General features: G+C 40.7%; 2 protein-coding genes and 1 long non-coding RNA gene across 6 annotated transcripts in view; 2 read left to right on the forward strand and 1 right to left on the reverse strand.

The window, feature by feature from the left end:
* LOC139630319 (uncharacterized) overlaps positions 1–3,824 on the forward strand; it is a 10,111-nt gene extending 6,287 nt beyond the window's left edge. The window contains exon 5 of the long non-coding RNA XR_011693147.1: positions 376–3,824. This is a non-coding gene — a long non-coding RNA (uncharacterized lncRNA). The remainder of the gene's footprint in view (positions 1–375) is intronic.
* ppp1r16b (protein phosphatase 1, regulatory subunit 16B) overlaps positions 1–14,751 on the reverse strand; it is an 83,244-nt gene extending 68,493 nt beyond the window's left edge. For both annotated transcript variants that reach the window (XM_071493630.1, XM_071493629.1), the window contains exon 1: positions 14,335–14,751. The gene's annotated coding sequence lies outside the window, so the exon portion shown is untranslated. The remainder of the gene's footprint in view (positions 1–14,334) is intronic.
* A 14,724-nt stretch (positions 14,752–29,475) lies between these two features.
* LOC139630713 (rho GTPase-activating protein 40) lies at positions 29,476–54,649 on the forward strand. Of its 3 annotated transcripts, XM_071494385.1 has the most exons (16): positions 29,476–29,659; positions 31,910–32,044; positions 40,602–40,825; positions 41,515–41,735; positions 42,356–42,434; positions 43,425–43,573; positions 44,901–45,066; positions 45,629–45,720; positions 46,090–46,167; positions 47,148–47,307; positions 48,107–48,189; positions 49,525–49,731; positions 50,088–50,231; positions 50,460–50,611; positions 51,135–51,190; positions 51,861–54,649. In XM_071494385.1, the coding sequence occupies exons 3-16, from the start codon at positions 40,621–40,623 to the stop codon at positions 51,965–51,967; spliced, it is 1,899 nt and encodes a 632-aa protein (XP_071350486.1). In that variant the 5' UTR covers positions 29,476–29,659; positions 31,910–32,044; positions 40,602–40,620; the 3' UTR covers positions 51,968–54,649. The 3 variants fall into 3 exon arrangements, with proteins under 3 accessions (XP_071350486.1, XP_071350485.1, XP_071350484.1); XM_071494384.1 differs by lacking the exons at positions 29,476–29,659; positions 31,910–32,044 and adding an exon at positions 35,448–35,632; XM_071494383.1 differs by lacking the exons at positions 29,476–29,659; positions 31,910–32,044 and adding an exon at positions 37,831–38,126.
* The last annotated feature ends 9,306 nt before the right edge of the window (positions 54,650–63,955 follow it).

Genomic DNA, 63,955 nt, shown 5'->3' on the forward strand with positions numbered 1-63,955 from the left:
TCACATACAAACACACACATACACACACACACACACACATTTGACTCAGATCTTAAATAAGACTCAGATCTTAAACTTTGAAGAAATAGTGGATGTTTTGAGTGAAATGAGGCCTCTGGTTTATAGTGCCTAACTGAAACACCACAAATGGCCGACTCTAAATGTCTGAAGACACAAACATGTAATTACACATTTTACACAGTATTGTGCTGTCTTCAATCCAGGTCTTGGTATCATTTACTACTTCTGAGCATTTGTGATGATGCAATACCGGTATGAATGTTCAGTACCTTACTTTCACAAATACAAACATGTTTTTCTACACAAAACACTTGTTTTTCATTTTAACAAAGTTTTGTTTTGCTTTCTTGCCAGGAGCTAGATGGAAAGATTTGATACCACCCACATGTCTATACGGTAAATATGAAGGTACAGCCAGCGGCCAGTTATCTTGGCTCAACACAAAGACCTGGAAACAGGGGGGAACAGACAGCCTGGCTCTGCCCAAAGGTAGAAAAATGCCCCTACCAGCACATCTAAACCTCACAAATTAACATTTGAATCTTGTTTAAGCCATACACAGGCCTAAATAAACATTTTTTAAAAAGCTTAAAACTTTCAACTTTTTTAGTGCAGCAGCCTGACTCTTCAAGAAGAAGAGTACTGTCTTCATTAAATACAATCTAAAATTGGTACAATTATTCCTTCACTGTCTGATCAAAGAATGAGAAATCTAATCTGAGCAGACATTGATGCTGTCAGTATTTAACAGTACTGAAGTTCTTTACACAGTCTTGAATATCAAGATCATTGCAGTCACCTGGTAGACAAGCCTGGGATGGATATTTGTGCTCAGTTTCATGAACATGACGTCATGACAACTGTAAATCTAAACTGTAGAAGAATTGATGCAAAAACGAGGTGTATCTACTGTATGTTGTTGCAGCAATGGACCACTCCTCTATCCAGTCAACAATCCAACTCCTCCCAACTCCTCCCTCTCTCCTTCTTCCTTCCTTCCTTCCTCCCTTCCTCTCAGCCTACCAAGCCTTCACGCCTCCATCCCTCTCTCCCTCGGCGTCCTCTAAGAGGACATTTTTATTCAGTCTGGATTACTTGTCCTAGTTGGCGCTAGGCGTGCTGGTGGGGAGAGAATTTATTTCCTCCACTGGAGCCTTGATTTAAAGCACTCAGGTCAACTTGATTCTGGGTCATTGTCTCCCCTGTCGTAATGAACCAGGGCAGTGTTAGACAGCGAAATGCATATCGACAAACCAAGGTGTTGAGGTGGTGCTGAGGATGCCACAGCTGGACAGCTGCATTCAGAACTGAGCCAAGAAGCATCAGCACTTATTTTGGTAGCTTTAGTTCTTGTGCCCAAACATAATTCAATATTCCACAGAGAAAAACACGAGGCAATAACCTCAACTCAACTCATAAGCGCCCAAATTACATTAGCTTATGTCCACACAAGCCATTTACTTGATGCTTGTAAATATTAAGCCAGCAATCTTGCAGTAAATCTATGTTTCTCTGCCAGGACTGATCCTGCAGGGCCTACTGACCAACATGTTAGTGACCAACATATTAATCACTGCAACACAACACCGCTGGCCCTACACTCAAGCACAGTCCACATTATAATTCCTATTGACCTAATTCATGGTTGTGCTTCGTGCTGCCTGACACAGCCAGGTCAACGCTGCACCAACAGTTCCACCATTGTGCTGTCTTCAATCCAGTATTTAGCCGACACAGGCAAAATCAGGACTCGCCTAAAAAGATTCAACCAAGATTTTAGTTCCACTCTAAGACCCTTTACTTTTTTGAAGTACTTTAGAGAATACCAAATGTCTTAGCTTGTTTAAAAGCCTGCAAGAATACAGAAATACTGTTGTTTAGAAACATTTTCCCAATTATTTTTCAAAAAGCTCTCACATTTCAAGAGCAGTATTTTATGTGAAAGTAGCAGCACTTTGTCTTTTACCATGTATCTATTCTCTTTATTGGGCTGACTGCAATAATTCTACAGCATGTTTCTATTAAAAAAAAAAAAAGCTTTCTAGTCTATGTTAGGTTTCTCTTGTCCCTGCCTTTCTGTCTTGTTCTTGCTGTTTCGAGTGAGGGGAAGCAGCGCCACAGACAAACGATGCTACATACGCCTCATCCTCACAGCTAAAAAAAAAAGCCTGAACAAGCCCAATAATGCCTCTTAAGACATGACAGCCCCATCTACGGACACATGCAGGTGTCAGCAATCATTACTTGGACAGGAATCCAATACTGCACCTGAACTGGCCCTAAAGTAATAACAGCAATTACCTGACACCTTCACTTAATATGGTCTTATGGTCACATGGCATCTGAATCATGGAGGAACAAAACAGAGCATTAGCAGGATAGATTCAAAAAGGAGTTAAATGGGTTCAAACATGCAAAAATGGTAACCAAACAAAAATAACGATTTAGAATGTGCAACAACATCTACATGGACAGACAAACTCAAAGTAAAATGCAATACGCCTCTCTCCACTATGAAGACGTGCTGAGATATGCTATCAATCTATTGCCTTGTTCTTGTGTGGCATGAATAAAAATGAAGCTGCACGATACGGAAGAAGAAAACATCAGCAAAATCACTGTAAGTATGCTCTCCATATGTTCCTCAGCATTCATAAGGGATTCAGAGGATGCTTTTATTCAGATTCTCAGCTCAGACAGATTCATCTTCATCTCGCAATCGTATATCTGCCCAGGATGGTAATAATGTGAGGAAGGACATATGTAAAGAAACTGCGGGTAGACTGAAAACACACATACACAAACCCACTATTTGGCCTGTGTGGGCACAAATTTTTGTTTCATTCGTATCCCGCTATTACTAAATCTCCCAGACTTACAGTCAAACAGGGGTTAAGAGTTGCACGGTTTTTCTTTGTTTAGAATACATATAAACTATAATTTGTTCACTGAATAATCATTTTACCTCTAGATTTTCCATTTGTAGCTTAGCCAGAGACACAAAACTATGTCAACAAATACATCCACAAACATTTGCCATCCCTGAAAAAGGCCACCGCAGCGTCAGCAGCGGGTCAGACGGAGGCCGAAGCCTCAGATTACCCTGCAGACTGTATGCAAACTGAAGGATTTAGAGCACTCTTACTGTACATCTCGTAAACCTCTTTGTTTATCTTTGCTCATGCAGGCTGAGGGGAAAGCCCGATCTGCTGAAGGAGCCTCTGCAACAAATTCAACTTGTATTCTCAGCACTGGTTGCATTTTATTTCATAATGTACCAAAAGGAGATACGCTTCAAAACAGGGCACGAGTTCAGAAATATAAACAAAGAGGATTCAATCTTACCAGAAAGAGGAAAGAACAAGATGGTGAGTGAAATGAACAAACCTCATACAAACCCAACATGGTTTGCACTATCATCATCATCCCTATTATTTTTTGTAGAGGCAATTCTGTCAAGTGCTGTGATGTGCTGGAGATTGTCAGCCTCTTTCCAACTTGCACTTTAAGCTGTTCAGTGTTTTGTTTCCACATTTGCCGCATGTGCGAACAGGACCTGCACTTTTTCTTTTTATAAATACTGCAGCAGTTTTAATGTTAAAGACTTAGTAAGATCACCAGAAATCTTCCTCTGCAGCTCTAGTGAGGACCAAAGCAGCGACATTCCCAGGCAAGGTGACAGTTTTCTTGCCCTGTGGAGTTTTCTTGAAAACAAATAATACTCTTTTTCTAAACAGAGCCAGGTCAAACAAACGCACTGAATGCATATAGAGACGCAGCTAACTATTGTTTTCATTACTGATTTATCTAATTTCTCAATGCTTACGTCAAAGAGTTAGTGAAACAAAATGTTTATGAGTCCAGTGCGTTGTCTTCGAATAACTGTTTCACTTGACTAACTCTAAACCCTCCAGAAGATATTCAATCTATACTGATGACCACAGATGACCTTTACATTCGAGAGGCTGGAGTATGTTTGGCATTTTTTACTTAAAAAATGACTTAAACAATGAATCAATTGTCAAGTACTTTTTTGCCAATCCATTTATCAATTGATTGACTGAACATTACAACTCTAAATGTATTTCCTTCCTCATGAAACGTTAGCCAAGAGGTTTTACAAATATTTAACTGTCGCATTGTTTACATTCACGTTTGTTAGGTTGCATCCTTCTTCAGAGCCTTTACAGGCGTATTACACACCTCTTTGCACATTCCTGCCACCATCTGTTGAGGATGCGCACTCGCCAATGTGCTCATGTGTTGCAAACAAAATGGGGACCCACTCATAAAAGCATTGCCCGGTAGCACTTTTGGTGGCCAAAAACTCCACAAAGTACCGTGAACATGTTGCATTACCTCACCTCATGAGCGAAATGTCATGTCTTGCGCAAATACCGCATAATGTATTTGACACAGACAAGTCGTGTGGTCAGAGACATGATGTCGACTTTTTCCGTGTACAACAGAGTACATGTGTAAGACTTCCTAGACTTCCTGTAAACGTCTAATTTTCTCAGATAATTAAACCAGAAAAGCTGAGGGCTCCCTGTGTGTAAGCAGCTTAAACTCAGTCATCTGTATTCCTGTCTCACAGTCCATTAGCCAAACTTTGAAGGAATATAATTCACCTCTTCTCACCAGCTGGCACTTTGCAGTAAAGATTCATGTCCTGCCATGCCCAAAATATAGTTCAATTATTCTTCATGCTCTGCTTTATTGTTATGCATGTCTGTAGTCTCCATTTACTTGTAATCTTCCTCATTGTGTGATGGTTTTTGTTAATCCTTGAGATTTCTTTCTTTTTTTTTTTCTTTTTTTAAATAAACGTATGGCTTTAATTTCACCAGCCCACCATGCTTTCTGTTATATCAGCAGAGCAGTGTGCAGGTCAGAGCGGGCAGTGAGACAACCATGTCTTCAGCTTTCAAACAGGAATCCCGAGCCTCCGGCCTAAGTTTGCAATCTTTCCCAAAAAGACACCACACTGATCCGCTTCCCGCAACTCCATTTTGAAATGGATGAAATGTCTGCACTGGTTGTTTTCTGCTGATTTTCCGGTGTGGGAGGCTCTACGAAAACCTGGCCTGCAGCCCCTCTGCACAACAGCAGCAGCCCATGTCCAGGGCCTGATGTCCTGTCCCAGTCCTGGGTGGGGTTATTCGCCCATCTGCTCCACACTGACATGAGCGAATTGTGTTTATTTTAGACCAATCTGTCTGTTTATTTATAAAAGGGTTTGACCACAGCACGCCCTGGCCTCCAGGTTCTAACTACTCCCACCCCCACACCCCCACCCCTGCAGTCATCCGGTTCACTCTATCTCCAGGCAAATTCGGGAATATCCTGATTTTTCATGTTTCTGTTTCTTTCCTGAACCATTCCCCCTTAGTCTTCTCTCTCTCTCTCTGTCTCTCTCTCTGTCTGGATCTCTGTCCCACTGTTGAGTCATTTCACTGCCTAATGATGGTTTGAGTCCCCGGCTAAGACCCAGCCAGAGTAAACAAGGCTCAGACTCAGCCAGCCTGCAGTAAGTGTCACTTCTAATCCATTACTACACCAAGATGGGTGCGCAGTGAGCCCGCACTGTCCCCGTAACTGGGGGCATGGGCAGAGTAAGAGCTGTACATGCTGATTTGTCATTTTACTATGCTACAAAACAAGGATCTGTCTGTGCTTGTTAGATTAAGAAAAGCAGAGACAGACAAAAAGGATGAGAGTAGAGTTGGTCTCCGCAATCTGTTCTTCCTGCTGGAGAGTTTGGTGGAGGTGGAAGAGGGAGCTAGTGTTTCTCAGGGGGTTTGTTTACATTAAAAAGGGAAGATCAAATAAAAAAAAGTGGGAGCCATGCAACAAATACACTGATAACTTAAACTGGGTCAAAAAACTGCTTTCTTCAAGTCCATGAATATCTGCAATTATAAGTCAGGGTGTTTTCACACTACGAGTTTCGGTTGAAACAGAGGCAGTTTACCTAAAATATCAACCTTTTCTCTGATCTCATGTGGGGAAGTAGATACTGAGCAAGGTCGGCGATCAGTTCCTGTTAGGTTGTGGTATGGTTGCAGTCAGAGCAACCCTCTCTCCTACGAATTAAGTTTATATTCAATACAGCAAATATTTACTGTTAACATAGACGTAGAATATATGTCGCTACTGAACGTATCAGTAAAATGTTCACAGACAGTGTATTTGTTTTCAGACAAAACGTTGGATCCTTGCAGTACAGTGTTCATTTTCACCGACAACAGCTTAATTTTAATTTTTTATGGTTGTGTTTAGACACTCTCAACTCTTGCTTAAAGTTGGCAACTTCGATCACGGTCTGGTTTAATGTAGAAAAAGCTCACAACGTCTTTAGGCACGACTTGTTTATCAACATTTAACCATAATCATTAAGGTTTAACCCACCTAACCGTAACCACAGTGCTTTTGTTGCCCAAACCCAACAACAGACAGGACGGTGAATCTGAACTCTGGTCTCGTGCACTTTGTACGCCCGCCATCCATCCCAACCACCTCTTGGTGACTCCACTGCCATTAATAAATGCAGCACTTCATTCATTCATTTAAAGTTGCCTCTGAACATAATCCAACCGGTTAATATGCTGCCACCATCATGTAAGTGGGAAACCAGTTTAGTAGTGCATAAATGTAATTTCGAAGACACAGAGTTGCCATAACACAATACGAACGACCAGTGGAAAAGAAATTCATCTGCACATGTCATGATAACATTATTAGCTGCACCACTGTTTGCAGGAAAGTCCTTCACTGAGTTTAGAGCAACAGAAAGGCCAACTAGCAGGGCTCTCAGCTCACATTCCTCTGCCAAGTATGCCCAATGCTCTAAATTTGTCATTTCAATGTTAGAAAATGTTTAGAAATATTTAATAGCAGTTTGGATTTGCATCAATGCACAGTCACAGATAATCGTGGGATAAATATGCCAGATATTTTTCATTTAAGTTACTGCACTAGTTCATGATAAAAGTGATAAAACCTTATTTCATAAGGTTATGAAAGCCTTTAAAAATAAATATGGGAGCCGCAACAAAAAACAAATATTTGTTCCTTTGGACTAAATTTCTGTTGAAAGCTGTTAACACTATTTTCAATCCATCCTCCTGATAAACAAAAAAGGACAGAAAAACATAACTTCCTTAGTGGAGTCCATCAGATAGCCAGAGTGAAACCCTGCAGGGACCCTGCAGCAGATAGATGACAGTGCACTACAAGGCCCATGTGTATACTACCTGTTCCTTCTGTAAATTAATGTTGCAACTGGTGTTCAGTTCAGACACTGAACGGGGGGCATCACCAGCATCATGTCTAGGCACTTAAGACATTTGATCTCCTTTGAGGATTCCTAAAAAGAGATTTTTCAGACAAACTTATGCACACTCATCAATATTTAAATAGATACAACTGTTAACACTTTGAAGGGATCCTGCACCAAAGAAATCAGAGCTGAGAAGCCCCAGTTATCACCAGTTTATGAGACCGTGAAACCCATAATGGGTAAAACATTAATGGTTAACAAAGTGTGTTATGTGTGCATTGTGTGTCTGTGTGAGAACGTTGAGGCATGCTCAAAATGTAACAGATGCATCTATGCTCACACGAGCACATACGAAAAAAGACCTATGAAGAAGGAACAACACCGGGGGAACAAACCACAAAACACAGACACAAACATCAGCCGCAGCCTTGGTACGACCAGGCACCAGAGTGGGAGGTCAGTTTTAGACCAGAGTGAAGACAGAGACGTAGGACAGAGCAAGCCAGACATTAAAGGGCCCATCTCAAACAGCAGAGGGAGATTTCATAAAAACAGCCTTCAAAAAGCACACTCTCTCTCTCTCTCTCTCTCTCTCTCTCTCTCTCTCTCTCTCTCTCTCTCTCTCTCTCTCTCTCTCTCTCTCTCTCTCTCTCTCTCTCTCTCTCTCTCTCTCTCTCTCTCTCTCTCTCTCTCTCTCTCTCTCTCACACACACACACACACACACAGACACACACATACACACACACACACACACACACACACACACAGACACAGAGAGAGAGGGACTATTTCAACAACACTTCCAATGTTGGCTGAATTTTTCCTTTGAAGTTCAACAGCTGTGTTGGTCTAATATAAGAGGCATTTTGCTCATCAGGAGAGCAGAATGAAAGCATGACTCTTCATAGACACCGAGTATTTCAAGAGGCCTCATATTCAGAATCTGTTTACTATAGACTTTATGAAGAAGGGTTGGAAAGTAACGTTTTAGATGCCAAGAGAAGAAGATATTTCATGCTATGTGTGTTGATACCCTCGATAGGACACCAGGAAATCCAATAATTTGTTGTACATGTTTGTAAACATATGCTAAAGTCAAGCTAGACCAGAGAGGCTGAGGCTTGCTGTACTTTTCTCAACAATGTGAGGAAAAAACCTTCACAATGGCCCCCTGGTCAAACACCTCTGAGCTCACTTCCTTTTTACAGTGCTTCAATGGCTGTGATTGGTTGGTGGGTTTCTAAAGAAACCAGCTGCAGGAGATGCTGGGCTTTACCACACAAGCATGCAACGAGCTACGAATACAGTCAACTCTGGAAAGGATGTAAAAAAAAAAAAAAAAACTAAAAAAAAAAAATACACTGAGTCACAGGATGCTCGATATCCATGAAAGCCTCTAAATACATGTTTTAGTTTTGCTTTAATGGTGACAACACACCATGCTGGGTGTAGACACAGAGTAATACAGAAGTGAAAATCAAAATGTAGTCTAAGAAAAGCAGCCTTGTTATAAGCTTGTTGACATTGTATTTTTGAGGTGTCATCATGAGTTATTACAGGATTGTATGAGCCTCGCTGCCTGGGCACATGGTGCAGGAGGTTTGGGGACATAGTGACCTCTTGCAGCATTAGCTGCACGGTTAAATAAATCTCTGTATCACAGTAAACATAATCTTATAATCACACAGCAAATGTGTTTATATTATTGCAATATGGGTGAAAAAGTGAAAAACTATCTAAAATAACCAGACCAGGATTCCTGTTTTGGATATTTCAGCAAACCTGACAAATGAAGATACTTCATCACATTAATTATTATGTCACCGACCACTAAATGCTTATGGAGAGTTTTTGGTCATATCAAAATAGATAAAACAAAATGGGAAAAAAAAAAAGCTCTATTGCTGTTGACTTCAAGATGATTTGCACTTTGTCTGGGCTCACATTCCCATTCACTCAACATCAAAGCACCGCACAGATTTACTCCTCTGATCACAGTGATTGCACTGTAATTGATTTCGGCTGAAATGGCGGTAGCTTGGCATCTGACCACATGTGATGATTGCAACGTTGCTGGTTCGACTCCAGCTGGAAGCTTGTTGTATGTCATTCAACACACACACACACACACACACACACACACACACACAGGACTGATCGACCTGGATGGCATGGTGCGAAAGCTCTTCTCTACAAAACAGTGATGTTTGTGGTTTTATCCTCTCAGTGAGTGGTCACACAAGGGGCTCAGATATCCCAGCATCCATCAGCAGGGGATCCACCATTATGTCCACTGATCACTTAAGAACCTACGCAGCCAAAACCACTCCCACTACTCCAGGGACAATCTGGAGGATACCATAATCTAGATGCCCACTTGCTTTCGTTTGGTCTCACGAGACCAGATACACACACCGTTTCATACACTGCCGCACAGATGAAAACATACTGGAGCTGAATGGACAAAGCCAATCGAAAGAAAATGTATCAACAATTTTGATGATTGATTTATGTGTTATGTCATTGTTTTAAGCAACAACAAAAAAAAATCTGGTTCCACCTGATATATTTATACATCATCTTGGATTCTGGAAAATTGTGATGGACGTTTTATACAATTTTCAGACATTCTGTGAAAACAACAGAAGATTAATCAAGAAATGAATCAACTTTTTAGATAATGAAAACAATCATTTGTTGTGGCCTTAAAAATCACACAGGAGTAACAGAAGGAAATTACATCCTCCTTGTTGCCACTAATTTTGAAGTGGTTTCACTTTGATGACAAATATTTTGTGGAAAATGTGTGCGGAAAAAAAAAAAAACCTGTCAAATATTCCTTCCTCAATAATTTCAACTCAACTTGACACCAAACCTACACTTTTAAAACAACAAGTCTGTATCAGGAATGGCCAAGAAATGTGGAGGTGGACTTTGAGGGTCTGTAAGTAGCCTGCCCTGAGATTTGCCTGTCTCCGTATTAAGATCACAGATTAGCAGGAAGTGCCCGGGTTCCCGCTGTAATCAGAACGCTGATCTAGTGTAATCGCTTTTCTAATAGTAAGCAAGCACACTGGCTTCAGGCACGGCTCAGAGAGGACATCTTAAACAGCAGGAGGTCAACAAATCAAACATAAGAAACAGACTTCCTAAGAGGACTGGTAAAGGGAAATTACATTTATTTAAACAAAAATTAAAAACCTCCTCGGTGGTTGTGTGTCTGTGTTGACTTGCTTTGATGTCAGTACCAGACAGTGCCTGGCTCCGCTGCAAGTTGTCTTTGAGGATAAAGTGAGGCCGGTGTCTTTCAGTCAGCCTCCGGGGCCACTTCTGTTTCAATATTTTATGAGTAACAGCAAAATCACCGTGTCAAATAATTAAACATCAGTTAGGGTACAAAACTACACAGAATACATTATGGTGGCAGCTCATCAGTGAAGAGGAAGCACTGAAGGAGAGCAGTGGGGCTCCTCAGACACTCGAGAGAAATCTCATTTTGCCATTACACCATATACAACCTAATGATAGATCGTCTGAAACACCAGAGGTTGTAATGCTAATGTGTACGTGAGTGTGTGTGTGTTTATTGTGTGTGCATTAGGTCTGAACAATAATAGCAAGAAGGTGCTGCATTATTATATTTTCCAATGTATGAAAAAACATCTGTTGCTGTATATAATTTCACCAAATATGCATCTTTACTCCGTGTGGAAAGAACGTGTCACTCTTTCAAAGATTCATTTGACTTTAGAGGGAGAACTGGGGCAGTGGTTTATTTCTCTGGTTGACTCAACACAACACCAGACAACACTGCACTGAGATTTGAATAACTAAAACTGGGTCTGCACTGGTAAATAACTTTTCACTTACTTCCTCGATTGATCCGATTATCTTTGGTCTATAGGTTTTTTTTTTTTTAGAATACAGTGAAAAATTTCCTTCACAATTTCCTCAAGCCCAGGTTCATGTCATGAGATTGCTCAGATTTTATCTGACCAATATTCCAAATCCTAAATTAGGAAAGTATACGATCACATATGCAACATTTGAGAAACTGGAATATGAGAATGTTTGGGGGTTTTTTTTCTGCTTGACCCAAAAGATTGTATATTAAAACTGTAGCATTTGTCTGCTGATTAACTTATCATGTAACAGCCAGATGTATTACATATGTGCTGATGAGGTAAAATACTATGTATCATATTTCCATTTAAAAGTACCACTTTTCCAAATAAAAGATTCACCAGAGCTTAACAGTACCCACCCTGGAGCCAAGCCATGGCTGCAACTAAGGATCATTTCTCATTAGTATTTAATCCACAACAAATATTTTGGATTCATTTTGTCAGTAAAATGCTAGAAAATAGAGAAATGCCTGAGACAGTGACACCTTCAAATGTCTTGTCTGACCAACAGACCAAAACCCGAAGATATTCAGGTTACTAAAGGCTTGGGCTGATAATTGATAATATCAAGTATCGCTGTTTCTCGTCATTTTAATATTTTTCATAATATCAATAACACTATTTATTTTCAGTTTTGCACACTCTGCCCTGCTGCCGAGTCTAAATATTATTCAGTTACCTTAGTTTCCAAATAACCTTCCGTCTATTTACTAATCAATCAATCAACTAACTGTTGCAGCACTATTTGCGTTTTATCATTTTCAGGTCCTCTACACATGATCAGCTGCAGAAACACTGTTTTCCTGTGGAGAGCAACGATGCACTACCTCAGGCCTTATGCATAGCTGCACTTCTGCTGTGCTCGGAGTTCAATAAGTTTTACTTTTGATCTTGTTTTGTTGGTGACCTTTCAACTCACAACCCGAGAAGACACCGTCTGTGATGTAACCTGAATTCAGCACATGACGGATGAAAAGGGTTTCATGCTTCCAAACCCTTCTTGATCATTGAGTTGTTTTTTTTTTGTTTTGTTTTTTTTAACTTGTGTTCTTCTCCGAAAGCAGACAACTGCCTTCTCGCCAAAACAGTCTTTGCTAAGCTTGTTGTTTTCTTTTTGAAATTCCCCGGGGTTTTCCTGCTTAGGTACCACGCATTGGTGACATAAACCTACGCTGCAGTTTGCCTCTGCACCTCGTACCGGTGATCATAGGTAGAGAGCCAAAGCATTAAGGCCGAAGTGAATGCTGGACCTAGTTTGCTTGACATTTCTTCTTTGTATTGAGAGGTTCACTTGTGAACATCACATGTCAGAACTGAAACAAAATATTATATATATTGTGTAGTTCAGCCCTGAACTTTGTGCATATAACATAAGGTAAACGGCAGAAAGTACCTTTATCAAACATTACAGTCTAGGCACATCTTTGTGATGGACGTCTGCACGTCCATTTTCAGATATACTGAATATACTGATATACTGAATCACTTCCTACATGAAAGTAAGTGCATGTACTGTATTGTGTGTATGCATGAAGGCAGACATGCACTGCCACTCTTTCACAGCTCATCTCTAACATGAGCCGACGGGCGGTGCAGATGCTGAGAGGAACAGCAGGAGAAAGCTCTCAGGACGTCTCCACACATCAAACATTTAAAGGCCAGCGCTGCCAGGCAGGGACACCACCTACCTTAACAAAGTGTGCATCTGACACAAGGTGAGACAAACACAGCCGATGATATTTTCCATCTTTTTAGTGTGTTGGTGTGTGAACATGAGACAGAGACTCTAAACTGCACAGTTCTGTTGCCTCATAGATTTTTAATGTGGCCTAGTCTGTCTTACAGGACCGATGTGATTGGTCTGATTAGTAATTTATCGACCAATACTGCCGCTCGTTGCTTCAGGCTTCTCAAATTGAGCATTTTCTGCTCGTCTTTGTTTTATATGATTGTTGGTTGACTCATTTTTTCAAAACTATTGGTTGGACTAAAGCTTCACCCTGAGGTCTGGGGAAAATGTGATGGACATTCTGACATTTTATAGACTAAATGATCAATGCCCTTCAAGCATATTGCTGGTTCCAGCTTCTCAAATGTTATTTTATGTCATTGAAGACTAAAAATCTTATAGTCTGGACTTATAGTCAGTTAGTGGAAAGACAAAGTTACACAACAGCCGTTTTAATAAACAATTTAAGTAATATAGCAATTAAATATGTCAAACATTTTTGGGCTCTAGCCTCTCATGTGTGTAATTTGCTGTTTTTCTCTGTTTTATATCATTGAAAATTGAATATGTTTGAGTTTTTGATCGTTTGTGATACTAACCAAATGATTAATTGATTGGTCTAATCGAATAATTACTCAAGATATTGCTTGGGAATGAAAATGAACATTGGCAGCCCAATGTGACGTAGATCCAAAAAAACCCCCACACTTTTGTATCACATACATGAAATGGGGGAGTAACTTCAAAGCATCAAACATGTTGCACATAGACAAAGGGGGAAAAAAAACGGAGGTGTGCGCATATTTTCCATTCAAAAGTTTAGAATATGACACTGCTCCTCCTTATAAGCCTCGGTTTACACGACCTGGGGCTCTCGTTGCTCCTGCACATTGACTTGTGAAGCAACAACTAAAGAAAAATCCCTGCAGCTTTCAACCATTTCAAACTGTGCCCAAGTGTCCCAGCAGCCGAGGCAGCGGCTGTGGAAACGCTGTCGCAGGAAAAGCCATGTGCAACACTGCAGCGGTGTAATGGCAACATCCCGGGGGAAGGATGTTGGAGCCGCTCTGCTAAACCACAAACCGTGGAGCAGAAATCCCGAGATCTCCAGGCGCCAGCAGCGGAAACGACGGTTTTCGCCGGTGTAGGTGCGGGTTATGGAGGCGGGTGGTGACCCTGGGAGGGCGGTGAAGTGAGCTGGCTCTGAACTGCTCCAAGAAGAGTCGGACATGCCCCTCTCCTCCTGCCTGCCGCTTTTTCCTCTACTGGCAAAAATCCCCTCCTTGCCTCTCGTTTAGTTACAACCAGTCCACAGCTCACTAACCACCACCACCCCCCTCCTCCTCCAAAAAAAAACAAAAAAAAACTGTCAACATGTCTTAATTTCTGCACTCACCTCACTCCGGGTCGAGACGTTCACATGGAGGCGAGAGAAAAGCGGGGGAACCGGCAGAGATCTCCCGGAGGTTTAAACTTGTCCCGTTAGTAAAGACACGACAGGGCTGGTAAGAAATGCTTAGTGTGTGTGTGAGTGTGTGTGTGTGTGTGTGGGTCTGCAGAGTCTCTCTCTCTCTCTCTCTCTCTCTCTCCTATCCAGCACCAAGTCACTCCTTGAGGGCGGGGTTGAGAGGGAGGAGGAGACTGAAGGGCGGATGCAGCCACAGTGAACGGCAGGAGTGCGCAAAGTGGGGCCCCCGAAACAGCCCCCTTCCCCCCCAACATAATGTAGACCAGGGGTCATCAACTACATTTGTGGAAGGGCCAGAATCTGGGGGCCAGACTTTAGAATAAAATGAAATAAAATTTACATTTTGGCCTTATTCATGTATGTTTTGATATTTTAAATTTTCTTACAAAATTGATGGCATTTTTTAGCCTTTATCAGTCAGGCTCCTATCACCTATACCGCAGCCAGCCACCAGGGTGATAGAGATATTTTGCCTTGATATTTGTGGGGCTGTCATGTCCATCACTGAAAACTGAAAACTTGATGCATTTGGGAACAAACTTGATCGGTTCCAGGCAGATTTGTTGTCAAGGAGGCTGCTGCGGCAACTTCACAGAGAAGATGAAGAAGATGACGGAGAAGTCGATCTCAATTGCTTTTTGGGTTGCCTTAATAGATCCTTTAAAAGATACCCTAAATACCACAAGAGATTTTCTTTTTCCTCCTCACTATTTCGGAATTCAATCGCGGGCTGGATCGGCCAGTTGACGATCACTGATGTAGACCTTCACCTCCACTTCCCAAACGTACTTTTCAAAGTAAAAGGAGAAAAATTGGACCGATTAACAACTGGTTCATGGTGCACTGGTGAACAGTTATTGTGAGTATTGAGGAAAAGTTTTCACTGATCACCGTTGATGATGGGTTTTGCTCTCCACTTTTGTGAGTACCCACGGGTCCACTAGCTTCCAAGAGTGTGCGCAAGGATCTGTGCAGATTCACCAATTCACTGTGACCGTGCAGTCTCCATGCTACAAGGCACCAACTGCGCATGCATCGACCAAGCAGACCCCAAGCCAACTAGAAAGTAGTTTAATAAGAACAACCATCCATGGTGTCCACAGCTGTTCATGTGCTCATCCACAAGGGAGTGTAATTGAGGCTGGCCCTGAGGAGCTTCCACACCTACAAGACACATCGCATTCAAAACATCAGATATTCTTGATATTCTCTATTTGTGACTGTGGAGGGAACATGTGTGATGACGGTCTTTTACAGAGTGTCGCATTATGGATTGTGGCCTTAATTCTTTCAGAGGTGGTCAGTCCTAAAAGTGTTTCGTTAGCCCAGTTTAACACGCAGGAGTTTCTGAAGGCTGGTGTAATGTGTTTCGCTGCCACAGTGGAAATAAATTGAAGACAACAAAAAATGAGTTCATTCATGCATCTCTTCACATCTTCACTAAAGAAAATGACAGAGGGAGAAAATCAAACAGCCATGAATTATGGCTGTCACAGATGATGATCTTAAAGTTTAAAAAAACAGTCTGAACTAGAAGGGCACTTAAGAGTGTGCAGACCTCCAGCAAGGCCAGTGTCTAAGAACATACACCAGACTTCAGAGAAAAAAAAAGACAAATTCATAATAAATGATCCGGATCTGCACCAAATTTTGATGAGTTCCTCCCTGGCTGTTGCTCCATCCCACCTCCAAGTTCAGTGCAAGTTGGCTCAGTGCTTTTTATGTAATCCTCCTGACAAACAAACAAACCAACAAGCCAACAGATGCAGGTGAAAACATAACCTCCTTGGCAGAGAGAAAACTAACTGTCTGAGAGAGGAATCGACTCACTGCAGTAACTCAGTCAGCTGGACAGTGGCAACAGCCACAGAGAAACTGACCTGCCTGCAGACGTCCAACTGGGGAGAAACTTTAATAAGTAGCCAAACACTGTAACATTGTCAAATAGCAAATGTGTGTGAGAGAGAGAAAAACACAGATTTTCAAATCCATTCACCACAGGCCTCATTTTACCAGTGATATTTTGCAAAGCACACAGTGCATTGACGAGTTCATCAATGAGCATATTTTTTTCACTTTTCTTATTGCTAATGAGTGAGTGTGTTTACTTCTTTTTATTAAATAGTTACATTTTATTCTGCACATAATATTATGTAACTGTAATGGTTGCAGAAAATAAATCTATCCATATGATACTTAATGGTTGACTCGGATGTTTTCTTATCATATACGTTATTTTTATTGCCTGTTAGGATTATACTGCTGAGAACAGCCCCTACATGCATGAATGAGGCTCATGAATGAAGTTGTGTGTGGATACAGACTCCAGTCACAGACACAGACTACACTGGGTGTCTGCACAGATGGCTGGTCATAAATTTTAGGGCTGCAAGCAGACGGTCATCGCGGCAGGCCTTTCCAGACATGAACAGATGAAAAAGTTTACATCACACAGACCCTCACAACCACATGGATATGAAAACTATAAATTAAGCTTCAACACTTCTTATGATCCACGGAGCAGATGCTGACAGTGAGCACAGTGTCTGAGCCTGAGCCCAAACTTAATAAATGCATGTAAAACCTCTTGTTTAAGCTGGAATTAAGTCTGTGAAGATATAGAGTTTGCTAATGTCTCTTTGTAGTTTAACAGACAAGTATAAAAACAGTCCCCTGAATACAGTCCTTTTACCTTGACCGACATGGTGTCCACCCACCTGTGTGCCAGGATACCAGCTTGCAGGTTACATAGAGGTCCTCACTAAATCTGACCTGCAGCAAACCAACCCAAACTTAAACTGCACAAATACATTTTCAAATAAATAGAGTCAGTCCATACATGACCTGATACAGTCAGACAGCTTCCAAAAATAGCCCTGAAGATAATCACACCCAAACCAAAAGGCAGTCAACCGGAGAAGACCTTAATAGAGAGCAAACACCAACACTAGCGGAGGCTTGATACCGCCACCAGTTAATGAGCAGTGAGGGTCGAGAAGAGGGTCACATTCTGTGTCTTGCCTCATAAAAGAGATTTTTTTCTTCAGCGATGACCACAACTTTGCTATAGGACAGGCCACTAACCAAATTAGACAAAATATATGTTTGACCTAACCTCAGTTACATCATCCAGGTCAGATCTCAGCAACTAGAAATTGAGAGGATCCATCTTGCACCACCTGTGGGCCCATTAACCTGCCTCTGACTTGCAGCCATATCTGTGTTTGGCTGCACATTCCTGTGCTTTTTTTTCTCTGCAGCTGTTTACAAGCACTGACAACTTTTGTAGGTCAACAGACTTCAACTGACGAAGTTGATGATAATTCTGTGTTGTTGTACATTCATAAAAAATGAAATCACTTGGAGACTGGTGTAAATAAATATATTATATTATTTCATTATATTACCATTAAAACAATAGTTTTGGATAGTAGTTAATGATTCAATAACTAATTCTTGTTCTGCAGAACTAAATGTAGGCCTACACTTCCAACGCCTCATCCTGATGAAACAATATTTTACCACAGACTTTCTATTTAATGTATTATTTTACTTGTCATAAAGCTTATGAGATGTCAGAAATACACTGAAGGTGAAAATAAAATTAGTGCTTTATCTCCGGCGAGACAGTCGACAGCAAAAGGGTCTAATGCACATGAAAACTTAATGCAGTCTTTGAGATTTCTCTCCCACACTTTGGGATTTCCCCAATTTATTTCTTTTGTCTTTGCCTACTTGTGTCTCCTTTACTTTCTAATCTTCTCTCCTTCTTGTCTTGCAGAGATATGCCTCTTGGTAAAGGATCGTGCCACTGTTCATAGAAAATACCTCAATAGGGAAAATACATGAGAAAAGAGTGGATGTTTTGGTTTGTTTCACCCACGGACTGATTTGTTGAAAAGAAAATAATGATGCCACAACTGCAGAATTTATGATTACATGACTCTTTAAGACTGGAGAACACTGAATGCAGAGTGACCTGGTTTTGAGGCTGTATCAAAAGGCTAGTGTTCAATAAAGAATATAATTATATAGCAACAACAATAATAATAATCATAATTACAATAAGTAAAAATCAGAATTAGAGAAAGACAATGTGCATGGTGGCACTGAGGTGCAGTGTCGCCTCACAGCAAGAAGGTTCTGGGTTCAAACATGCTGGGACATGTTGTCCCCATGTCTGCGTGGGTTCCCGCCAGGTACTCCCGCTTCCTCCCACACTCCAAAGACATGCACGTTAGGTTAGGTGACCCTTAAGTGCCCGTAGGTGTGACTATGACCGTGAAAGGTTTGTTTGTCTCACTCAGATTGTGTTTACTGTTAACATAATGCACTTCATGCTAGACAAAGCAGAAGATACACAGAAGTTCACCAGTTCATGATTCCCTTTCACAGCATCTGAGCAGAGGCTCTTCAGGATCCCTGGAGAGACTGTGAACGTCCCGTACTGTTTGAAGTCGTAAATAAGCTGCCCCACCTGTGTTTTCTCTTTTAAATTATTAATGATTCAGTTATTACTGTTGCCCAGTCGCTCTGTCCTCTGTGGGCTCTTTGGGATTCCTCAGGGAAGGAAGATTTGTGATTGTTAAGAGCTTTCAAGTCAGCTACTGTCACTGCGAGTCAAAGCAAAATGATCTCAATATAAAGACATCTCCAAGCTTGGCAAGTAAGGAAAACTGCCGCAACGTTACAGATCTGCAATACCAGGAAATGGGAAACATAATGATGAAATATAACAATATCTAAACTCAGCAAATACACAAGTATTGACAAAGACTCTCGGATAAAAAGGGGAAAATAAAAGTTTTAACATTCAAACACACTGATTTGAGAATCTGGGTCAGCAGGAATGGTTGATGGAATAAGGTATTTGTTAATACACTCCCCCCTTTCTCCTCTTAACCCCAATCTTCCTGGTCCCATGGCAGCTGGAAATGGCAGACAGGCTTAAGACTGTGCTCCTTACATATTTCATGGATTTGCACTTGCCCCACTTCTCCCAAAGAGCAGAAAGAGGTGGTTTGTGTTGTTGTTGGGAGTGGCACGACTAAACAAAGCACACAAGGTACAAGTTAGGAATGAAGATTAGCTCTTTGTCTGTGTCCCTCAAGCTGGCACTTGAGTTTGTTTCAGAGCAATTTAACTTTGTCTGTTAGCGACTGGAGTGCTTGGAAATGAGAAATCTGATCATTAAGCAGTGCATTTGAAAGTGCGTTTGGAAGTGAGAAGCTTTCCATCGCCAGTTTTTATGGTTTTAATAAACAGGCAGACAAAGAGACGCAATGCTGGTGACTAATGCTCTTCCTGAAGGAGTTATGCAATTAAAAAATCAAATTATAAATCATCCCCACAATACACATCATGTCTTTGTGGTCTGCATTGATCCACCCCTTCTTTATGTATCTATCTTTTTCACTCTCTTCTCTCTGTGGTGAAGAGTGGATCAGTGCCAAGTAGCTGCCGCGAGCAATAAGTCCATGTTGTCAAATCCCGCAATTAAGATATTAGCACATCAGCGAGAATGGAGTATGCTCTTATTATCAACCACTTTAAGCTTTTTTGCGATCGATAGTATATCAATCAGGCTGTTATCACAGTGCAATTTAAGCATTCATGCACTGACCCTTTTCTTTAAAGGGCCCTGTGGTTTATTTTATTGACCTGCGTCCTGTGGTTAACAACACTAAGTGAACAGACAGGGCTGTTAATACCATGATGGGATTTACAGTGATGATCTTGACGTGGATGTAATTTTTCTCCACTTTTACAATTTGTTTCTGTTTTAAGTAGATAACATGTTTCGCACATACATGTATGACTGCTCATTTTTACCTCTAGAGGAAAGCAGTGTTGGACTGTTTGAGTAGTTCAATATTATGGTGCTTTTTGCATCTACTTCACTACATTTCAGAAGGAAATATTACCATTTTTTACTAAAATGATATATTTAACATATATTTGCAGATTCAGGTTTTTCATTTAAAATCATGATCAGTTTATGAATACGATGAATTGTTATAGATTAAACTGCCTGACAGAATATAAAGTAGCAATAATAATAATCCAACACTATGATACATAATAACAAAGGGAGGAGCGGTTCTGCTGCATGATGATTACTTTTGATACCTTGAGTACATTTTGCTGTTGATACTTACATTTGTTTACTCTTGTAACCAAGTATTTTTACATTGTAGTATTACTTCAGAATGTCTACAAAGTTGTCCTAACTTGATTTCTGTCTGTAAATGTGTGCATCTTTGGAGATTCTTAACCTAACTCTTCTTTTAAAGCAATATACAAAAAAAATCTTTTTTTAAAAATAGAGAATCACTCAATTATCCTGGAGTAATCATTTTCAGTTTCTCTGAAGAAAATAAAAGATGCCTGGCATGCATGGAGGAGAACCTGCTTAGAATATTTAATGTGTGAAATGTTATTTTCATAAACTGGTCCAATTAACTAGTGAAAAACTCTGAAAGCGCCACAGAAGTTAGCTTCAAATTGTAATATTTCTCAATAACATGAACTATATCTAAGTTTGAAAAAATAGTGACAATGGTGACAGTGACAAGCTTTGAAAGTAAATTTTTGTGCCTTTAAAATTTCATCCTAAAATCCCAAATCTGTGAATATGCAAATCAGTTTCTTTTCAAAAGTTAAAATGCTGGACACAGGATGTCCCCAAACTTATAGCAATATTCTTTCAATCTCACAGTGAAGGTCAAATGAAGTGACAATAAGCAAAACACATTTTTGAGTGGAGGGTGGGCTTTAAAGTGTATAGATGCTCCAAACTCTGCACTTAGAGAGAGAATGCTTCATAGAGATGCAAATGAGACAGTTGCAAATGACACATGCTGTCTCTTAGTTCATTCAAGCAAATAGGAACATTTTACTGGCATGGAAAATGGAAATAGTGTCTGCATTTGGATTGCCACTAAGGGGGTCCAGAGGGGAATGTATCTCCTGCAGACAGAAGCTTTTTCAAAGCAGGCAGACTCAGAGATTTGAATTGCCTCCGAAAGCAACAACCTGTGTGTGGGGGAAGATGAATGAAAGAGGAGGTAATTGTATACATCTGATCTCTCGCCTCTGGTTACTCTTACAGACTATATGCAAACGCCCAGTGATAGAGGTTATGTTTACCTCTCAAAACAGCTTTACAGAATGTAGAGAATTCCTATAGGTTCAGGTGTGAAAATAGATCTCCATGTTCACTTTATCATCACTGCTTGAACTCTTTTTGCCCCGGCATTAAAGTAGGAAGTCATTTTTCATGCACATGCTGTATTTTTCTACTACTCCTCTCAGAAAGAAAAAAAATTATATCAGCTCCTGCCCTAAAACCCTAAACCCCCTTATGACATTTTTTTACAGTCTCGAAATCCAAAAATGGTAGATTTTTTTTCTTGCATAAGTTCTGCTGTGCAAGCGATTCCTCTGAAAAACTGAAAAGATGGTGTCGTCATTACGGTCCAAGGAAAGAGAATCCAGAAGCAAGTGTTTCCTGGAAGCACTTATTCCAAGGTTATTAGCATATTGCTGACGTCTCAGTTGCAGGGAGGAATTATGAATTTAGAGGATGGAACAAAAGCCATGTAAGTGTGAAAAAGAGAGCTGACATTGGTTTTGGACAGTAAGATTTACTTATGATTATTTTTTAATTCCCTTAAATCTGTTTCATTTGTTGCCATGCAGGGATTCATAGTGAATCCACAGTGGCTCTGTAACATTGGAATATGTTTATAGGTTTTCCCGACAACACAAATTCTGCTAGTTGAAACTTCTGACCTGCAGGCAGCGACTTAAGAAGTACTTAAAACAAAGCAGCAATACAACAATGTAAAAACACTGTGTCACTCATTCAAAATCATACTAAAATAAAAATAACAGTATTATGAGCAAAATATTATGTTAAAAATTTTAAAGGAGATTAGTAGAAGCTAGTTTTAATTTCTGTACATATTGGTAGTTTATATCAGTAGCTCCCACCCTGGGTGTTGGACCCCTCCAGTGGGACTAATGATAAATCTGAAGGGTTGTAAGATGATCAATGGGCAATGAAACGAAATTCACATTAATCTTTTATAAAATCTTTGCTTTCCTCTTCAGGCCTCAAGCAATTACTGACATGAAACCATCCTTGTTTTTGGGAGAAAATGTCTTCAGCTTATCGTACGTTTTTAAATATAAACTCTGAAAAGTGAGTGCAGTTCAGAGTGCAAAAATCAGCGTAAACGAGTAAAAAATTCTCTTTCAAATGAAATGGAGCAGAAATAAAGCAGCATAAAATTCAAATGGGTAAAACACAAGTACTTTAACAGTGCTTGAGTAATTGTATGTAGTTGCTGTGGGCTGGCTGTAGGCAGGTTATGTCTGCGTCAGTCAGATGCTGCCACGCAAACAGAGCACTGAGCTCCTCTCCATCCTGCCATAGCAGCCAATGATTACAACACATGTCATGCTGAGAGGAACAATATTTCAGCTCTGTAGAAAGACCTGAAGGTCTGAGTGTTCTTTTGGAGGATTTGACAATAAACCAGATTATGCTCTGACTCCTCTTTGGCAACACACCGACATTCTCTTTCATCTGCATTGGCAATAATAAAAAATATATTCTCCTCTAGTCTTTTTCTCCTCTTGGCATTGAGTTGCTGTCCCTTGTGGCAGTGATTGTGAATGTTTAAAATGTAAATTTGGGCATAGATCATGACTATTCACAGTCCTGGCGGTTGCTGTGTAAAAGTTGTTGCTCTTGTTTAAAAAAAAAAAATGACGCAGCAGCTTTCCAAAATCTTAAAAACATCCACAACAATAACAGCAGAGGGATATTTCACTCTCTGCTGGAGGCATGCTGTGATCTGACTCTGCAGCAAAGCTTCTGTGGAAGGTCCGCCGAGGCTTAAGCTGGTGGGCAGGCACTGACAATGCAGTTTTAGACAAGCTTTGAAAACTCTGTTAACTCTGACCACTGAAATGTGAAGGAAGGATACTTGCTAAAACATAGGGATGTGTGAGATGAAAGGAAGAATCCCTGTGTATTCCCCACTCTTCACAACCAACTTTTTAAGTTCCCTCAAGCAAGGCAGTTAACTCCCAGCTGCTCCAATAAGCCACATCTCCAGCAAGGCTCATTATCTCAGCTATTCCTGCAGGTCAGAAAAAATGTGTTTGCAGTCAATTGCCTGAAATACAATTCAGAATTTACCATTTTACATATAACCACCGCAGGAGACGCAATAGGGTCAACTGCAAGTAATGAGCAAATATTTGATCAAATAAGCTTTAATATTGAAATTTCTCAGGAATATGTCAAGAGAAACCTCTCTCATTTGAATCAGATGCACTGAAAATAGATTTATTCAGATTGAGTAGGGGTTTATGCAGAGATTCAGAGATTTTTAAGGAATCCTTTCCCCAATTAGTAAATGCCGCTCATTTTTACCTCTGATTGTCTTCTGCAGAAAGCAAAGGGTGCTCTCTAGTGGCTAAATTTGGCAATTACAGATACAGAAATAATCCGAATAATGACAATCACGCTGCTGAAAGTTGAAGAAAAGCACAAATATTTATGATGCTCTTTATCATCCACTTGCCATCCCTGTCTGTGTGTCTTTGCATCTTGAGGGACATTTTTGATTGTCCCAAAGACTGCACTGTATTTATGTGCTGAGTCTTCCATAGTAGTACACACATTATGACACAGAGGGGCGCTGGTGTGGTGTTACACCATATTCCCTCTACACCTGAACAACAGGGGGGCACAGGGGTATTAATGCCCTCTCATACAGTTTCTACCTGCCTCGGCAACAACTGAGTAACAGCTATTATAGGCTGCTGAATGTGTGAAATGACTGCACTGCAGCGCTGCTTTTGACTGCACCACGCTGATTAAATACGCATACTGTATAAAGTGAATGCTGAGAATATAAGCAGACATTCATAAAGATCAGGAATCAATTGTATACCAACCCTAAAGAAGGTCATGCAGAGAGAGGCTGACACTCAGATGTGTACACAGTATATATTGCTGTTTTTATGATGTACACAAATTGCAGTGAAAAGCTAGATTTTAAAGGGTATTGTCTTTGACTGGAGTTTGTTATTTTTCCTGCAATGGCCACACTGAGCAATTATTTATGGTATAATAGGTTTTGCGTTCAAATTAGTTTATTTATTTGCAAAACATGCAAAAACTGTCTGTTTAATATGTCGTCCCTCTTCATGTTAATGTATTTACTCACTAAATGCAGTGATACATTTACCTAAAGTAATGTGTTTATCCATGGGAAAGTGCACTGCATTGGAGAACAGGAAATGAAGTGGCCGCAGGCTGATGGACTGTTACAATTTGCATATTGTTAAACAAAACTGTGCACAGGTTTTATGTCTGTTTTATCATATGATATGATCATTATTTTGTTTTTTTTCAGTCGTACAAGTTGTCATTGTCTTTCTTTTTTCGTTTTTGTCTCTGTCACGTCATTTAATTCCCCCATCAAACGTCATCACAACTCGTGCTACTGAGCTCATATCCCACCACTCATATACTTTGTTGCCCAGTTCCAATCAGGGTTAATCCCAAAGCAGGATATTACTATGAATGAGGGAGAGCTGGTTAAATATAGTAAGTGATTTTAGCCCTGTTTGAATGGTGTCCATTGTCTGGGAATTTCTGTAATCTCCCCACTCATTTTAAACCTCTTCTTTGTTATCTAACAACTGCCACTACAAACAGGCAGTAATTAATAATATTTGTTAATAGTTTAATCTATTGTTCTACTGCATGAGATTTCTTATTGTTTTAAACAAGAGTCTTGTAATTTTTTTCTGCTCTGTGACATTTTCCTGTCATCACACACAATGAAGGAGACTTTGCACCCAGAAATGTTAACATCAGTCAGAAAAGACCCAATTTGCCATCTTGCAATATTAATGTGAGACATTTACACCAAGCTCCTCATAATGACTGGCTATACTTGGTAAGGACAATGCTGCAAACTATTGACTCTTTTCACAGTAACAAAGTCTTTGAAATGCATTCACAAGAGACTCCATTACAGACCACATAAACAGGGCAGGTTTCACGTGCCGTTGTGACGTGAGACACAGTGAGCAAGACAGCAGATATCTGGCCCCTTTCCCAGGTCTGCAGCTGAGGGCCTTAAGGAACTTAGCAATCCAGCTTAATGCACACATGTCGGTGTGTAAGCCAACGTAAAACCTGAGTATCAACATTTCTTTCCGATCAGTGCAAATGTTTTTTTTTTTTTGTGTTTCTGTGTTTCTGTCTGACTTAAAACCAGGTATCAGCAACAAGGGGCTTGATAGGCTACAGCTCAGAGGAGGAAATACGGCCACTTTAAAGGAAGCTAACCTCATCGTCACAGATAAGGTTCCTCGCTCCAGATAGAGTTTCAATCAGTCATTTGTCACGGTTGGCATGTGGTCACACATGCATGAGCAGGCACACCCATGTGCAGTCGCAAAAATACATGCTAGTGCTGAAGATATTAAAAACTCACATATTCAGACTCATGTAAAAGGAGTTGAGGGCTTAACATGCAAATGCGGTCACATGCACACACCCACACACAACACACAAACATACCGGACACACACATGCCTGTAGTATCTGTCACTGTGTACCTGTGGAGCTAACAACGTTGCAGATTTCAGTCCTTCTGTATAGGCCCATGCATGTTTTGCACTTTTCCATAACTCACATAGAGTTGCTGTCCACTGAAAAACTATTATTTCCATATTTAAGGTTTTTCAGATAAACTGGAAAATTAAATGCTTGGTGATGGGTTCAGACAGATCACCCATGTCCAAAGCTAATATATCTCAAGACTAAAATAACTAAATGCTAACATGCACACAATGACAATGCCAAAATTCTGATGTTTAGCAGGTATAATGTTTATCACGTTCATCATATTTGTTTAAGATGCTCATATTTGCTAATGAGCGCTAAACTCAAAGTTCAGCTGAGGCAGGTATTCAGTGATAAACAGTATGGGACCAATAAAATTTTGTCAGCTTAAATTTCAGAGGATCAAAGTCATTGCCAGTCATCCCAAGGTGGACACAAATATCTGAACCAGTGTTCATTGTAATCCAGCCCATAGTTTTTGAGATATTTCACTCAAAACCACAAAAGTGCTCCTGATGGTGGCATAAGAGGAAAAATGAGGGGATCACCAGAGTCAGTATAAATCACCCTCTGGGGATTCTCTTTATAAATGCGATCCATCAGTTGAGATGTTGTTGAGATATGTCAGTTTGGACCGGAGTAGTGGAACGAAGGACATACTGATATCGCCATGCCCCGAGCCACTACTATGTCTAAAAACCCACTAAGTTATCTCACAAAATGTGCTATTGCAAACATCAAAACAACACTATTTTTCTTATCTCATGAAAAGCTGAAAATATAGACATACTTTTTTTTTTTACTGGACAGCAACAATATATAAATTCACAAAAGGTCATAAAGAAAAACACAATTTTAGCACATTTCTCATGTAACTCCACACATGCATTGTGTTCACGTTGCTCTTTTAACGTCAGAATTTCAGGTTGTGCTGTGTTATTGTCTCCATGAATGCCTTTCAGCAGAGGATGCAATCATCTGCAGGCATATTCTCCGTCTCCATGGAAACCCAGAGCGGCAGTAGGTAGGAGGAGTGGGCCAACTGAGCGGGGGCAGGGTGGGTGAGCTGATGTCCAGGAGGCGTAGCCTAGCTGAGCCTCATGTGGGTCCCTGAGATGAAACAATGGCAGGAAGAGAGTGGGCTGCTTTACTGGCCCTCTGTGCTCTCTGGTGCTGTCTCCATGTCTCATTTTTTCTGCCTCTTTCTGTCTATCTGTATGTGTTTCTCCCTCACATACACTCTCTCTCTCCCACACACCCACACACCCACACACCCACACACACACACACACACAGCCCTGAAATGAAACGGACTGTCGGCAAGAAAGCTGAGAGGCCAATGAAAACAAAAAACAGGATGCTAGAGAGAATTTATCTGTCCAGGAGGGGTGATCTTTCCACCTCAAAGCTGCAACTAGACAAAATGCAGGGGTGGAGTGAATGCGTCAGGCTGGGTTTACAGTATGTTAGGAATGGGACAACCACAGATAAATGACTCCTGCTGCATTACTTTGTCTACAGTGGGAGTGATTTATTTTTCAGAGAGGTATGAGAGCTGTAAGAAGGCAGAAGTGAACATGATAGGTGGACTAAGTGTGTAATAGACCCCCACAGAATAAAGCCCCATATTAACATGTGGATTGATATTCAATCAGTCATTTGAAGATTCACTCTAATAAACCCAGACAAATCAAAACCAGCATTTAATCCACACAGTAATAATAGTAAAACAAGATGAAGATGCTTCATTAGACGTTGAGATGTTTTACAGGATAAGTGAAAACTTAAACCTGCTGCTGCCACTACAAGAAAAGTCAGGGGACAACCAAAATAGAATTAGAACCGATCCTCTGAGGACCACAAATGTCTGTACTAAATTTCATCTTAATCCATCGAGTGGGAGTTGAGATATTTTAGTAGTGGGGCCAACAACTGACTGACATTGCCATTCCTAGAGGTTGACTGTTAGCGTGGCTGAATAACTGATTTTTTTTTTACACAACTGTGAATGTGTTTAAGGAAGCAGTAGTCTAAGTTTGAGTCAGCTGGGACTTTGCATGGGCATGTGTCACCTCAAAGCATTGATAGATTGAAGAATGTGAGCTTGAAGGTTCATTATTGACCTTGGAACTAGCAAAATGAGTAAGACCTTATCCCAGCATGGTTTGTTCGCACAACCTTCCTGTTATATTTGTCAGTCAGGCCAGTGTGATCCTGTATTCCTTGTTTGTGGTTTACCTAATACCTCAGAGACTAAACCTATTAGATGTTATAAATGCTTATGCCTTTGTATCATCAAATGTTATGCAAATTGTTTCATTTTATAGTAAGATGCTTTAGTTGAGCAGTGAAAGGCAGTATTATAAATTCTGCCTTTGCCTCAGGTATAATTTCCCTTTGAAAAGGCAATGAACTTCAAAATACACTTGTGTTCAGTCATCAGTCGTATAAAATGTAGTAGCTATCGAAACTGCTGATCTCCTGCGAAGACAAAAGACATCCAGTCAGCGGCAGTTCTGTGGACGGAAATACCAATGTTGATAACACAGGTCAGAGGAGAATGAGAGAGAGAGAATTATTATCTAACATTACACCTTATTTAGTTCAGTCAGTTAGTTAAAGAGTACAATCCTATGACCCTGTGTTTGTATATATTTAGATTGTGCCTTTAAGTTTCTAAAGTTTTACTATTCTACAACTATTCTGCAACAGCTAGGGTTAGCACTTGGAAAATAATTCTGCAAATAAAACATAAATTTAAGTCTTATTCTATTGTCAGTAATACAGAAATCCTTTCTTAGGGTAGAGGCTGGAGGCAGATGACTTTCCATCTTTGTCTATTGTCTCATTGCGTAATGAAGACCTAAAAACTGTTCTGTAACGCTGTTACTGTTCGCTCCACACAGTAATAACATTATGCTGAGAGAAGATTATACAGACTTTTTGAAATATGCTACAAACCCTTCATTTTGATAACCATAATAACCATGTGCAACACTAACACTGATGTGACTGGTGTTCATACTGTTTGTTGACTGGGTGAAATGTCTATGTATTTTTTACGTGTTCACATGTTCACTCATTGGGAAAAATGCCCCCAAGGGCACAAAATAATAAAACACCTATTCAAATGTGATTCTGTTATCAGGTTTTTGTGCCACACCACGGCTTATCTGCAATTATCTTTTCCATCAGTCCATCGTTGCACAATGATGGACACTTATATGATTTTGTCTTTTTTGAATGAGTGTCAGATCATTTTAGGTGCTGCCAATAGAGCTGTGAGTTGTAAATAATAAAAAACCAAACACAAACACGGGGCAGTCGTGGGGTCCGGCGTGGTGACGTCAGCCGCAAGGTGAGGAGGACAGTGCGGACGGTTAACGGAGGAGCGCCGCCTCTCCCCTCTCATCCACCGGCGGGGCGGGCAAGGCGAGAGCTTCTCCCCTGCCATCTGTTTGTTGTCACCGTTCACAGCAAGACTTATCGGTGTTGTTGCTGTTGTTGTTGCTGTTGTTGTACTACATGGAAAAATCTTCTGTTCACGGTCAGAGGCGCCTTCGCACACCGGAGCTGTCAACGACGTTTTCTCAGGTAACAACAAACTGGTTCAGCTAGAGGATGTCTTTGTTTTCGGTGAGCTAGCTTACCCTTTGCATCAATGTGTTAAAACAGGTGAATTCTCAGGTTAGAAGCTAAGCTGCTGCATGCACCGCATGTTTTATGTTTTGGTAATATGATCTAAATAATGCAGTTTCATGGAATTATATGTTTATTGTGTAATTTTTCCGTTTAGCTTCGTTGCTCTTCGTCGAGAAGCGTTTCTGGTTGCTAGGGTACCAGGACATGTTGCTATGGGCGTTTGTTTCTTCTGCCTGCATGTGCAGCTGCAGCACAAAGCTGTCTGCTGGATGTTAACACCAATCTAGTTGAAAACAAGTGTTTCTGAAGATTTCACCACAGTATATTGCAGTAATGTTATGCATGATGATCTGTTATAACAGTCCCCACACTTTGGCCTAACCAGTGCTGTTTTAGACCGACAGTTATACTAATATTTAAGAAAAAATGATAATGATATATTGGCATAAGCAAAGCTCTTGATAGGGATCTTTAAAAATTTGGATATTAACAGTTTGTGACCAAGATACAGTTCATGTGAATTGTGAAGTTCCCCACTGTGGGACTAATAAAGGCTATTTTATCTTATGCCCCTCCTGTGGGTACCATTTCACATTTGGGTTGGTCTCACTAAAAGATAATTAACTTTTTCCACTGAATGACAAAAAAAAACTTTCTTGAGTTACACCTCTGTTTCCAGATCAAATCATAAAGATGGCAGCTAGCTGCAACTTGAGAAACAAAAAAAAAAAAAAAAATTGTCATCAAGCAGCAGATGAGTATTTTAGTATTCTGAAAATATCATATGATATGTGATATGTATTTTTAAATGAACCTCTCAGTGCTCTCTGACAGACACACCAGCAAAAGAAACTGTGTCTGTAAAGTTTTATATTTTATCAGAATATCATTCCTGACATGTTTTCATATAGACCTTCTTTGGAGCTTTAGCAGAATACTATATGCTAACCTGTTCTACTAGTGACATGATACCTGAAGAGCAAGGCCGAAGGGTGCATTATTCCAAGTTTAAAGGGTAAGAGTTAGTGCAAAGTAGTGCTTAATTGTAATCCACTTTTGCTCCATATGGTGAGAATAGAGAAGGTGTTTCAGCTTTCATTGCTTACGCCCTGCACCGCCAGCTGCTGTGAGGGACTTTATGGGGACAGATTGTTTGTTTTGGTTGACGCAATGTGGTATCTGTTTCGAAAAAAGCAAACATGAACTCACACATACATATAATTTGGTCAAAGACATGATTATGTAACTTAAGAAAATAAATAATCATTAAACTATGATCTCTTTCTCACTGATGCGGCTGCTGCCATTAGCAAATGTTTGCAAAGGACAGACTGGGTTTGTGAAATTGCCCAGTGGAAGAAATAGGGTCAAGCAAGAAAGTTTAGGAGAGATATGGTTACATCGGATCATGATTTAATGACTTGTCATGGTTGTTATGATCGTATAAGTGTAGGGTTTCAAGTTTAAGTCAGACATCAATTTATAGCTCCTCTGTGGAGAACATGCTCACCGTCTGCTTTATTGTCTGCTTTTCATTGTCACGAAGTGATAAAATTATAAGGTACTTAAAATTTCATATGAGATTGCAGGTCAACAACAAAAAGGCATGACAGTGATGTACTGCAGGGTGATTGGGAAAGAGCAAGGAATCCATAGCCATGTATCTCATCGTCTTTTTAGAGAGTGTGAGCTGTTGCCATCAGAGCAAAGGTGGTTATTATCTTTCTAAATTACCAGGCCTGCGTATCTTTCATACCAACCATAGTCTCTTAAACAAACACAACAGTTTCACCTGTGCATATGTGGAGGTGGCAGTTGACAGTTGGTGTTATGCTGCTGAGCATTGAGCACTTTTGTTGAATGTTATATTTTTTCTTAAACAATTAAATAAAAATTGTTGACAGTCCTCAATGAGTTCATTAGGTATAAAAAAGATGAATTTAGGTGGTTGGTTCGGGTGAAATAATACCATTATCTTACCATTTATAACAGAAAAAAATAAACCAGTGATATACAGTTGTGAGATGGATTCTGTAAAGTTATTTCAGATAGATAAATGGGTTTTGGATTTTGCAGTTGTTTTTTTCTTTCTTTCTTTCATTTTCTTTCAGTGCTCTGCACACAGCCATACTTTCAGTGATGCATCAATATGTTTACATGACCGGATAATTACAGCTTTCTCCAACTCACTCTGTCCTTCAGAACAAGTTCAGCTACAGAGCCCAGATGCACAAATGTGCCAAACTTTGCAGCCACAAATAATGATGAGCAGAAGCATTCACATCACTGTGGGCTTGATGCAGGAATTTGATCGCTGCAGCACAGTTCTCTCTATGTGTATGTATACAGAAGAAAACCATACGTGCATGACTCATTTTTTCATGAAAATCTTCTGATTTGCATTTAACATGAATATTTTCACTGGTTTATCTGGAATGGTATTGTGGTCGTTGGATTGAAAACAAACTTGCATCAGTTGCCTCAAATGAACAATAGCATTTGACGGCATCACAGTGCTTTCACTTCCAGTACCTCACCTCCTCTTTCTGTGTGCTTTTGTGTTTATACACCAGTGAGCTTTTACAGTGCAGTGTGCTGGCATGCTGGTTTTTAATTGTGTGTGGAGTTATTGGTATGAGTGACGTGTTGCATCATTCTGGCTCTGTGTCACCATTTGCTTGTTAGTCAGACCATCTGGAAGTGTTGTTGTTGATGAGTCTGGTCTCACCCTCTGCCCCATTTTCTGCTTTTCTCCTCATGTCTAATTCACCTATTGAAGATTGATCAGATCCTTTTATTAGGCATTTTTGAGAGTTAGTAGAATCACCCCAATAATTAACGAGCGACAAGAGACAACACAGGCCAACAATACTAATATAATGAAACGTGGCATTGTGGTTTTTGCCCATCTTTCTCTACTCTTCTCATATCCTTCCTCCTCTCCTGCAAGCATCTCTTATCCTCCCCTGTCATTATTTGCTCTCTTTTCTTCTTCATCCTTTTCCCCCTCTCCTGTATTCTACTCTCCTCCACTTTTTTGTCCTCCAGCTCCTTACTCTTCCCTTTGCAGAGGCTCTGTGCCCTGCTTGCCAAGAGGTGGATGAGCACGGCACGCGGCTGAGCTGGCTGTCACATGACATTTGCAGGGTCACACAGAGACATGCCATCACGTTCTTCACTCTCCTTTCCCTCCAGGCATATCTGTGAGCTAAGCAGGATTGTCAGAGAAGGCGAGAAAGGGCTTGACTTACCAAGAACGATGTCAGAGGCGATTTGAGAGAAAGGAAAGAAACATTTGAACATTTTGAAGATGGATGGGGCAAGAAGGACTTTACTGTAAGAGAAAAGATCTTGGTTCGACCTGCAGTTACAGGGGAGGAGTTAAGGTGGTTTTATTTGACTTAACAAGGAGGAAAATCAAGATAAGAGTGGTGCACAACATGGGAGACCTCAGACAGGTCCGGTTAACACGCTAGTCTAAAATCATGGAGAAACGAGGAATAAGGAATAAGTTAGTGTGAACAGAGAGAGCTGGTGAGGAAGGCAAAATCCCAAGAGGCATCCCTGTGGTTTCACTAATCTGTGTTGATCTGGTTAGAGATAAACTGAGTGTAAAGGTGACTGGGAAAACTGCCAGAGAGCTGAGACACCAGCAGCACAAAGCATAGACTACACTGAGCCCACCAGATACTGTACAACAGATTTCACCCACACCAAATGAAAATGTTAATTGGTTCTGTATTTAGTTCACTAGCTATATACTGTGTGACTCCTAATGTTTTCTATTTTTTCATTTGACTTGAGAGCATTTTTATGGAGGAACAATTTTGAGATTAACTCCAACAGTGACAAAAAAGATCTTCATTTCATGTGTGTTTCTACTAATGTAAATTGTAATGAGGAAGCTTTACTAGGCCAGTGCATTATTAGATACAATATAAAGTGGACCCAGGGTACACTATCATGGCTGCTGAGCTGAAAAGAACATCACTGACAACACACAATGAACAGTGGGTATACTTTGAACACACACACACACACACACACACACACACACACACACACACACACACACACACACACACACACACACACACATATACAGTATATATAACATATATCATCTGTATCTCCCAAAAACTTAAAATCATGCCATTAGTTACAAGCACATAAGTCAAAGCAGTGGGCCACCCTCATCCATGGCCCTGCACCACCTTATTTTGTGGGCTTAATGAAGATGCCCATTGTGGGAATTCAGTGAGGATTTGTAGAACATCATTTCTAAATTCTACAATATAAATAAACTCTTATGCTATTCACATAAGCAAGGACACTTGTCTTTGACATCAAATAAATTAAAACTGTGTTTTTCATCTGTGTGTATGGAGCGCAATGTGCTGGGATAGTAAATTTTGTTGTGGTTGTAAAAGGCTTTTGCTGCGATCAAAGCCTGAAATGTCTCATCATCAGATTTATACTATTGAGTACCTCACATATGTTCCTGGAAAAACTGTATAGATTTCTTAGTATTTAAAGCTTAGCTAACACTGCTGTGGTACAAAGTCCAATCCTTACTACTGAGCCCTCAAAGCTCCCTCTCACAATGAGACAAATATAGTAAATCTCAGTGAAATTTTACTTTGAGGTTGAATTTGACGTCATAATACACCCAGCATCTGTTCAGCACCAAGTGACCCTTTGTGTAGGTAAAAAACAGGTCAGAGGACAGTCACAGAGCAGAGTCACCTTCTCTGCCTCTGTCATCATAGGAGTAAAAGTGGCCATTTCAAATGGCATATCAAAATTATGTTTACTCACACATTTATGGTATCTGTCAAGTGTTGCCAAAAGCCTAATCTTTTAGTATAGCACGTTTCACATTGTGCTAGGTTGATGCACAAAGGAAGGTTAATATGTTTTACTTAAGGCACATAAAGGCATTTACAACAGTAACATTAAAAGTGCAGTTTTAAGTAGGTTATAATAGATAAATGTGAATTATTTAATGTTAATAACAGGCTCCCAAATCACCTTTATCTTTATCTTCAGGGTTCACATCATCATAGCGAGTCCGATATGAATTTAGGTTTTAAACCAGCTTATGGAACAGAGGACACAGCATTTATTGTGAGTTGTTTTTGCCGCGCTATACCTCATCAGTCCAGTCTTCCTTGTGTTCCTCCCTCCTGTAGGTCTGATCCAAAGTTCAAGAGCCACTGCTTTTTTATTCCTCCCTGTCAAGTCAAGGCCTTGCTGCTATTCATTGATATTCAACCCACCTGTCAATAAGTGACAATAAAGTGGATCATGACCCCAGTTACTGTTGAAAACTATAAAGATTAAAGACCAGAGCGCAGATTCCTTTGCTTGGGTTTGAGTAAACCAGAAAATGAATGAGTGAACATGATGCCACTAGTATAAAGGATGTTTTGCATTTTTCTTTGTCCCAGTGGGGGAAATGATACAGGCCCAGTGTAACTCTATCCAAACACTTAGTCAGGCTATCCAGCCAGCCGGCCAGTCAGTCAAGCATGCAGCTGTCTGCCCCAGCCATTAAACACCCAGCTCCAGCCCTGACCATCCTACCAGCCATTCAGACTATCTCTTCCTCCTGTCTGTGTCTCAGCCCTGGTCAGCTATTCAACCACTCAGGTTCTCTCCTTCTCCGCCCCCCGTGCAGACCTCCTTTCCTGCCCCAGGATGCGATGTAGTGACGTGCCTGCCAGCACACTGAGATTGTCCTTGTCCTAATGTGTTTGTGCACTGAAGAGGTTACAAGGAAGCAGCTTGCCAGGGGCAGGCAGCTGCTGTTTCCTACAGCTCGCGGCAGTATTGGGGGGACAACAGCAGGATGCCGTGGGGGAGAAGTAGCTCAGTGGCCCTGCTGCTGCTGTCGGGCAGAGCCAGCGGGCGGGCCAAGGCCAGGTAGGATCAGGCCTTTGCTGCTGCTGCTGTGGACTCAGGGTCTGCTAAAGCTTGAGGCTCATGTATGGATTAAGCTGTTCCACTGTTTGTCTAAACTGGGTTTAGGTGCAAGGAAGGATTGTTAAAACACAGTTTGTGTATGATTCATAGCCTAACTTGACTGAATGAGATAGACTAAGAAATCTTTGATGGGAGATTGTTTTCTAATTTTGAATATCCCTGTTTTGCTGTTTGGTGCTTTTTGTGTTTTGAACTACTCGTTTTATTGTGACTCTTTGTGTTTGGGATTTTCTATATCACAGGACAGATCCTACATGCTGTGACAGACCTTGAGAAGAAGCACTTTCTCATGGCTGTATGAGCTAACTGTCGCATTCGCTGCAAGCTAAGAGGCTTGCAGTGGAATTCAGCCACGAGGTCTTAACAGTGTGTTTCTTTCAACACAAGCAGCTTTTTCAAGTGGATTACTGTATTCCTTGACCTGAGTTGTTGGTCAGGGTTACTTTGTGTTATTTCCCTCAGTGCTGAGTATAAACATAAGTCAACACTTTGACATTTTGTCCATTCTTCTCTAAGAGTGGATGCTTTCCTGTTGATTATTTGTGTTAATGGGAAGTCCATTCAACAAGAAACAATCCCCACACCTTGACATTTGCAGTAATGCTTTCTTTAATTGTCTAGCATGGAGTAGCATGGAGCATGTGCTTTGTTTTGTTGTTGCGCTTTGGTGAGGAGTATTATTAGCAGGTTTAAAAATAAGACAATGCTGTTTTTCCTCTTGGTTCTTGATGCAAAACAAGGAAGCCCGCAAAAAAACTTCCCATATATTATCTGTCCTCTGAGGATATTTCATACTGAGGTTGCTGGCATTTTTAGCTTCAATTCATTTTAGAAGTCATGATTTCTGTTGTTATGAGTCTGGCTCAAGAGTTTCAAACCTTCTGGGTATATATTCAAACAGGAAGCAGAGTCATATGACAAAGAGGTTGTAGAGGTTGAGGTAACTGGTTAGGTTCTTGTAAGCTGCACAGCAGGTTTTAGTTGAATTTTCCTGGACATACATTGCAAAACCTGTTCCATGAAGCTTTTATTAAACAGGAAAAACTAGGTGATGCATTAGTAAACTAGTAAAAAAAAAAAATACACATCTGTGTTTACACAGAATGTGTGAATATAGTAGGGTAATAGTTGTCACCAAAATTACCTGCGTGTCAAACCAAAGGCATGTTTTTCTCACCTTTCTACTCAACTCACCAGGCATCTGTTTCTGTCTGTTTACATTGTCAGCTGATATATTGGTTGTCATCAGCTTGACAAGAGAGAATGAAAACATGTAGATGAGGCAGTGATTTACTGGGCGGCTGGGGGGTTAGAGTGCTGCTCACAGGCAATGTTAACAGACCTGCTTCACTTTCTTTGACTGTCAGTTTCTGTCACTCTGCCATCACCTCCACACACAGCCACACGACGGTTATTTATATCAACCGCTTAGTCATGCTCGGGTTAAACTAGGATGTTAGTTACACTTTTGTGAATGGTGCAATAGGTGGCTGTCTTCTGCATATAAGGCATGATTTGATTAAACGCACCAACACACTGGCTGTCACGTCACAAATATGTGATAGCTGATATGAGATTGCCTGCTTGCAATGCAAACTCAAACACAGAATTTGAATAAGAAGAAAACATCCTTATCCTTTGATTCATTTGATTAACTTACTTCTGGACTCATGCAGTAACAGCCAAGAAAAGGGGAGATAACGTGCCTCATCTTTCCAACAAAGAATCCTTGATTAATTTGCTCAAGTAGAGTTCTGTAGCTTTCACTAAAAGGCCAGTGAAGTGCCTGAGGTGCACATGTGATTGGACACTAAAGTTAGTCAGCTTTTACTCGTGTGGCTAGAGGCTTCATTCATTGATGCCTATTAGACTTAAGCCACACTAGAACAAAGAGTGCCACTGTTTTGTTTCAGTCAAAGTATTTTTGAGTGGGGTTTTCAGAAGTGTAGCATGGAATAGATTCCTGTTTGAACCAAAGAGGAAGTGGATGGCCATCAGGCATGCAGGCAGGGTGTGTCACCTCAGAGTGGCGAGGGAGGGGACAGGTGAGAATGTGTCGATGTTCAGAGAGTCGTCACTCCCTCCTGCATTCCAGCCCCAGCTCCACTCAGCTCACAAACACGCCACACAGCCGCAGGTCCCAGTAAAGACTTGCAACATCTCCTCCTATCACCACTCTGTGAAACTGGGGCAGCGGACAGATTTACATTGCTTTCACACCAAGACTGGATAAAACTAGGTTTTGTGCTGGACTGTAATTCCTGGATTCCTTTAGCACGGTGGATATGGGAGGCAGAGAGGAGGTTGTGTTAAGCAGGCTCGGGTCCAACATGCAGTTCCCACACACCAGGTTGAACCGTCTCAGGCTCCGTCCTGTCCGAAGCCCGCTGATGGGCAAGCGCGTGAAACCATCCTCACACAAGAAAACAGCCAGGTATGTGTGATGAGACAGTCACATTTGAGCTGTATCAGCAGGACCAAAGTCCTTGATGTTTTGGTGTGTTGTCAGAGCTTGAAGAGAAGTTGTATAGATGGCACAATGTCTTTTAAAGTCAAAAAATAACCTGACAGTGAATTGCATCATCAATATCATAACATAAATGTGTCATTCAAAACGATGCAGTTGTGGTGCGTGTACTTTATGCCATGGGGTCTGCGTTTCCTAAACTTTTTTAGATGTTGACTCTATTTTGGCATTTTTCCTAACATTTAAAACATGTGATGAATGTGTTAGTTGTATGGCAGTTTGCAGAAAAACCTTCAGTTGTGAGAGAGAAACAAGTTGAGTTCGTGAATTTAAAATAAGTGTGGTGTATTTTCATTATTTGAATTGAATTTGAATTTATGTGGTATTCTCTGAAGTTGACGTGGCTGCTGAGTCAGCCGTCTGTAGATCTCTGATCTCTCAGGCTAGATGTATTTTATGCATATGATTGGTAGGTTGTGAGCACATGTTGTGGCTTTGGACAACTGTCTGTGTGGGGGACACAGTGAGCCAGGTGTTGTATGAAAATAACAGTATTTATTATGTATATTTCTTATTAGTGATGCAGCTATACCACATTTTCTATCCCAATTTTGATTCCCTTCATAAATTGATAAGATGCTAGACACCATATTTTCTTTGTCAACTTAAAATCTGAGTCGATCTGATTGGTCTTTTCTTTTTAATTGCACTGTAATTGTTACAGTCTCAAAGTGACTGACTGATAGATAATTAGTCACAACGGTGATAACTAATTCATTGTTTGAGTCATTGTACAAGTGTATGTGCCATACATTTGCCTCTCTCAGTTTCTCTGGTGTGTGAAGATTTTCTGCTTTTCTCTGATTTGTTTTCATTGTAAAAAGAATATCTTTGGGTTGTGGTCTGCTGGTTGGACCAAAAAAAGCTATTTGAAGAGGTCTGAAGTTATTTTCCCACTATTTTCTGTTATTTTATTGACGTATCATTTTAATGATTGATTGGAAAAATAATTGATAGATCTGTCTTGTCTGGCCAATCAGTAATTTCAGCCTCAGTTCTGTTACCGATCCAATATATATAAACCCACTGAAATGTTTGTTTTTTCTACTAACTTGGATGTTTGGACTGATTGCGTCACATTACATAGTATACCACTATGCTATATGTTGAAATGTGACCTTACTGGTATAGCACAGTAAAACAATACCATGACCCATTTTCCTTAAACGTTTTTACAGGCTTTACTGCAATAGAAAAAGCCACTATAGGTTTATGGCATAGTGTCACAACTGCATTTTGCTTTAGAATCCAGTCTAATTTGGTTCACCCAACTGTGGGCAATTACCAGATTTTTTTTTGGATTTTTTTTTTTTTGTCATTCACAATTAATTCAATTCAATTGTGTATGAGAAATAGTCCATAGCCTAGCATGTGACCTAATATAGAAATCAGATTCTATATCTCTAGCTTATACTTGCTCACAGGAAGTTTTCACAGAAGTAAGTATCTGTTGAAACTCAAGCCCCCCACCCCACTTTGAGAAACTGGTTTAACAAACCAAAACAGTGATCTGGATCTGACCTCACCTGACTTGTAATTGATAAGCCCATTCACTGTATGAGGAACTTATTGATAAGCTCATACATTCATAACTCAAAGTACGATTGGTATTTTTGTCTCTGATATATCAGGGAACTATTATTTTCCATTGTCTCTCTTCAGCCATGTTGGCATGATGAGCCATCTGGCATTCCTGAGAAATGGGCTCGTGTGATTTGGTATGTCTCTTGAGATGTGACAACAAGAATGTAACTGAACTGCACACCAGCTGAGTGAGTCAGCTGACCACTTCCTGTGCCTGAGATCACCAGGTCACATTTTACTGCTCGAGGGTGCGAGTGTGTCTGCCTGCTGAGTGTGTCTCATTGTTGTCAGAGAACAGTATCCTGTGTTGTTGAGTGCTACATGGGAAAAGCAGACTGTATTTCCCCTGCTAGTGTTTGGAAGGGAAAATGGGAGCAGATATAAATGCCTTCTTTCTTAAATTGTTCATTGCATGTTTCATGTCCCACCGTTAGTGTGTTAAATTCATGTATCTTGTGTCAGTTGATAAAGGGGCGTAACCCTTATGAAAACAGAATTCACACTGTTACAGTGACATCTAGTGGTTCTACAGGGTACCTTGTCTCCAGGCCACATTTTGCAAGAACAATAGAGACCCCCCTTTGTGTCCGCTCTCGCCATCTCTCTCCTCACTGCGGCCCTTCCTCCATCCCACTCCTTTTGTCTCTCCATCTCTCTGGGCTCTCCTGGCTGATTCATCTTCCCCGCAGCACCTCATTCTTCACCATTCCTCTTGTGCTTGTATGTGTCTCTGTGTTTCTGCTCGTTTGTTTGCATGCATGCGTGCGATTTCTTTACACGTGTGTGTGTCTGCACCAGAGATCCCAGCCCCACCGAGATGAGCGTGGAGCCCTGGGCCAGCCCGCAGGACCAGGCAGCCGCTGAACACGCACACAGCACACACACGCTTCCCACCCAGGATCAGGAGCAGCACCCCGACAAACTCTGCCTGGACTCCTTCTGGAGTGAGGTGGAGACCATCCGACAGGGGAGTGGCTACACAGACCTCGACTGCACCAGAAGAGACTCCAGACAATCAGAAGGTAAATACCGCAAATCCTGTGCTGATATATTAAGAACAGAGAGAAAGAAGTCATTATTACTTTATGTAATAGAATTACAAGCCTTTCATTTTAAGCACAGCTGCAATACTGAGATCCTCCATAAAATGATGCATTTGCCATGGCAACATAGCCGGTTTCTCTCATGCAGCAAAGTAATGCTCATCACCATGACAACACTATCAAACACTCTGTAGCAGGAAGTGCCAAAGCCAATAGCCATTCATGAATGCTGACTCAGTGGGAATGCTGTTTAATTATGTCCATTCAAAGGATTTGATTGAGTTATTTCTACCTTTAACAGATCTGTTTGATGTTTTGCTCAACAGAGGCACTGATGTGGATTTATTTATGACTAGTGATGAAACACAGGCTTAAATAAAATGCCGTAATTCTTACATTTACAATACACTGGCAGTTAAGTTCAATGTATTGATTACCACTAAAATTGTTAAGCAACAGCTTGTGACACTAAAATGACTTTTTGTTGATATAATCATTTGCTTTTGATTGGGTAACGCTCCTACCAGCTCCCATCATCTATTCAAAATTATATTACATCAAAAGTATACTTCAGTATAATATACTGTATTTTATCCCCATCTTGTTGTTGTGTATTTACATGTGACCTGTTTGGATCTCTCCATGCCTGTTGTGTGTGTGTGTCTCAGAAGGTGAACAGGAGGAGCAGTGGTTGGCTGATGCTGGTTTGTCGACCCTCATCAGCGAGGACAGCGGAGATGTAGACAACGTGGTGCTGCTGTCCACTCTGACCCGGACCCAGGCTGAGGCCGTCCAGCGCCGACTGGATTCCTACACGCTGTCCCTCCGCAAAAGGAACAAGCCAGCGCCCCGTGACGTTCGCGACATCTTCAACTCCCCCATCACTCAGGTTAGGACTTTAAAATACTTTGTTAACTATGTGTATCCCTGAATCTCTGCGGGTCTAAGGGAGGTGGTAACTGACCACAACCACTGACATCGTGGAAGAGGAGAAGCAAGAAAAAGCAAGAGAAAACAAGAAAAAGCTAATTTTCCATGCTTTCAAATGACCTACAAATGGAAAAGAATAAAAAATAAAAAAAATAAAAAATTTAAGAAATTTAATTTAAGAGTGACTTGTGTCTGGGTCACAGTAAAATATAAAATACCCATTTCCCAGGGGACTCTCAGGACTCAGTGAGAGATTTCAAATTGTACTGTCTTGTTCCATGCACAGGGGTTGACCTGTGACAATAAAGGAAAATCACATGTAAAGGCCATGCTTTGTCCTCCCTGTCTGCCTGAGACGCCCTGAGAGGGGAAAAGAGACAGTGTTCCTCTGATCTTTATCAGTCCTTTATCAAAAGAAACACTCTTTTGTATTCATGTTTATCTGCTGCATGGACAAAGTGACACACTACTCCTATTCCCAGTGGTAGAGAAAATATTATAGGGAAGGCAGATGTTTTTAACTAAATTTACTCCTTACAGAAAGTGTTATATATGTGTCAATGTTCTCTCTCCTCCCAGACCCTTCTGCCTGAGTCTCAGCATAGTGAAGACCTTGGCCAAAACAGCATGGCTTCGGTTGCCAAAACACCACTATCAGGTAAGAGCTGTACAATATACTTAAAGTAAACCAAAATTAAAACTACGAAGTAACTAAAGGGAATAAGAAAAAGGTGAAAGTACACTCATAGGCATTCAAAAGCAGGAATATAGCTCAATAAATTGCAAAAGACAATAGCTGCAGTTATTTTTACAATCAGAGTCAAAACAAGACTTCAGCCTATAACCTTGTCTAAGATATGAATAAAATAACTTCCATGTCTGTGTTATCTTACACATTACTCATAGGCTTTACTACAAATAAGCTGCTTTGTCTTAAAAAAACATTCCTAAAGAAGTCAGGTGAGCAGCAGATTGGTGAGGACATGATGAGGGATTGTCTGGATCTTCTAATCGGTTCAGATTAATCCCCAGGTAACTCCTCGTCTCTACACACTGCAACTGGAGAAAGTCCCTGTCCACACTGCGCTGAGGACACTTTCCAAATCTCAGTATTTTGAATACTATCAAGGTTTTGTTCTGAGAAAAAATAAACAGTGAAAACAGTCCTTACAGAAAGTGCCTCATGATTTTGTGTTGTCCATTGTCAAAGTGTTATGAGTGAAAACAGGTTTAAATCTGCAGATGTGAACCTTAGGTACATCTAAGATATTGTTCTTAGATGACATTACTGAAATCAAAAGGGATGTTACTGATCAGTTTTGCCACAATAAATAGTGACAACTGTAGTATTGCTATTTTTATGTGAACAATAATAAGTTTTGACTGCAGGATAGTTAAAAGTGCCCCAGCTGAAAATGTTTTTTGTGATTCTTTGTTCCTCTGTTTTGAGGAACAAGAGGTAGATAGGAGATAAAGAGAGTGTGTGGGTACACAAACATTTCCACATTTTCTTCCTCTTCTTCCCTCACGTAGCAAGCATTCAGATTCTGCTTTAATGACATCCCTGCAGTGGACTTCCCTAAATAAACTAATAGATTGGTGTATGTGTGTGGGCTTGTGTGTATTTATGGGTGTGTTTCCTGCTCAGCTGTGACACCAGAGCATCAGCGCGGTGCTCCAAAAGAGGAATTCCTCATCACCGATGTGGCTTACTGCGAACAAGCTGTCATCTTCCTCAAACAGGCCAAACTGCCACAGAACAACAGCCAACGCAGGAAAGAGGATGGCACCCTGCCTGTAAGCACAAAGAAATTTTTAAATGGTCTTTTAAATGAGGAATTTTGTAAATGCTCCAGTGATGTCATGTAGCCGGAAGAGAATTTTTGCAAAAGGGGAATAAAAGGGAAATACTCACCTATTTTTCAGTGCAACTACTTCCTACATTCATTTCATTATGTGGGTGTGGACATCTGTTTACAGATGAAGAAGATTTGATAATAATCACGCATCCATGACAAATAATAACACCTATTATCAGTTTAACTTGTGTATCAGGATGGAAATTCACCTTTAGTAAAAGGAGTTTTCAGCTGCTGTCAGAAAAAGTCATAACAAAGTTGAGTTTAAAATTAGGTACAAAGTGAGAACACTTTTTAAAAATTTAATTAAAGCCCTTTAAAGATGTGAGATTTAAAGATAATTCCTAATGTCAGAACTTCCTTAAACCTTTTTTTTGACTGTACAGTAAGTTCAGCTTCACCTTTTGCTCTGCAGTACATGCTGCGTCCAAGGCTTCTTTCTGTTTTTGTTTCACATAATTTTAATGTATTAGATACAACCTACCTTACAGTGTCACTTTGCTTAATTTCAACCTATTATTATTTTAAAGACGTTTTCCATGTTCTCGTGTTTTTGTGCTAAAAGTAGTTTATCAGGTTTGTCAAGTCAAATCATCATCTTGGGTCCGTCAGTCTGTGTTTTGCTTAGTTTGTTGCTCTGATTATGCCGTTGGTGTAAACCAGTAGCTGCAACCAATAAGGAAAAATCAATCTTGACACATCTTCACCAAACATATACACAGACGTCACAGTGCATTTCAGTCTGTGGTTGGACCAAAGGATTTTGGGTCAGACTGAATTACACACACCCAGACACAAATGTTAATTCAAGCCAGTTGTATTCAGCCCCACTGCTGGTTAGATAACAGGGTTAAACAGAATAAAGGAATGAAGGAATTAGCTCAAAACAACAGGTGATTTGTTGTGTCACAGAGTCCAGCAGATTTATTTTTCTATGTCAGGTTGAATATGTTTCTTCAGCGAAAGGGAAGAATTATATATAATGTGTTAATTGTATATGTATTGATACCGTTGCCACATTTACTTGAAGACACTTTATGGAGTATTAAACAAGGGAATGATGTAAACTTACTGTATGTACAGTACATACATTAGAATATAATTTGACAGTCTCCATCTTTTTTCCTCTACCCCACTCACCTCTGCCTACTCCCCCTTCTGTTTGTTTTTTTGTTTCTTTCATTACCTCCTCATCTCCTCTTTCCACCTATCAACTCCATTTCTCCTCTCCTCACTGTTCTCTCCCTCCACTCTCACCTCCTCAGCGGGTGATCTGCCCCAAGTGCCGCCTAGGAGTGACTCGTATCCAAGATCTCTCCCACACTGACATGAAGAAGGTGCGTCAGCTGGCTCTCATCGACATGACGGCGCTGTGCGACCTCTTAGAGCTCGAGGTCAAAAGACACAAAACCTGCAAGAGGAAAATCCCAGGTATGATGGCACTCAGTGGCACCTGCACACATGAAAGAAAAACAGACACACGGAAACAGACGGCTAGTGTTTTTTTTAGACATTTTAACTATGTGCAGTGTTTATTTTGTGTCTCTTCTCATACTTTGTCAGCCACTCAAATCAAATCAAATGACTCAATGACTCAAACCAGAACTGACCTGGTTGTCTGCAGCAGTAGGTCTACACAAACTGTTTGGATGATTAGTTGCTTATTTTATTCATTAAAGAAGACAAACTGATCAAGTTTAAATCTAAATGTGCCGGAGCCTCTTTACTAAATATTTTATATAGCAACTCTTTCTCAGCACAGAAACAGCACAAAAAACTAGACTACACCACAGTGACATGTTCTTTAGTAATACATAAATGATTCATGAATAATCCTTTTGTAGTTTTTGGTTTGCAGCCATAGTTTCACACATTGCAATTACTGTATGTACTCACCTGCACACAATTACACAAGCAAAGGCATGGCAGTATGGATGTATACACATGCTGGTTTGGCTGATGAACAACTGAATGACACTCGGGTCTTTCACAGAGAGCACGCTCTTCGGGGTGCAGCTGGCCACACTGCTGGAGAATGATCAGAAAATCAAGCCCAACACCACGACTCCTCTCTTCCTGCAGGCGGTGAGAACCCAAAATAAATATGATGTCAACAGACCTTTTTTTTTTTTTTACTTTAAATTAATAAACTAACTGTCTGAAGAAGTGAAGAATAAGAAAACCTGTGTGTTAGAATCTATTGGTTTTAAATGTCTTGAAATGTCACACTGTTTTATTACACCTGCTCTTCACCCCTGGTGTGACACAAGATGAGAGTTCACATCTCCAGATGTAGCACGTAACACGATCTGAATGTCAAATGCTTTGACCACACCCTGTATGTAGCAGCAGTTACTCAGAATAACCAGCAGAGGTGAGCAAGAGATTCTTATCCAGCCATGCCTGACTCTCTGCTAATGTCTCTCTCTCTCCTCTCTCTCTCTCTCTCTGCAGTTGTTGTCGTCTTTGGAGAAGAAAGGAGTCGATTCGGAGGGGATCCTGCGGGTTCCAGGGTCTCAGTCCAGAATCAAGGTACAAAAATCTCAATTTATACCTGTTTATGTCAAGCAGTGTTGGCACTGCACCAGATTATTTTAATCACAACATTTGCCCCTTTCTTCTGTCTAATGTTTAAAGCAAAGCAAAGACAAAAATATTTCATGACCTAAAGAGCAGGCAAAATATTGACAGAAATAAAATGTCAGAAGTGTTACAATAGCAGAGGGAGAAATCAGCCAGAGTAAGTTTAACTACAGTTGACATTTAGAAATACCAGGTCCAATAAGACAAAATCAATAATGTTTTTTTCAGCTGTTGCTGCCACATACCTCTTATGATACTGTATTTAATTCACCACATGTTCAGTGGATGGTGAAGCTATTACATCGAAACTGCCAGAAGAGGGCACCATCTAACACTGAGGGGAAAAAAACATGAGACAAATTATCTGGACAGATCAATTGAAGTAATTACTAATGGCTCATGGATGTGTCAATAATGATCATTCAGATAGAATTAGCTAAACTTTCGCTGGGATTTCTGTCTTTAGTTTATAGTGTTTATTGTGGAGTGAAAGTATAACAACACTATTTATTTGTGTATTTATTGTTTTTTAGAGGGATAAGTACAATATATAACCAGAACCAGTGCCACATACCACAGCTTTATGGCCTAAGCTAGTTTGTATTGCCAGTCATGAGCCTTTAAAATATACATAAAACATACATAACTCAACAAGAAAATGCATACAAAACAGCACAAAACACACACAATGATTCCATCACGTCACACACTTGTCACACACTTCCCAAAATGATTTTTACAAAATTGGAAATACCATAAACAGGTTTATGAATTGTGCATAGTTTCAGTACTATACTTGTCACATGGATCTACTGTCCTCAGCATTATTTCTGCCAGATTTTAGACACACAAATCGAGGCAGGAATGAACAGGGGGCCATACACTCAATTCAAAATTCACAAAAACATCTGACTGTTTTCTGTCTGCAGATGCTGCAGCAGAACCTGGAGACCAACTTCTACTCAGGGCAGGTCAGCTGGGATGAAGTGAGTCCAAACGATGCAGCTGCACTACTGAAGAAGTTCATCCGGGAGCTTCCCGCTCCTTTGCTCACTGCCGAGTACCTCAACACCTTCAGCGCCGTCAGAGGTCAGTGCACACCACTTGAAGATTCACTGTAGCTTTACTCACACACGCATCATGTTCTAGCCATTTGAAGCTGTCATCCTGAGAAATCAACAAAAAAATGTCTGTTTGGATTCAAGCGCTTTCAGTTTCAGGAGAGTGTAACATCATACTTCACTCCCCTACAGTTACATTACAACCAGACCTGTGATAGATCAAACAATAAATCAGTATGCAGATGGGTGTGTTACTGAAGTGACTCACTGTGTTGTGTACGTGTTTCCATATTAGGCAAGTTGCATATTTACAGTATAATAACAATCTGCAGCTCACTTTTCCAGACAGCTCAGCAGGGTTCACATGATAACTACATGAGTCTTGTCACCCTGATGGCAGCACAGCGTGACGCTTCTGCTTCGACTGAGAAATCAACATAAAAATGAACAAGTTCATAGACTTTTAGGAAGCGTCCCCACTGCCATAAATACACGCACAGTGGCAGAGAGGAGTGAAAGATCAGCTATTCTCTTATTAGTTTCACCTTAATAAAACAATGGATTGACATTAATATAATCTGATTGATGACTCACTGATGTGTCGTTTGTGATGAGACTCAGTGCAAAGTGATAAATGACATGTGACCACTGAGACATAAACTAACAAACTAATGACCACCTGTCACAGTGCCATTAATCTTTAGACATCCCATTATTCTTAGCCAAACAGAGGAAATGAAGAGAAGGTGTGTGTGTGTGTGAGGAGTGTGTGTGTGCGTGCATGCCTATTTGACATGTCTTACCTTTGCTCCTCCCTCCTCCTTCAGACATCACAGAGCTGAAGCAGAAACTTCACATGTTGAACCTGCTCATCCTGCTGCTGCCTGAGCCCAACAGGAACACACTGAAGGTACTGAACACACACACACACACACACACACACACACTTCAACAATGCACAATGAAGTAGAGACAGAAATAGCGTATCACGCTCTGAGATAGATACATGGTACATTTGGAACCGACTGAACACCCACTGTTGCTGTCTTTTTACATGATTTTCATGCGCTCGGTTCTCAGATTTTTTGGTATGGTTTTTTGGTTTTGGAAGGTTTTCATGTGAATGTCCGGTGGTGAAATGTAACTAAACACATGATAATACAAACCTGAGGTATTTTTACTTTACCTCTATGTCTGCTCCACTTTATTTCAGAGGGAAATATTGTCATTTTTGGTCCACCACATTAATTGGAGAGCTGTAGAGTTAGTACTGGTAGAATTAGTACTATAGTTAGTACAATGTGAATTTAAATTTAGGTTTGTTAATTAAACTACATAGAAAATATTTAAAATAAGCTCCACTTTGACTGAATGCGTGTAGATCAGAATGTTCCTTGCACATTAGTGCATCAGAATAATACATTAACAATACATTTTACAGTATTATAACACTCTCAGGTGATATTTTAATGTGTCCAAGTGCTTTACTTTTGATACTTAATGTAGGACTTTTAATATGTAACAGTATTTTTTGAATGTAGTTTTTATTGCTACTGTCACTTAAGTAAAGGATGCAAATGTATCCTTTATGATGAATGCACTTGATCTCCAGGTGCAACATGGGTTGAAAATTGTCTACTAAGATTTAAGAGTGAAGTTTTGGAAAAAAAATGTTTCATAAAAACCCTTAAATGACCCAAAAAATATAAAATTGGGTTTTTGAACAATAAGCTCTGTTATAAAGCTGAGTCTAGAATTCCTCACCACACTGTACATGCTCTTCTCAGGTTTGTCAGGAATTGATCCCAGTTTAAGTCTTCGTGATGTATGACTAAAGACTAAAGCACTGTTTCATAACACATGACTATATTGTGCTGTTCTTAATCCACATTTTAAACACTCTGCTCTGTTATATAACAGCTTTCATTAACCATGACTCACTTTCACTGACACAAGTGTACAGTCAGCTCTGCTTATAGCATCCAGAAGCATAAAACCCACCTGAACTAATTACTTTGACTCCAGTGGAGGCAGCTGGAACTTACTGTGTATTAACATACTTCTTAGCAGAGGTATTGCAGATGATTCAGTCATTGTGATAATCCAATTAACTCTATTTTGTGCATCATCTTAAGTGACCCCTCTCTCTCTTTTGAAAGACATTTACACATCACTGAGTTGAAAGTGAGAGGATGTCTTTTAACTCTATACAAACTACGTATGTCTCAATTTGTGTGTCCTGCAGGCCCTCCTCGAGTTCCTCAGCAAGGTGGTTTCCAGGGAGAAGAGGAACAGGATGAACCTGTGGGCCGTAGCGACCATCATGGCTCCCAACCTCTTCCTCCATAAGGCCGTCCCCAGCAGACTGACTGAGGGGGCAGAGAAAGGACAGGCGGAGAAGGCAGCTGATGTTATGAGGCTCCTCATCCGCTACCAGGACCTGCTTTGGACGGTAGGTGGTGGAGGATTGTTGGTCTAACATATCCAATAGTTGAATTATTTCGAGGCCATGTACTTTTCTAGTAATAAAGCATTATTAAGTTATACTCACAAAAACCTGTCATTTCATATGCCAAGTTCGGAATGAAATATCAGCCAAAGCTTTAATTGAGCTTGAAGGTTCATTCCTAGAAATGGCAAAGAAATTCTTATAACAAGGTTCCCTTTATTCTGCTTCTGCATAAAAACCAAGTAAGTGGGCGTTAGGATAAAAGGTTTTGTCAAACTTTATTCAGATTGTACACACGTGTCCTGGCATGAAAATATAAACATAACAAATGTTTTTTATTTTTCTTGTTTTTTTTTCAGATCCCAAACTTCCTCATAGGACAAGTGCGTAAGCTGAACGAGAACAGTAACCGGCGTTACCAGTTCTATGATCGCCGCATCAAGAACCTGCTGAGGAAGATCCACACAGACAGCCGGGAAAAACCTGATAAAAACACCTCAGAGGTGAGAACTGTTTTCTCTGTAAACTGGACATCAGGGCAAAAGCAACTCTGGAGCCAATGAAAGATTCTGTGTAAATTAACACATCAAATCTCAATTCATGTGGTTATTTTACTTTACACTTTAAAACAGATTAAATGCTTTAGAAACCTCATGGTGTTTTATTTGCTAATGTTGATATTCATGGTCATCATGGTGACTAATATTCTCTTCCCCTTTTTGTTTCTAAAGCCATGCCGTACGGTGAAGGTCCAGGTCGGGGATCTGGTGAGCGGCACCATGGAGTTCAAGCTCAACATCAACTCACGAACCTCAGACCTGCTCGCCCAGTTTCACCGCCAGTTCATCCGCAGCCCTGAAAATGGAAAGGGCAAAATGCGAAGGTACAATACCACAGAGAGTTTAAAAGACTAACCTCAGCGTTCTATTCGTTTTAATGCTGTGTGCACTGTATTTAGTCAGGAGTTTCATTCATTTTATTGTAATTCAATTAATAAGTTGCAAGGCTTAGATTTAAATCAAATGTACAAAGTAAAGTAAGCAGATTAAGACAATTAATCAGTAGCACATATATCAAAATGCAGACGTCTTTAACATGAAAGAACAATAAATAGATGTATCCTGAGAAATATGAAACCAAGAAGGTGATGTGTAGTGTCATCAGGGGTGGAACAGGAAATCATTACGCTTCATTTTCAGAAAAACAAATAACTTCTGTTGATGATCTCATCAAGCAAAAGTCTGATGACGCTGGTAGCTCTAATGTGCATAGCTGTCTAGTTTAAGCTTTTTGTCAAGCAATAATGTCAGTCACCTGATGAATATTTCCTCTAAGAATAAAATATGACATATCTCCTCCATGGAAAAACAGAAGATTATACGTGGGTGTTATATGTCTCTCAACAGAAACGGGGCTGTGGTGTATCCAGACTGTGCCCTGTACGAAGTGGGAGGGAATATTGGTAAGTGGAAGTGGCTGCGCTGCAGCGCTGACATTTGCCTGTCTTTCTGTTCATTGAACTGATGAGGATAGCAAGGTCTTATGTAATGAACTGTGCAAGCGCCAAAGAGACGAGCAGTGCATCTGCAGTTATCAGAGCAGACAAATGCTTATTACACACATGTCTGTGCTCACAGGAGAACTGACAGTGAACAGTGAAACTTGTTCCGCTCAACTTTGTGATGGAAAATTTTTAATCTGCACATTAGCACCTAAATTACTGAATTATTCTGATTGAATTGATATAAACAAAAGTCTTCAACTGATACTAGTGGTGAAACAAATTATTGAGTAGTTAATCAATGGAAATTATTTTTCTAATTATTATTTTTTGAGCAGAAATGCCAGAAAATCCCAAGTTACAGCTTCTCAATTGTGAATATTTGCTGCTTTTCTCTGCTTATGTAACTTTACTGTTGATTGAATAAAACCATCATCATTGTTTTTTAACAATATTCTCACATTTGATTGATCAAATGGTCAACTAATAGAGAGAATTATGAGCAGATACACTGATAATGAAAATGAATGTCAGGTGATACATAAAATCAGCCCTAAACTTTTTTTTTATCTAAGTCAGTAGCAAACAATTCCAACCTGTAGAGCTTTAAGTAAATGTGTGCTTTCTGTAGGTGAGCACTGTCTGGATCCCGACACACACCTTCTAGATTTGTACAACAATAACCCTGGCGGGGAGTGGATCATCAAGCTGAAACCCAACGCAAGCAGAGGCCTGTGACATGGAGGATGATTGAAGGATGGCCAGATCTGGGAACAGGACAAAAGCAGAGCTTAAAAAAAGATCAAACCCATGCAGCCCTCTCTCTACTTCCTGACCTGTTCAACCTTCGAGGGACATGGGAGAGGGAGACAGATGGAGGAAGCAGAAACAGAAAAATGAAGAATCTGCCAGGAGCAGAGCCTAAAAACTGTCTGTGACCAGATGAACACACACTGCGCTCTTTCTCTTTTCCTCTATCTCTCCATCTTCTTCTCCCTTGACTCCATCATTTGTCTCTGGGCTGTGACGCTGAAAGCAAAAAGCTGCTGACGTGACTCATTACTTCTGACGGAGAATTTGCTGCATAGAAAAGAGAGGAAAGAGCGCGGCTGGGCAGTTTGGTCTGCCATCTTTCCCCTCACACAATCATGTCCAGCCATTAGCGAGCAGATGGGCATGCAGAGCACCTCTGGCTATAGGGAGCCCAAGTCCCTCCTCTTTTCTCAGGCCAGTCAGACAGTGACTTTTCCTTCTGTGGGTTTCATTCATGAGCCTTTTTTGAAAAGCTGAAACATGATACAGGGGTTTTCAGGTGCATATTCTCACCTAAATTGGTCTCAATTCTGCATTGGTCAGTAAATGTAAATAAGTTTTCTTGCTCACATGACGTGAAAGGAATCAGCTCACTGGAGAGCGTATACACACTGACTGCAGTTGATACCCATCTAGCCTAGAATATAGACAGAAAACCTTTGTATCCTGTTTTATGAATTACTACAAATATACCAACACCAAGAAACAGCAATGATAACAGCAAAAATACATTAAAAAAAAGTAAGTGGAACAGAGCCTAACCTGGACACTGAGTGGGACTGCAGCTCTTTGTAAACACACAATAACTGACTGATCAATCAACAAATCAACTGACTGATCTTTCTTACTTACTCTTTCTCTCCCTCTTCCGCTGGCATTTATCGGCTTCTTTCATCGTCTGTGCCATTCAAAGAGGGACAGAGACCCTGTTGAACTGATATCCCCTTTATCTGTGAAACCCTGCGATCTCCTGGGCCTTATAAAAAAAAAAAATCCATGGACTTCCAAGGACCCCTGACCTGTACAGAACACTGCTCAAAGAGACGTTCTGTTTTTTGACACCAAGGGATTTGGTGTCACAACCTCAAGAACAGTTATTGTACCTCTAAAGGGAGTTGTTAAGGACACACAGTGAAGCTGGTCTTCAGTTCTCATTTTTTAACACATGAATGGAGCCGGAAGTGCTGAAGTGACTCCTGGGGTATACTGGGATTATTATTATTTATATGAATGTAATACCATTGTTGCTCTGGTATTTGATGAGTATTCTTTAGGCTAGAGAGACTTTAGGATCGTGTGCTGCACTAAGTGTAACAGTATGTTGTGTTAAGTCGTCCATACTCAGTGTGGGAATTTGCAGTGTTCTTGTACATATTTCTTCATGCTAAGTTGTTGTTGTTGTTGTTGTTTTTTTTTGGATGAATCTCTTTACATCTGTTTCTCCTGAACAGTACAGTAAGATAAATTTCCTGTGTAAATATTGCTCAGTCATGCACTCTGCTGTGAAGAGGCACTGAAATCACCGCAGTACGACGGTCTAGTAACTTATTCCAAACACACGCAAGCAGCAAATGAATGTGTTTAACATTTTGTGCCGAGCGTCAGATGTGAATCATTTACTCCTCGCAATCGCAGCCATGTTGGTTCTCCGCGGCCATTTTGTGGGAAGTGTCTTGCACACTCCACTCTATGGACAGAGTAATGACACCCGGCCCGGCACCAACATCTATCAACACCCTCCGCTCCATCTCTGTCACCTCCCCATAATGGACCATAATGGCAGCGTGGTGTGTGCATCTGAAACGCACCGAGGAATCACATTTCTTTGATAAAGGAGAAGCTAATAAATGGCTGTTATAAATTCTGCTGCCCCGCACCTGACAACAGCAGCAGGAGCATGTGTACGTGTGTGTGTGTTTGTGTGTGTGCGTGTGTGTGTGCATGTGTGTGTGCATGTGTGTGATGAGCTTCATTACACAAGTCCAATTGGCCTGTCCCAGGGTCCCAGGCACAGTTCAGTGCCCCGGCACAAAGCAAGCTGATGAAACTGCCTTCTGCTGACAATCAGGAGAACTAGGTCACCTCTGAAGCAGCATCCCGGAGGGCGAGCAGCGTGAGTCCAAACACCCCGAGGAGCAGGGCACATGGACACATATTGTCTAAACACACATGACACACACATGGACAAAGCAAAACACGGGGCCACAAGTTCACACACTACACTAGTTTTCTGTTGACTCTGTGTTTGTATATATGTGAATGTGTTTGTGTGTGCGAGAGAAAGAGGAAGAATCCTTTGGGCTAGATATCTCTGAAACAGTGTTATCCATATAATTACCCAAGACTAAATGATGGACATTTACAGGGACGTTTGTTCCCTGTTGTGATCAAAGTGTGGCTGTGGACCTCTTATTGTCTTCAACACATCCAACTTTTATTATGGTGGAGATTTTAGACGTCAGTCAGCAGACGTCAGAATGTATATTTATGCCCTTTACACAAGTCGTCGTTTTTAATACTTCTGTGAAAATATTTAGGCTTTGCTGTAGACGGAAAAAAATGTTCTTTTTTTTATGTCAATAAATGTGAATCTAATGTTCTGCTAAACATGATTTATTTTTTTCAATATGGGGTAATGGGTGTGGTGGAAAGATGGTATCAACGAGAGCATCATTCATCAAATCTACAGTCGCAACTGCTCCTGCCTCCACTTTTATGCATCCACAGAAAGAAGCAAACATACACACATTTGTGAAAACAGAGAAAATCTGTAGTGAAGTATTGGTTTATTCTGCAGAAATAATCAATGGAGAGATTAACCTTGTAATGAGTGTGGGTGGAGAGGCCACTGCTGCTCAGTTCCTTGATTAATCATCGCCACGCTCCTCGAAAAACCATTCGCAACTAACTGCCTCATCAGCTTCGATTATTCAAGGTTTCAGCAGGTCCAAACAGGCAGCTTGGAATACAAAAGGAACTAAAACTGATGTATCATTCATCATTCATCATCATTCATTGCTTTTTTTCATATCACTGAATGAGTTTGGAGATATGCATTTTATTCTTTTGGACATGCACCATGGAGGGAATTAAGTGTGGTTCTGAATTAAGTATTCACATCCATTTTTTTTTTAAATACAGTATTACAAAATTAGTATGTGCTTAAAAAGAGGTTATTTTATAAAGATAGATCTTTACATCTGCATTTTTTTGATCATCTTCAGCAACGTTTCTTAAATACAAAAGAATTTTAAAAGACTGCCATTCAAATATTCTTCACCTGTAAAAGCAGATATCTATGTTGTTGCCCAGACTTTCACCTTCATCACACATATAACACTTTCAGATCAGAGAACATGAATCTCTCTCTTGTCTTTCTGAGTTGCTGTATGTTTGGTTCTTTTTCCAGCCTCATTCACTCATTTATAAGAACAATAAAAATCACTAAGCAAACCAAAACTGCACCCCCCAGACAGAGCAGCGGCAGCAGCAGCAGCAGCAGCAGCAGCAGCAGCATCCACCCTGCCAGACACAGGCCCCTTTGGCCTGCTGCAGGTCTAAATTACTGTAATCAGAGGATGAATAGCAATCAGCAGCCTTGTATGAGCTACTGGCAGACTGCCTGACCCCCGGCTCTCTCCACCAATCAGACCGCTGCATCCCATTCACAGCTAATCACGACGTGCACTCAGAGCTCACCACTTCCCTCACATTTGATGGAGGAAGCGCTCCTCTCCTCCTTTTGTCTTTTTGTGCTGGGCTGACCGGAGTCGACCGGATTGATGAGGGATGACGTTGTGAGATGAAGCTCTTTCCTGTGCTTACACGGTGGCAGCCATGGCTTCCCTCCTGGCTCCACCTATAGAGGCTCCGCTGCTGATGAGACACTTTACACAAAAGCAAAGTTTCACATTCAAATTTAGACTAATTTCTGCTGCTAATGATGTGTTCAAGTGAGGCAGGAAACGTGAAAAATAACATGTGCTTTAAATTTAGCAGACTTAAAGGACTGTACTGAAGTGATCACTCAGTTGACAAGTTTGATCTGGGTTTGTTTTTCTCATGTAAGTCAGGGCCGTAGCTACCACTGTGCTGTCTCTGGTGATGTGGGGGCTTTAATGAGCTGAAGAGCATTTCACAGACAAGTCACACATGGTGGTTTCTTAAAGGTAATTCTGATATTTGTAAGCTCAACATTGATTTTCGCAAACAATTCCTTATTGTGTATTAAAACAAACTCTATCATTATTACAATACTTACATCAGTGGTAGCAAATCAGTTACCATTAACATTATTGTTGTTGCTGTTACTGCTGCCAGTATCATTATTATTACTATTACTATTATTGCATGGTGGTCTTTTCTCCCGCAGTTTCTCTTGATCTCTTTCTTCCCTGCTCACTTGCTCTCTCTCCCTCCCTCTGTGTCTCTCAACCCAACTGGTCGAGGCAGATGGCCGCCCACCCTGAGTCCGGTTCTGCTCAAGGTTTCTGCCTCTTAAAAGGACGTTTTTTTTTCTTGCCACTGTTGCCAAGTGTTTGCTCTTAAAGGGAATTGTTGGGTCTCTGTAAATAATACCATAAAGAGAAGGTTTAGACCTCTTCTATTTGACTCAATAAAAAAAGGAAAATTCACTCTCATGTTTTTGAAGGTTGTTTGACTTGCCTCAAGTATTATGTCAAGGTTGAGGGGTTCACGCGCAAGCGAAACGTTTATGAACATAAATAGATATATCATGTACATACAAAGACATGTTTTTATATTCATACTGACAGTATATTTTTAGAAACTTCACAGTTTTACAGAAATCCCTGCTAGGAACCTTCTTAAAATGAATTAAAGTACAATAAATGTATTTAGTATTTGTTCACTGTAATTAGATTCCTGGATATATTGTAAAGCTTTAACCCGATAATCAGACTGAATTGCAATGTTGTTTCACTACAGCATTTATTGTTCAGAAAACATAAGATTGGCCTCATGTTTGTATTCACAGGCGTCACAGTCTGCACAATGTGACGCCCTCTGTCCTTAGGCGAAAAAAAATAAACTGACAGGGAAAACAAAAAGAAACCTCAGGAGGAGCAACAGAGGGGAGAACTCTTGAAGTCCCCCTCTGCTCATTGTTGCCACGCTCCACTGTTTGTGCGTCACTGTGCAGAATGATGTGTATAAACAGCCTCTGACCAACTTTCACTTTTGTGAACAACAGATGAGAAACAAGCAGGAAAAGGGCGATGGAGGGAGAAAATGAAATGAAGGAGGACATCTCTGTCACATGACTCACCCCCCTCCCCTCCTATCTCGCTACTCATACCCTCTGCCTCCCCCCTCACTCTTTCCCACCCTCTGCTTGCCGCCAGGGGTGGATCCCAGCATTTATCTCTACCATCCAGCCCTGGTGTCTCCTAGCAACGGAGCATGGATCATTTAACTGCCCCTGCATCCTCCAGTTGTTACACACAGTACGCCAACTGCCTTTATTCACATTTTCTGTGCTTATTTTCAACACTCAGGCCCTGAAACTACCCAGAGTCTGGTTGTTGATGTTCTGTTTCTTGTGTGTGTGTGTGTGTTTTTTTTTTTTCAGTACTTGTCTCTCTGGCTTGGAGCACTCAAACCATATCAGTGCCACACTTGAGGCCGACAGACAGGCAGGAGAGGCTGTTCTGTCAAGACGTGTCACTCCAGGATCCAGCAGGTGCACAAAACAGGCACGAACACAAGCATGAGCACACACACGAGCACACACACAATCAATGGGGGAAGACAGGACTTGGCCCTCGGTCTGAAAGGCCCTCGCAGAATCAATTAGCATTTAAATTAATGAAGCGCGTAATGAAGAGAGCGCTATCTCTCCTGCAGAAAGCCGACAGACAGGCAGAGAGCTGATTGTGAATCTGCACCAGGAAGACACACTGAAAGGAACATCAAAGATATTCAAATAGCCACTTCGCCCCCCCCCACCATAACCACCACCACCACCCCCGCTTTAAGGAAAAATGCCAAATTAAAAGCAGAGCAGCTCTAAATAAACCTACAATTTGAATGTAGTGTTAATATAATCACATTTCCATATAAATAAAACACGTCCATTAATAAAACACATAATTAAAGATAAAATGATTGCATGGAAAAGGCCGTCTTTATCTTTCAATATCCATCAGCGCAAATATGCTTAAAGGAGGCTGCTTCCGGTGCAGATAACCCTAACTGATCTACTCAAGCTGACGGGAATTTGAGCTCATTTCAGCCATTCAAGATATATTTCTCTATTAAAACAGACTATATATACATTTTTCTCCCAAAAAATGGTTGGATAATTAATGCAGTGTAGGAGTAAATGAGTGGTGAGAGTACAGCAAACTGTAAAGCAGTTAAAGGGGAGTGATGCTTTCATTTTATGTATTTTTAGGATTAAATTGTTTTAACCCCAAAAAAATAATTGTCATACAATTACCCACCACACAAAATACCTGAAAAATACAGATCTGTGCATGACCTTCACAGGCTGCTCAGAGAAACTGCAGTATATCTACGAGTAAACTGCGTTCTCTCATCTTTCTAATCCATTTGAACAAGTTTGTTTAAGAAAATGATCTTTAGTTTATGGTTATTTACAGTCCATGGCTTGTAGGAATTAGGTGTTTGTGTCAAAAAATGAGAGGTGTGCTAAGCTAGTAACCTTCAGTTCAGCCTTTTTTCTTGTCCAACATAAACTGATTTAACTGTTGTGTTGTGTTATTCAAACAACAAAGTGATGATCCAAAATCACAGTTCATCAAAACAACAACAGACTCGATCAACTAAAAAAAGGACAAGCATGTTTTTTTTTTAATATTTCTTCTTATGTTTTCTGTATAGTCTTCTAATAACCTTTTACTTTCTTTTGTTGGCTTGGAGACACTGGGTTGTGGCAGAAAAATGCTGTTAGTGTGTTTATGTCTGCAGTGGCTTTTGAGTTTGTGGAAGGATTTAGACAGCTGACGCTGATGGCATGAACACACACACACACACACACACACACACACACACACACACACACACACACAGAAACAGTGACACTTCAGACTGACAGCATGTCTCCGAACAAAGCTGACTACATGTTTGCACGAACTGATTCTTTCACACTTCAAAGAAAAGAAGGGAGGTTTCTGTGTGTTTCTGTGTGTTTCTGTGTGTTGCTGTGTGTTTCTGTGTGTTTCTGTGTGTTTCTGTGTGTTTCTGTGTGTTGCTGTGTGTTTCTGTGTGTTTCTGTGTGTTTCTGTGTGTTGCTGTGTGTTGCTGTGTGTTTCTGTGTGTTTCTGTGTGTTTCTGTGTGTTTCTGTGTGTTGCTGTGTGTTGCTGTGTGTTTCTGTGTGTTTCTGTGTGTTTCTGTGTGTTGCTGTGTGTTTCTGTGTGTTTCTGTGTGTTGCTGTGTGTTGCTGTGTGTTTCTGTGTGTTTCTGTGTGTTGCTGTGTGTTGCTGTGTGTTTCTGTGTGTTTCTGTGTGTTTCTGTGTGTTGCTGTGTGTTTCTGTGTGTTGCTGTGTGTCTGCATGCCTGTGCGCTCACGCTCACAGCAGCTACTGAGTGGCACACGAACCTTATCGCCTCAAAACAGTGACAATAGGGAGCTTTTTCGCCGGGAGTGGTATGTTGCTGCTGCGGCCCTCATTTAAAAAACCCCACTGAGGAAAGGAGGGGGGAGGAGGAGAGGGGCTGTGCATCCCCTTCTTAACATGACTCATGACTCAAGACATCCCCCCACCCCCTCCACCCCCCTCCACAATGCCACACAGACCCGCAAATCAAATGAATCTCCTTTCAATTCTTTCACAATAACTGTACAGCAAGATTTTTTTTTTTCATATTGTTTTATGTTTTCTTTCTTTATTTGTCACCTCTACCCTAGGAGGAGAGGAGAGGAGGGAAGAGAAAGAAAAAAAGAGAGAAAACAAGAAGAGGGGTAGAGGAAGAAAGGGAAGGAGATGAGAGGAAACTGGGAAAGGCCAGGAAAAGAAACAAGGAGAGAGGAAAAGAAGAAACGAGAGAGAGGACAAGAGAGGGGGGAAGGAAAGGATAGAAAGGAGAGGAGAAAAGGAAAGGAAATGAAGAAAGGATATGAGAGGAAACAAGAAGAAAGGGACTAAGGCAAGGGGAGGAAGAGAGGAGAGGAGAGAAGGGAAGATGAAGATGAGAAAGGGAGAAGAGAAGAGAAGAGAAGAGAAGAGAAGAGAAGAGAAGAGAAGAGAAGAGAAGAGAAGAGAAGAGAAGAGAAGAGAAGAAGAGCTGAACTTGCATCCCTGTCCTTCAGGGGTGCCCTCAGATGTCTAACAGCCTCTTTGCACCGCAGTCGTGACCATGCACACGCAAATCAAACATCCAATGAAGAACCACAAACTCAGCACACACCCCCCGACACACCACGTCATCACCGCATTGTCCCTAACTGGTGGCGGCTGCACTTTGCAGCATGCGTAGTGTGGATAAATACCCACGCTGCACCACTCCAGGGGGCTTTTCCTAACCACAGCGTGAGGAAGGAGGAGAGAGTGAGAGGGATGTGGGTGGACAGTAGTAATGATGACTGTTGGCCGCCGGAGGATAGCAAGCCAGTCACATATCTGTGTGTGTGTGTGTGTGTCTCAGTCAGGGTGGGGGACACCCCTGTGATCTCAGTGTGTCAGGAGATGATGATGCTGCTGCTGTGTTGTGACAGGGAGCCGGGACAGAGCGCTTCATTCAGCTGCAGACAGACCGAGACAGGAGACGCACAGAGGGGGTTACACACAACCTAACGCAGAGGTACAACAAGCAGGGGGGAAACACAAAGTCAGCCACAGCCATGCCAGTGGTATTTTTTTTCTAAAGACGGCAATGGAGCACCACTCCGTCCTGACTCAGATATCTCAACAGTGATTGGATGGACTGCCAGGACATTTTGTACAGACATGGTCCCCAGATAATCCATCATACTGACTTTGCTGTCCCGCTAATGTTTCATCTAAAGCTATTGTCAGGTCAGAATTTCTATTTGTCCAGTTCTTTGGTTTGTGACTTAACATTTCCAAAACTATTGGCATTCCCATCAGCCCCAGCTGTACTTCTATTCATCTAATCTGCAAATGTTAGCATGCTGACTCGAAAAACTAAGACAACAAATACTCCAGTCTTAATGACAATATGGGTCATTTGTCCTTACCCCAGATACGACCTCTGAGGGCATACAAGCAGCAGGCATATTGGGCCTCTGTCATGGCAACAATAATAAACATGTGGCCAAGCTTATGGAACCATTAGTTAGGTTTAGGCAGAGAAACAGCTTGGTTCGGTTCAGGAAAAGAAAGTCTGATCTCGGGTTTCAAGAGACAAAAAGCTGTATCTTCTCTACAAGTCCTGTATTTGACGACTCTGTCATTCACAGCCTCCTCCTAACATGGACCATGTCGCTCTAAATACTGCATCACCCGACTTCCTCCTTTGCCCCTGCCATAATTACTATGACCACTTGAGGTCGCCTGACAATAAAACGTAACCATGGGTCGTAACAAGCTGCCTGCACAGACGACATGGTTGGCTTTTATTCTTGTAAGTCTTCCTCAGTTAAGTGCATTTCCTAAAATGTCAAACTATTTCTTTAAGGGACGACCAAACTAACACAAAACCTCGTCAGTTATTAACAAGCCAGGATATTTACAATAGCTGGGACTGTATAGTTTGTTCTCCTGTTGACCTATAACTGCGTCACAATACAGCAAGATGTTTGTATTATTTTGTCCATCCTTTGTCCAACATGTCTTTGTGAACAGTGGGCACTTGTCAGCAGCTGGTAATGTAATACCGCTTCATGCTGCTAGTCTGCAGTGTTGCCTCAAGCCTTTTCTCAATGTCAATCATCCTCTCTCTCTTCCTTTGTCTCTCTGTCTCTCTATCTGTCTGTAGACTTAAGACACCATCTCTTTCTCTCTCTCTCTCTCTCTCACACACACACACACACACACACACACACACTCCTCCTTTTCTCTCTCTCTCTCTCTCTCTCTCACACACACACACACACACACACACTCCTCCTTTTTCTCTCTCTCTCTCTTCCTGCTCTGTCTCCCAATTATTGTGACCATGGCAACTATCTTGGAGTATGGCCTGTGGATACATTCACTATTACCAGGTCACTGCCTTGCAGCCTATCTGTCCCCCCACTGACACACACACACACACACACACACACTAACACTGTCTCCCCACACCCCAGACTCTTTCTAGCTGCTGTCGGCTCCAATCATTGGTCACCAAGGAGGCACAAAGCTTAAAAAAGAGAGGCGAGAAAAATAACCATGGCAACAAATTTGAGGCAATTTCGGTAATAATATGAATTAGACGCCAAGCTGAATTACGTTGGGCAGGGAAGAAAAAGCTCTCAGCTCTGCTTTTGAAGTGAAAGGGGGGAAAAATGCTGCATTGCCTGTGTTATATTTGCAGTTTTATATGTAAAAAGTAAGTTTTATTTCGTTTTCAAAGAGGTTCTGATGATCATGTTTTGCTATGACACCGTTTCTATTTTAATCTGGATGCCACAATATGCTGGCCAAAATAGGACACAGACACACACACACACACACATACACACACAGTCACTCATACAGAATGAATGTGCATAAACGTCTGAGCATAAATGGCAGCTGGCAAAACAGACTTAGCCAAGCATGAAAATCAACATGAATTCCCACTCGGCTGGAGCTCGATGCCCTGATGAGGCGCTGCCTGCGACCCGTGTCCACGTCCCTAGACACCCCTTCACTCTGTGGAGTGGAGAGCCATGCCACTCCATGAGGCGGAAATAATCTCAAAGTGTTTGAGAACAGAACAGATCTCAGATGATCTAAAGTGCAACACAACAGTATATTGGAAACAATGAGATACACTGAGATAATCCCAGACACCATGTCAACTATCAGGTGTAATGTAACGATCATTTTTAAATCTGAAATGCATTTTTTGAATATTTTGGGAACTTGAGCGGTGAGTATTTTGAATTACTACACATTTGTTTCCTCTGAAATGACATTTGAAGACATTTTAAAAGGTAACAGTCCTAAACAAAATATAATGGGATTAGCTGCTGGCAAATAAAGAAATGTTACTTTATGATACATCCCAAAATTTATATGAATAACTTAAATGTTTGACCTGTTCATGAGGAGTTTTCCTTACAAAATGCTTTGCAATAACAGAATGTAGCATTTCAGATCTCATGTTTTAGTTCTTCACCTGATTGATTTCTAAAAAAAAAAATGTTGTTTCCAAATATCTGCAGGTGTTGAATTATAACTGAGTCAAGTAGAAGCTTCACATCTTCACTTCACTTTTAACATTTATTACTGTAAATGACTCCTGAATTTGCCAATTAAAAAGATATTATCCAAATTATTGAAAATATTTTGTAAAATTTCATTATATGCACCCACATTATTTAAAAAAAAATCAACAGTATCTGCTCAATTTCGGTGACTATAAGGACAGAAGACTTGCTAATATGTACATTTTTTTCTACTCTTTTGGTAGATTAAGCAGCTGCGGTTTAGGGGGTAAACTGGAAACACTGACTCCCTTGAGCAGGAATTCTGCCATCAGACGTACTCAGTCTGGAGTCGAAGAAAATCACAACGGTTGCGTAATCAGTTCACATCAGTGAGTCATCTGTTGTTGGCTGCAGACAGGAGGAGCGACACAGTCCACAAACTGATTGCATGTTCTGGGATTACATCAAACTGTGACTGTGATTCTTTGAGAGTAAAGGTGTGGTGGTATCTGCTGCACTGATGCATGATTCATAAGATTTTGAAATCACGGCAAATGCATAAAAACATTATTCATGCTTGAATATAAATATAAACTTCCCCATTACATGCATGGAAAGATTGACCTCCTAC

The sequence above is a fragment of the Trachinotus anak genome, unplaced genomic scaffold, assembly GCF_046630095.1.
Source record: "Trachinotus anak isolate AG129_WGS33_773 ecotype Australia unplaced genomic scaffold, CSIRO_AGI_Tana_v1 ptg000013l, whole genome shotgun sequence".
Taxonomy (NCBI): domain Eukaryota; kingdom Metazoa; phylum Chordata; class Actinopteri; order Carangiformes; family Carangidae; genus Trachinotus; species Trachinotus anak.

What these genes read in the sequence shown, in the direction of transcription:
- LOC139630713 (XM_071494383.1), top strand. Translation starts at nt 37,978, where the DNA reads ATGGGAGGCAGAGAGGAGGTTGTGTTAAGCAGGCTCGGGTCCAACATG. An exon ending in CTCCTCTCTTCCTGCAGGCG is followed by an intron (nt 45,721 to 46,089) that starts GTGAGAACCCAA and finishes CTCTCTCTGCAG; the next exon opens with TTGTTGTCGTCTTTGGAGAA. An exon ending in CCAACAGGAACACACTGAAG is followed by an intron (nt 48,190 to 49,524) that starts GTACTGAACACA and finishes TGTGTCCTGCAG; the next exon opens with GCCCTCCTCGAGTTCCTCAG.